The 68,383-nt window shown below is 38.1% G+C and overlaps 4 protein-coding genes and 1 long non-coding RNA gene across 9 annotated transcripts; 1 reads left to right on the plus strand and 4 right to left on the minus strand.

Annotated features, from left to right (window-relative positions):
- The first annotated feature begins 6,753 nt into the window (after positions 1 to 6,753).
- On the plus strand, positions 6,754 to 9,646 carry LOC133730523 (aldehyde oxidase GLOX1-like). The gene is made up of 3 exons (XM_062158100.1): positions 6,754 to 6,813; positions 7,023 to 7,280; positions 9,368 to 9,646. Exons 1-3 carry the CDS (start codon positions 6,754 to 6,756, stop codon positions 9,644 to 9,646), a joined length of 597 nt encoding a protein of 198 aa, XP_062014084.1.
- A 4,030-nt stretch (positions 9,647 to 13,676) lies between these two features.
- On the minus strand, positions 13,677 to 16,703 carry LOC133732310 (UDP-xylose transporter 1). The gene is made up of 7 exons (XM_062159837.1): positions 16,348 to 16,703; positions 15,621 to 15,762; positions 15,288 to 15,472; positions 14,966 to 15,033; positions 14,727 to 14,859; positions 14,432 to 14,593; positions 13,677 to 14,194 (listed from the first exon to the last, which is right to left on the minus strand). Exons 2-7 carry the CDS (start codon positions 15,739 to 15,741, stop codon positions 13,859 to 13,861), a joined length of 1,005 nt encoding a protein of 334 aa, XP_062015821.1. The 5' UTR covers positions 15,742 to 15,762; positions 16,348 to 16,703; the 3' UTR covers positions 13,677 to 13,858.
- Positions 16,704 to 23,579: 6,876 nt separating this feature from the next.
- Positions 23,580 to 29,011, minus strand: LOC133732712 (uncharacterized). Of its 2 annotated transcripts, none has more exons than XM_062160296.1 (15): positions 28,905 to 29,011; positions 28,587 to 28,714; positions 28,373 to 28,481; positions 28,180 to 28,284; positions 27,567 to 27,671; positions 27,147 to 27,230; positions 26,942 to 27,057; positions 26,685 to 26,786; positions 26,454 to 26,567; positions 26,268 to 26,324; positions 25,790 to 25,856; positions 25,591 to 25,644; positions 24,764 to 24,838; positions 24,204 to 24,239; positions 23,580 to 24,089 (listed from the first exon to the last, which is right to left on the minus strand). In XM_062160296.1, the coding sequence occupies exons 2-15, from the start codon at positions 28,604 to 28,606 to the stop codon at positions 23,997 to 23,999; spliced, it is 1,137 nt and encodes a 378-aa protein (XP_062016280.1). In that variant the 5' UTR covers positions 28,607 to 28,714; positions 28,905 to 29,011; the 3' UTR covers positions 23,580 to 23,996. The 2 variants fall into 2 exon arrangements, with proteins under 2 accessions (XP_062016280.1, XP_062016279.1); XM_062160295.1 differs by having other exon boundaries at positions 24,192 to 24,239.
- Positions 29,012 to 34,282: 5,271 nt separating this feature from the next.
- Positions 34,283 to 38,784, minus strand: LOC133732915 (uncharacterized). Its single transcript, XM_062160529.1, has 4 exons — positions 38,530 to 38,784; positions 37,303 to 38,443; positions 35,749 to 36,419; positions 34,283 to 35,628 (listed from the first exon to the last, which is right to left on the minus strand). Exons 2-4 carry the CDS (start codon positions 38,409 to 38,411, stop codon positions 34,607 to 34,609), a joined length of 2,802 nt encoding a protein of 933 aa, XP_062016513.1. The 5' UTR covers positions 38,412 to 38,443; positions 38,530 to 38,784; the 3' UTR covers positions 34,283 to 34,606.
- An 18,102-nt stretch (positions 38,785 to 56,886) lies between these two features.
- Positions 56,887 to 58,804, minus strand: LOC133728058 (uncharacterized). Of its 4 annotated transcripts, none has more exons than XR_009855572.1 (5): positions 58,747 to 58,804; positions 58,555 to 58,669; positions 57,934 to 58,428; positions 57,146 to 57,593; positions 56,887 to 57,059 (listed from the first exon to the last, which is right to left on the minus strand). It is a non-coding gene; the product is annotated as an uncharacterized LOC133728058 (long non-coding RNA). The 4 variants fall into 4 exon arrangements; XR_009855574.1 differs by having other exon boundaries at positions 57,146 to 57,184; positions 57,508 to 57,593; positions 57,934 to 58,669; XR_009855576.1 differs by having other exon boundaries at positions 57,146 to 57,403; positions 57,508 to 57,593; positions 57,934 to 58,669.
- Positions 58,805 to 68,383: the final 9,579 nt, after the last annotated feature.

Genomic DNA, 68,383 nt, shown 5'->3' on the forward strand with positions numbered 1-68,383 from the left:
GAAACCCGAAGGTCGGATTCCCATAAATCGACATCCGAAACTCCAAACTTCCGAAATTCATAATCGATAAAAAACTTCTCCAATTTCCACAAAAATCACGTTTACAGATTCTACAACTCACAAGTAATTTATCTAGCTAAAAAAATAGAAGCCAAAATCCTGCCCTACGCGCGTCCACGCGCTACCCACACCACCTAAACCACCACCACCTCAGGCCACCAAATTTTGGCAGCAGCCTCACCTCAACCTCCCTAACACTTCTCTCAACTACAACAAAAACCAAAACTACCTTGAACTACCGGAAAATCAAGCAAACCCGAAAACCGGAATGTGAATAGTGCAGAAAAAAAATTCTCGTCGTGATTTCTCCCTCCACGTTTCGATTTGCTGCAAAATCCTTAGAGGGCTTCAAGTGCTTGCCAAGGCGCTTCTACCAGTCCAAGTTTCGTCGCCGGAGATGGCCAGAGTTGGGAGAAAACGATGTTGACCTCCAACTGCTACAGTGAACTTCCACAGCTTGAATCTCTCTTTTTCGGCCACGATGCGATGATCCACCACCACAGGTGTGTCGAGGAGAAGGAGACCAGTTGAACGGTGCCGGTGACATGCTCCCAGGTGGCCGGAAGACGGAGTTCTGGCGGTGAACAGTGGAACGGAGAGAGAGAGAGAGAGCTCAGTGGAGGAGAGAGAGAGTTACCGGTTGGGGTAGGTTCTGACCTACCACAGTAATTTTTTTAGGCTAAATACTATTCAGTACCATGTGGTTTGAGTCCAAAATCAATTCAGTCCCTAGACTTTCAATTTCATCAAAAACACCCTCACACTATCATTTCTCATCCAATAGATCCCTCCGTTATGATTCCGTTAAATGGAGCTGTTAAGTAGCTGATGTGGCATGCCAACTTGGCACTGGTGGGGCCCACATGGCAGGAAAAATTCCAAAATAAAATTTTAGAAAATTGAAATAACAAATTTCACTCACTCACTCTCTCTCTATCCATCCTTGCTTGTTCATCTCAGTAGCGTCCTTCTCGAACCTCTCAATCACACGCTTGTCAATACCCCAAGCTTGTAGATCAAATGACCAGTGGTAGTCGACTTCCCAGAGTCGAAATGGCCAATGACCACAATGTTGATATGAACCCTTTCCTTGCCCATAACAAAATATCAACTTGAACCTGTATAAACAACAGAAATCAAGAACAAATAAGTCACCCAATTGCAAATTCCCAAAACCAATACACACATAGCTTTCAGTAATCACAAACCAATAACTAAAAGGATGTTCTTCAATACACTGTAAAACAATCATGGCGGGCAAACAAGTAATGAAACAGCCAAGGATCTTTTCTCATAAAAAAAGTAACAAATCAGGAATTAGCAGAAATACTAGACTGGATTCATTAAACTCATCAGATTAAAATTTATTTGACTTGGAACAGAAACGATCCATGAACATATAACTGAAATAAACTTCAATTCTACTAAAAAGAGAGCATTTTGATAAATCTATCACAATAAAACATACAGAGACTCTAATTAGTCCCATCATCATCATCATACAAATAACCGAAACAGACTAAGCTAATGAAAGAATCAAAATCATCAACCAAAGTTTACAATTGAGCCAAATACAAAATCGAAAACAGAGTCCTCTCTAACACAAAAAGGCAAAAAGAAAAAAAAAAGAAACAGAGACAGATACATAAGATTCAAAACCAAATCGAATTCGAACATCGCAATATGAGTAAATCTAGATGATCAACAGCAAACAACTAAAGCTAATCGATAAAAAGGGAATGAAAATTGAACCTGGAGGAAGTGCAATCCCTCGATCTCTCTCCCACTCCGAATTGAATTCATGTTCTTCTAAAGAAATTGAAGTTGATTAGGATTCCAAGTCCGATTGTGAATCAGAGTCGCCGATTTAGGATCCATTTGGGGCTTTCACTACAGACGAAATGATGACTAGAGTGGAGGGTATGGAGCATGAGACTATTACGAAGAGCTTCATTTCCGGTATGGGAGCGGCAGACGGAGAAACCAGAGTGGTGGCTGTGCATAAGAATTTGAGTTCTGGACTGACAAGGTGGGCGAAGTTCGATTTGTTTCGGGTTTTCACGGAGGCGGTGGCTCGGAAATGCAGCGGAAATCCTAATATTAAGTATGGTTTGTTCGGCAGATCTGAGGATGAGATTGCTGAGAAACCGAGGAGAGAGAGAAAGAAAGAGAGAGAGAGAGAGAGAGAGAGAGAGAGAATGAAATTTGTGTTATTTCAATTTTCTGAAATTTTATTTTAGAATTTTGAAATTTTTCCTGCCATGTGGGCCCCATCAGTGCCAAGTTGGCATGCCACATCAGCTACTTAACGGCTCCATTTGACGAAATCATGATTGAGGGATCTATTGGATGAGAAATGATAGTGTGAGGGTGTTTTTAATGAAATTGAAAGTTCGAGGACTAAATTGATTTTAGATCCAAACCACAGGGTACTAAACAGTATTTAGCCCAATTTTTTTTCAAATATATACTAAATTACCATAAAACAGTAACTTCCGTTTTTCGCTTATAACTTTCGTTTACGAACTCCGATTTTTACGTACCACATATGCATGAACTCGGATTTGACGTCCTCTACGACTTCTATGAAGATAATTTTCTCAAAAACTGATCCGAACAAAAAGTCAACTTTTACGGCTACTAAAAGTATCGAAACAAAGTAAAAAGTGAAAGTAGTTGTCGTTTACCGTCCAAATGACTAGTAAACAGGTAAATTGAGATACAAGATGTAACATATAAGTCTTTACTATTGCTATATAGAGCTAGTCGGGTTATATGCTTGTGTGTGCACTCAAAGTGCCTTATTTGCTCTAGGTAGGGCAGCGAGTTTCTTGCTTCGTCAAACGGTCGATACCGCCTAGTGGCAGGGTGAAGCTAAGTGTCGTCGGATTTATCCTCTGGTGACAACATAGTAGGAAAGTCATGCTTATGGTAATTATGTTATGTTATAATCGGATTACATATTGAGTTATCTTTTCGTTATGTCACCGTTATGTCCAAGCAAATAGAGTAGCCAGTAGAGCACTCTTTGCTAGTTGGTGCCTGGTTGAATACATTTATTTGGTAGAGACTCTTGATATCATTTTAGGACGTTCTCTAGATGCTTATTATAGCCAGGAGTTTAGGCTCAATGTCCCCCCCTTATATTCAACAATTTCATTAATCAAGGCCTGATGGCAGCCGCACCAGTCCTTTAGTCAAAAAAAAAAAAAAAGTATTTGTCATCTCAATGACATTTTAAATCATTTGAAATCTCAACACTTATCTCACGCAACAGTGTAAATCTTGAATCAAAATCGGACCAACAATTTAACCAAAATGAAACTAGTAATCCCTATATAGAAATTAGTTCAGGAGATTACCCAAATCTAAATAAATCAAACAATTCAAACATAAAGTAATTCTTGCATATAACTTAATTTAGAGAGCCAGAGAACATGTACACGTTTACACAAAACTAAGGGTTATAGTAAATGTATGTGCAATAATTCCCACAATCAATTACAAACATAGTGGTCCGTCGTAAATTGACAAAAATACAAATAGGGTTCAAACAACGCAGTCCAAATACTCAACGAGCAAAACTTTCATACCATTCTACTACTATGAGTCTACAATTAACCATAACAGAAAACAAAAACAAAAGTCAATACATGTACGAAACAAAGAAATTAAAATTCTCTCTCTCTGTTTTTTTTTTTAGTGAATTGAAATTCAAAGTGCAGTAGAACCAGAAAGTGAAGGAATGAGTGAAAGTTGAGGAAGAACCTCATTGCCAGAAACAGGAACTGATTTGGAGCTTTTAAGAAGACGGCCTTGAAGAACAAAGTAGTGTTTGCGGAAGTATTATAACTCAATCCGATTAGAACGAATGAGATAAAGTCAACCCTCCATTGTTTGATGATTTTGGGAAGTACCCATCTCGAAAAGCCTGGGTCTTGAACAAACCAACCTCTCAAATTCGATCAAATTCTCTCTCTTAATATACATTTTTTTTTTGTTGTGCAATATGGATAGTTGTAAAAAAGACTTTAGTTCTCAAATAAATAATATATAATATATTGATTAAATCTAATTAAAAGGAGTTGACCATGGATCTTAATTAGTAATAACTACACACAAAAACACATGAGGTTACTCTCTCCTAGAGATAGGTGGTGGGCGTGGCCTTCTGGCCATGGCCTTGACAAATTGGCTCAAGGAGATGGCTTTCCTTTTCATTCTAGCAATCGGGAGAACGAGGGTTGTGGCTTTCTCCGTAATCGGTATCTCAAAAATCTTCCGAGTACCTGGTTCCGAATTTTTCTTTTTATCTCTTGCTTTGGTGTTGCGTGTTATGGCAGCAGCGATAGTGGATGGCCGCTTTATCGTCAAGGTGGCGGCTGCGGGCTTTAGGCTCAATCAAACTGGATTGGGATAAGTTCTTCGATCCTAGTTTTCAGTGTTGGTTGAGCAGGTTTTCTAATACCCCAAAAATTCGTTATTAATTTCTGATGATTTTTTTTGAAATTATTAAGTTGGTCGTTTGTACGATTTTGTGGTTCGAGGGTAGAGCGAAATTATTTTGAACAATTATTTACTCGGAATGCTTTGATTCAAGGGTTGACTTTTTGTACGTTAGGATTCTGTGAAAACTTTATTCACAGAAATCGTAGAGCCCATTGATACGAGTTCGTGAACATGTGAAACGCTAAAATCAGAGTTCATATGAAGAAGTTATGGCATTCAGAAAAAGTTTTTATTTTGGGATAAATAGAAAAATTTGGAAAAAAATCAAGAAAAAAACCCTAGTTTCTATTTTGGGAAAATCCGGATCTGAATTTTCTCTCTCTTCCCCCCAACGTTGGAAATCGCAGTTCACCGTTTTTCGGCCATATCTCGGCCATCTGGCCACCGTTGGCCACTCCATCGGTCCTATTCACTTCGCCTCTCCCTCCTCCGTCGATCTGGGGTAGCATCTCCTCCATCTTAGCCTCTACACAGCGCTGCAAGGAAGTCCTAATCCTAAACCCAGTTTTAGGTCAACACCGATATCTTCGCCGTCCCGCCATCCTAGGCTGCTCCACTGGTCATTTTGGAAACCCCAGAAGATGTTGACCATGCTCACCAAGTGGCTTGAACCAATTTGAAGCATGGAGGAAGAATCGAAGCAGATCGGAAAACTGGAAATTTTTCGATTTCTTGAGACGTTGAGGTATTTTCCGGCCAATTGGCTTTGATTCAGACTTTGTGCTAGTTGTGAAGGTTGTTGTACATGTTGATATGAAGATTTTGGCATAGGTCTCGCCACCCAAATTGGGAGTCGCCAGCGGCGCGTGGACCCCACGCTCAGCCACTAATGGTGGTGCATCCGGCCAAGTTTTTGGGTTCTAAAGAGCATATCAACAAACCTAGTTGATAAAAAGAAAGATTCTCTTAAAAAAGAAGAAGATTACATCTAGATGTTTAAGCTACGTCAAAATGAAAAAGGGGTCTTAACCCAATGTACAAAATTAGGCTAAGGTATTCCCACTTACTCCACCAAGAGATTTTTATTCCTAGAAGTGTTTTAGAAGCATTAGGTTATCTTGGATGAAGTTTCATCTTGATTGGCGTAATCTTCAATTTTGTCTAGCTACAAGTGGATGTTCTGAGATTTAAGCGTTATTGTATTTCATTTTGAACTGAGTTGAGACTTTGATTTGATTAGGTGCTTGAAGAAGTTGTTTTGAGCGGATTTTTGTGGGTTGTGCTTATCTCGTTTTGTGTTTGAAAACGCAGCAGGATATTGAGGTGAGTAAAGCTCACATTAATTTGGATTATGAATGGAGTTTATTTGATTGTATTATTAGAAATAATTGTTAGCTATGAAATAATATTTATCAAAAATAAATATTTGTTTTGAATTATATATGAATTTGTTGGTTAACGTTCATAATTAAGTAAGTGAAAACGAAGTTTTGATTTAAATTGATTCTTCGGTTGTATATAATTTGTGAAATATAATTGGTATTAGTGACATTTGTGAGAGGATGATTACATATGTGAGTGTGTGTGTGTCTTGGAGTAATTTTGCTGTGAAGTAAAAACAATATGTTTTGTGATTACAATCACATTATTATTTTTGTGACTTGACTTCTGAGAAAAATAAATGAATTTAAAAAAGAAATAGTTATATTGTAGATTGTATATTTAGAATAAAAAATGCACGTTTGTTGTGAAAGTTTTGAGGTGCGAAAACAATATTTTGAAAGTGATTTCTATATTGTTTTGAGATCGGTGTTGAGTTGTGAAAACAATATTTTGAAACGATCATTATATTATTTTGATGAGATATTATGGGTAGTGTGATCTCCCTAATTGTATTGGCTTGAGTGGCGTTTGAGTTGTCATAATAGTAACCTGCATGGTGAATAAAAAAAGTCTCAGTGTATTCTTTCTTTATTGTCCAAGAGGGACTATGATGTCGGTGACCTATATAGTGAATAAAAAGAGTCTCAATGTATTTTTCCTTTATTGTTCAAGAGAGAATATGATGTCCGTGACTATGTGGTGATTATTGTTTAAAAGAAGTCCCAAGTGTATTATTCTTTTATTGTCCAAGAAGAATAGAATATTTGTTTTGTTATCTGATAACAATAATTTGAATCGTCATTGTGGTGATCTATGTCTTCCTTTAAGATAAAAGAATAATGTGTTATTTTTAAGTTAACAATGATTGAAATTGTCACTACGGTGACTTGTGTTTCCTTTTCAGATGAAAGGAATATTAATGTTTGTATCTTATAGCGTGATGATATTTCATAATCTCATAGCTAGACTAAGTTTTTATGTAAAGTTTTCAGTGTGAATTCGAATAAATCACAGATTTGACCATTCAATTAAGTGAGGCTTGAGTTGACTATTTTCTTGAGTCGAAAGACGATTCTTGATTTGTGCAGAGTTACTTTATTTGAATTTTAAGTTTTGTTTGTTTTGTAAAGGCTATACATTTAGCATTTCTGGATGAAACCAACGACAGGCCAAAGATAGAGAATAATCTCTACCCCTTTGTGTTTCTTAACATCGACGGAAACCTGTTTATCTTCTTGAACAACCGAGCCATATTGTACAACTTTGTCGCGGCCAAGGTGGTTAAAACTTTTCCTATTCTCCCCGGCAGCAAACGATCCTACCCTAGCACGGACTCTGCAGTACTCCTTCCACTGAAGTTGACTGGTGCCATAGAGGCTGAGGTGCTTGTATGAGGTGGAGAGCCGAAAGTGTCGTTCTCGGAGGGTAATGATCATGGCATCTTTCTGGACGCACTCAACACTTGTGGTTGTATGAAGATCATAGACAGGGACCCACAGTGGGTCATCCAGACGATGCCTCATGCACGTGTAATGACAACATGCTCTTGCTTCCGACTGGTCACGTGCTACTCATTAAAGGAACTCCAAAAGGTACCGAGGGGTGGTAAATGCTAAAAGTAGCACACAATTTAACCATACAAAATGTAGTTGTCAATATAGAATAAATAGGGATCGTTCAAGCCGGGGATTGAGGGTACATATGTAATCACGCAAACAAATAACGAAGTAATGTATTTATAAGGTATAATTTACAAAAATAAAACAAAGAATAAAAGAATATGAAAATGAAAACGTAAATTGGGGGTTTTAGGTTTTGAAATCGAAAAGTAAAAGAAACAAAAATAAAAACGTAAAATACATATACAAGTGGAGATGAAACGTACAGAATAAAGATTAAAACCACAATCATATGTTTGAAAATAAATTACAATTCACATAGTCGATTATCTATGTCATGAGAAAAAAGTTGACCATGTGAAACGTTAGTAAGTAAATGATTTCCCATATTTTACTTTCCTTGAATATTTAGTCTAAGTGAAAGCACCTAAATTAAACCTATTGAACATGCAATCATAGTCTAGAAATCTAGCTAATCAAGAACACATTCAATGCATGAAGAACAAAGAAAGGATGTCAAGCAAAGTGCACAACCTAGTATAAGAAAACTTATCTATTTGCAATTCTCTTTAATTGATTTCGACCTTTGTATCTAAAATCAATTAAGCAATCTCACATAAACAACATAGAAACCAACATATAGAAATTACAAATTTATTATCAAAATATATAAATGGGCTATAAATTTTGCTCTTAACGTTATCTTAACTAGAATTCATAGTTTATGAAATCAAATCAAGGAAAACTAAAAAGTTTACAAAGAAAAATATGAAATACATCGGGAAAGATGAATGACAAAGCCTTAAGACGTTGAACTTGAAGATCCTTGAAAGCAAGCAACCTTCTAGGGACGGCACAAGGGTGGATGACGGCTAGGAACTTGATGTATTGCATGACTTCTTCTTCTCCTTGCTTGAAGACGCAGAACTAGAAGACTAGAGAATGGAATTTGATTTTTGGTGTGTGAAAAGAATGAAAGAATGATGTCGAATGGTATGTACAAGGTATGATTTACATTGATAGCAGCCCCTATATATAGGAGAACGCCACTCTTGATTCCTTTTCTTCTCTACTTCATCTTGGTAATTCAAGGAATTAATTCATTGGTCCACATAACAAGAGTTAATAAAATAATTCCACGTCATATCTTCTGCGTTATCCAACCAATGAAAAACATCCAAAAGTAAGTTGATATAGACCATGAATCTAGGAGTTTAATTGCCAAAATATTGCTGAATATATTCTTAATTTTATCTTCTTAATTTCGGCCAAGAAGAGATTCATGCAATCAGGAATGTATCCGGTCCTTATTTCACCTTTCCTGATTACATACAAGTTGTAAACTCCTTAAAATTCTCCAAAAATGATGCCAACTCATTCTAGAATCCTCTATTGCGACACATTTGCAATATTATTTGATATATGAAGCAAAAATTCGTTAATGGGCTTCCTGATGTGATTTGGGCCTCAAAACAAAAATTCCTGTTAAAAGTCAGATTCACGTGCAGTTTGACCTTTCTGTACTAAATCCTCCATAACTTCTTTTAGAAAAATGATATTGATGAACCATAAAAAGCTTTGGAAACTAGACATTCGAGGATTTCCACCAATATAAAGATCATCATCTAGTTCATCCTGAGCTGCTTTCAGTGCTCTGTCGAAATTGACTAATTTGCACAAACAGATTTCCTGATTTGGCCTTTCATACGTCTTTTCTTCTATATTTTCTCATTTGCTTCGAAAATACACCTAAATAAATAAAATGAATTGAAAAACTATATAATAAGAAAAATAACTAAGCAAAGTGTAGAGAGTTTAACATTATAAATATAGCATTTCATGCTCCTATCAACTAGGAGTTTGGTCAGGCCCCGGTTCTCAACCCGGTCCTCTACTCGCCCGAGAAGGCAATTGGGTCAAGGTTTGAGTTGCAAAACACAACCTCAATACCACGCATATATCATTCAAGAGTGGTTCTTCTGCGAGACAGACAAGTACTGGTCGGAGGTAGCATCCCTCACGACCGATACAAATTCTCTGATGTTTTGTACTCGACTGAGTTGAGTCTGGAGGCATTCTCCCCGGACTATTTAGACTCAATGTTTGATCATCTGCATCCGCATATATACTGTTAGAAACATAATATATACTGAATCATAAAACATATATATATATATATATATATATATATATAAACCTATACTAAATCGAAGGGGGAATTCATTATAGACTCAATTTCTATAAAATCTAATGGAAAAAAGCCACCTACTATTTTTTTTTCAATCTACACCCAATTATTGACAACTAGGATAAAATATTGTCTTTCTTTTTTTTTTTTCTAAATTACACATATTGCCACTATTTAAAGCTGATAAACATTAGTCAACTAGCAAAATTAATGTTCTCTTTAAATACCTTAATATAGATTTTTTATTGGTCTCATTATTATAGCAGTTTTCCTTCTACTCATCATTATTGCTAGAATTATGGAGCCTTTCTTTACATTTTTTTTTTTGAATTTAAAGGCTTTATAGATTTAAATGAATATGAAATTTACTTTTTGGTAATTTAAACTTTCTATTTTAAAGGTAGATTTTGTGTTTTTCATCGATTTACTTGCAACCTGACTCAAAGGTAGAGGTTTAAGTTTTTAACCTATCTAATTAGTTTTTATTTTAATTACAACCTAAAGATTAGACGTGTATGTTTAGCTAACCTCACTTCTAGGAATTTTCATATCAACCTATTTCTTAGGTATTCTATCATTGCGAGTTGACCATATTTTTTTTTGATAAAAGGAGTTGACCATATTTCTTAGGTTGCAAATCTCTAACTTATCCCTATATGCACATATCTATCGATTAGGTAACAATTGAAAATGAACAATGATCAAATTAAAATGACAATATACAAAAGGAAAAGTTCAAACCTAGAACAAAAGATTTGAGAAAAGAAATTATTTGAAAAACTAAGGTGGCGTTCGGTAACGTTTTCAAGTCATCTTTTTCATTTTATAAAATGAAAATGGCTTGAAAATGTGTTCGTTGGTCTGTTTTCAAAAATACAGAAAATAAAAATTGAAAATGATTTTTTATTTTACTCGTAAAACAGGAAAACGACAAATAGACGTTTTCACCTTTTCATTCTCATATTTTAGAAAACACGGAGATATATGTATACATTTTCATTGTTTTTTGTATTTTCATACGGTAGTACCGGACGCGTTTTAATTTGTTGTTCTCGTTTTTGAAAATTGTTTTCGGAATAAACTACCAGACACATTTTCGGATCTCAAAAATCCAATCTTGTTTTCTCGTTTTCATTTTCAAAATTGGTTTTTGAAAAATCATTTTTAAAAACGTTAGCGGACAGGCCCTAAATCTCATGAATAACATACCTTATTAGTAGATATCATACTTTCGAAAGAGAATATAGTCACCAATGCATAGGTGATACATAAGTTCACAACAACAAATTTGAACTTATTTCTTATGGTCTACAGGAACTAAACAAATACATGTATAGTTTGAAATCATGGTGCTATATACAAAAGTTTTCCTCAATGAAAATTTGAAATCAAAGCATGCATGAATTAAGCCATAAATCACATACTTTCAAAATGTTATAATTATACATCAACACTAGCTTGTAAGGAAGGTTGCCCAAGGGTAAATCAGGCATATAGCAAAACAAGAAAAAATATTAATTATACATCAATACTCTACAAGAAAGGTTGCCTATGTGGATTAGGTGTAGATTGATAGAAAAATACGCATGGGTTGTTTCCAATACCTCTTTAGAAAATTGGGTTTATATCTAATTTTCTCTAAATGCGAAACATGTAATTAAAGATCACTGCAATTGAACAGAATGCAAATATATGCTTAGGATTAAAGGTGTTGTATCAATCCTATATTTGCAAAATTCAAGAACACAAGAATTAAATTCAAAAAACTCATTTAATGCACTTATGTTGTCCATGATAATCTTCTCCTGATTTCACCCTTATGTTCTCTTAGGCCTCGTTTGTTTCGCGGATTTGAGGACTTGGAAAATGAAAGTTATTCCTTTCCTTTGTTTGGTAACCACAAAGTCCGGAAATGCTTTCCTAACATAGGGGAAAGTTGGGGGTAAACTCATTCCACTCAAACTTCATGGGATTGATCGAGTTTCCCATCCCATTTCCCAGCATTAATTGCAATAATTTTGGACAATAATACCCTAGCATTAATTGCTTGAGTACCCTTGGTAGTGTTGAAAATTCATTCCAGGTTGTTTTTATTTTAAAATAGAAGGGTATTATTGAAACATTGATATATTTTTACTTTCCTTTCCTTCACCAACCAAACATTGGAAGGGAAATCAAATGATCTTTCCTAGATGCTTTCCCTGCTTTACCAAACACAGGAAATGAAATCTGATAGGAACTTTAGTTTCCCTTCCCCACGGAAAAGACAAGGGAATCGATTTCCCTTCCGTGAACCAAACGAGGCCTTAGTTTATGGAACTACAAACAAGAACAACTCGTGCATCAGAAGGGACCAAATTTGACACATATATATATAGCAACCTTGCAGATCAGTTTCATCCATAAAGAAACTGCTACAATTCCTCAAGTACTTATCAAACTTTAACTGCTCATTTAACTGAAACTCCATTTGAAAATAACAGATAAGCTTGTCCTAAATGACATAAGTCATCAACTTATATATTTAATCTAAACTTAGATTAAATCATATATATTAAGTATATATGCAGAACACAAGTCCTAAGCCATGTCTTGTTCTATAAGCAATGTTAATTTGCTTACATATACTTCTCTGAGTCACAGTCGACGATCAACAATACCTTTTAACTTGGTTTGGTTTGCAATAAAGGACGTCAAAGACTCAACTCTACATCTAATCTAGTTTTGATAGGGGCGTGTGAAGGGGCCAGGCCTTTTGGTAATTCCTTCCTGTAGAAGTTTGAGAGAATCCCTCCCGGCCTCTTCATGCTATATATGTATGCACTTTATCAAATTACATATATAGTTTCATAAAAAAAAAAACAATATATATATATATATATATATATATATATATATATATATATATATATATATATATATAGTTTCATAAAAAAAAAAAACAAATATATATATATATATATAGGATCAAGAGAGGATGTCCTTAAACTCTTAAAGTGAGAATGTTTTTATTTTTAGGATGTATTTTAATAATCACAACCACTCATTCTTTAGTTACCTACACACATACGAATCTTACAAAAAAAATTAGCCAAATCGGAAAACGTGTAACCATTTGATTAGCACAATGTTCGTTTTAATTTTATTTAACGGATTACATTTGTTTACACAATTTTGAATGACCAAATGATTATGGATTTGGTTGGATTTTTGTAGACATCATTCTTGCATAGACATCTAAAGAATCAACTGTTGAGATTATTGAATTAGGTCACATACTTGTGTAAAATAACCAAAATCCTCAAATTCTTAAACTAAGGAGTTCCTCTCTAGAACGGGTATATATATATATATACAATCCTTCTTGGCTAAGGACATCCTTACCTAAGCTTAGGTACGGATTTCCAGTTTTTGGCCACTTTTCGTTCACATATTCACATCTTAACAGTTCAGTTTTTAGGTCCTAATGTATAGATCATCTCTACAAAATTTCAGCCAAATTGATGATCGTTAAGGCATTCAAAACTGCAAATTACAACAATGTACACGAACGGTTCCGGTTCGACAGATTCGGTTCATTTGTGTAAATTGTAGTTTTGGATGCCTTAACGATCATCAATTTGGTTGAAATTTTGCAGAGATGATCTATACATTAGGATCTAAAAACTGAACAGTTAAGATGTAAATATGTGATCGAAAAGTGGCCAAAAACTGAAAATCCGTTCCATAAGCTTAGGTAAGGATATCCTTACCTGAGAAATTTTTGTATGTATATATATAGTTGATGAGTTTCTCTCCTTAATTGGAAACTAGACCATCTTATTGGAGTAGCATTTGAGTTATTATAGGGTTCTAATTATTCATGGTGGGTGAGAGAAAGCTCTCATCACCACTATACACTAAATTTGAATTTGAAATATCTACATAGTTGTTATATACATATAATTTGGTAAAAGTTACCAGTTTTAGGATTCAAATACAAGAAAATAACAAATTTATTAATTCAATGTGTGTGAAAATTTTGTGGGATATTGTAGCTCTAATGATGAAGCATTTAAACCCCACACCCAAGTTGTCAACGAATAAAAAACATTTACACCCATCAAAATGTCTTAGGAGACTTAAAACTCAGTGTGTAAAAGAAAATCCTATCAATCACTCAAACAAGAGAGTTCTTGGTTAATTTCTTAACCTCATGGCTATCTTTATCCTGACTCAAAAGTGGAGCACCATCCTTAACGTCAGCTGCTTGTTTCTTTTTGTTCTCTTGTGCACAGAAATATGAATACAATCCCATCCCAAAAATGGCCACCAGAATTCCGATTATGTTCCTCTCAGTGAAAGGGTCATGTAGTAATGTATAGCCGAACCCTAGAACAAGGCATGTCTTGAGGTGCCCTAGCACTTGATATGTCACTGGTGATGTCTTGCCAATCACCAAAAAGGTGCTAAAGTTCACAGAGACAGCTATTAGGCATGAGAGTATGATGAATACCTACACACATAATCATTGAAAATATTTAATTATAATGTAGGGAATTAGCCTCCTGAAAATAGCATCAAGTATATATGCATCAATCGTGATGAGAATTTTGGATATTACTAAAGTACGTGAATTCTGATTTTAGTTACCTATAAGTGAATATTATCCTACATAACTATCTGCATTTGTGATTATTAATTATGCATTAGTGTCCTATAGTTGCAATTAAATCTGTAAAGGAGACTATACCAAGACTATGGGGGAGTATTTGTGGGAAAAGACGCTTTGCTTGGTGAGGAACTGATCCACCACAGGTCCGGAGACGAAAAGAATAGCTGCTTGAAAAGGTGCTGACTGGTAGAGTAGCTGAGTAGAAGAAACATTGAGCCTCTTCTGTATTGTGTTTGTTAGCTGAAATTGAACGCTTAGTTAAGAATCAACCTCTTTTAAAAACCATCTATGGAGTCAACTGGAAAAAGACGTGACAACAGAAAGTAGTTGGAAAAAGAAAACATAATATACAAAATAAAATTAGAAAGGATACAATTTGTCCAACACAGGTTGTTATGATGGCTAGAAGCGAGAGAATGGTTCCAACAAAATTGAGCTGGAGGTCTGTCACAGAGGCAATGCCAACCCCAACAAGTAATAGGAAGAGAGAAAACTTTATTTGCTGGCTGTAAAAAGTAGATTAAAGATAAGGGTTATTGTGAGAATTGAAATGGGAATAGTGTATATATATGTTTTGAATAAAAGGCAGGGAACAAATTGAAAATGCATTACCTGAATTGCTTTTTCAGAAAAAGAGTCTCCACTAACACAGTAAATGGTATGATTGCAAGCTTGGTCATCTGAAAATTGAGTATAAAAAAAGTTATAGCAAACACAGAAAAACCTAACATATCTGAAATTCTTATAACTTCGAATATGATTCTCTTTGAAGATAACCACATTAGAAAAATGAGCATATTAGATCGAAGAGTGCTACTATGTATCATTCTTATTCATCACATTTGTGATAATAACTGCGTTGATTAAGGAATAATAGGTATAGTGGCAAAGTCGTCATACCAAAATTAATGAATGAGATGAAATCAGTGTATACCTGGTAGAACCCAACAGAATTGAATCCCAGACTCAAATTGAGTAGTCCAATGGAAACACCATTTAGAATGCCAAAGAGAATGACAGTCTTCATGTCAATTGACTTGCTCTCGAAGAAATTGAGACGATTTGCCACATGAAGTGTGCAGAAAGTTACCATGAGATGCCAACTGGTAAGTGTTGTTGCTGCTCCAACAAAGAAGAAGATAAATATGTAAATTTATACAATAATATATGCAGTGGTGAATTTGTTATTAAAATAAAGGTGTAGTTAAGTCTGAGAAAGCTCAACATTTTACTAACCAAAATAGACAAAAAGAAAAATATTCGTTACCAAATGGGAAGCCAAGGTTGCTCATCAAGGCTTTGTTGCATATAACAATGGACACAGATGACGCCACTGAAAGGAACAGTGCACCAATAACGCCCAATTGGAAGCCAGTCATTTCTCCCATCTTAATGATATGTATTGCTATCTGAAAAAGAAAACAAGTTTTTATAGGTTGGTGCATGTACTCGTACACTAGCTAATTGATATTTTGTGAGAAGCCATGCCAAATGCTAGTTCCAAATAATACTTGGATAACAAAGGAAAGGGTGCTGGTGACTTGATAAAACTTAATATACTATATATGAGAAAGTTTTAAAACTTTTTGTGGGAATAATGCATTACATAAAAAATGTTAATTAAGTTGCTTAGCGACTATGGAATGACTATAGTATTAATCGTTTATCCAACTATGATGTTCTTTAAAGATATAATGGCTAAATGGTTTTCCAATTGAGCTGTTTATTCCAAAGGTCATTAGCAAAAACTGAAAAAAAGAACCTAAAAGATGTATGTTTTACGAGGATTGAATGTCAATGCAAGTTGGTCAGGGACAAAGAGAATGTCCTTGCTCAACGAAGACTTTGTCAAGGCTTCAGTTCAATTTGTTGCTACACCCATTTCCCTAGCTGGCTAGCTCAATTTTATACTACCCCTGTTGAGGTAGCTTTATGTGCTCCACGATGATCACAATATAATTAAAAGACAAAGAAGAGGACGGCCGAGTACGAACCTTTCAGAGAAACCAGAAATATCTACCGGCAGTTTACAAGCTCTGCAACTTTGCAAAATCTTCACTGTTTATGATCGCAGAGAGAGAGAGAGAGAGAGAGAGAGATGAAATCCCTCAATGAACCTCGATGACCTATTGCACGTATCAATACGTACGGCTTCTAGCTAAAACTCCATGAAGCTAAATCACCAGTGCAGCAAGTTTGAGCTACAAAACCCAGGTTTCAGAAACTGGAGGTGGGATTGTATTGGTGTAACGAAACTCAGATAGAGAGAGAGGTGGTCGTGGCTTGTATGAGAATGTATGCAAGTAATTACAAGGTTTCGGAGGCTTTATATTATGTAGGTTTGCTCTAGGCCTCTAGCTAATTTTGTGGTTGGTGCCAGACGGCGTTTAGTTTTATAAACTGCTGGGTCCTGTTTTCATCGCGTGGCTCCCATTAAGATTCCAGAAGCAGGTTAACGGCCGATCTAAGCAACTAGAGTTACAACTGACAAATTCAAATGACCGTATTGAGGGATTTTGTTTTGATTGCCAAAAACACCCTTTCCCCACTTCATGTAATGGAAAATGGCCATCTTTTGCTTACATTTATCCTCTTACTTGGTTTAACAGATAATAGAGAAAATTACGTTTATATATCCTCTAGTGTTCAAGTCCAAAAATTTGTTAGCAAATTCGAAGTTGGAAGTGGTATATGATAAGCACATTAAGTTAATAGATAATGCAAATTAAGCAGATAGATAAGCACGGACATGATGCTAGATAATACTTAAATTTGACTCTTGTTTTTTAACCGCTTTCAAACAGAGTTTTTCAACAAATACAACAGTCGAATGTGGTAAACAAGATTTAATGCTAGTAATCCTATAAGGTTAGGAGAAGGGCTTTTTAGACCACGAATTGAATCTTTACATATTAGGAGGCTAACTTTGTTTTAACTAAGCTGAAAATACTAACCAAAAGAACAAACTTGGACATACTAACCATGAGACTAACGTTGGAAATATCAATCAGTCTTAGCGCACAAGCAGGGGGGGAAGGTGATAGGTGAAACGTTTCTTTTAGGAGGGTGAGGTATCTGCAAATGCAAGCATATAGTTTGGCACCTTCCTCAAGTTCAATTAATGTTTGGTGAAGACTCGACTTTAGTCTCACTCCAATTGAAAAACAAAAGAAAATGTCTATCATTTCTATAATTCTATTCACTGTTTGTTGGGCTCGTGCAAAAAAAGAAAAAAAATGGCATTTCAGGTACATGAGCTTTTGAGTTTGTTTGGCCTAAAGTAAGAATAGACTTAAAAGGTAGACTATACTTGCTCTTTTCTATCCATCACTTTCTCTTTGTTAGACATCATTGTCTTTTCGTTGATTTTTTATTTTTTTACTTTTTAAATTTTTTACAAAAGAACTAAAGAAGGGTCGACTTTATTAAATTTATGAAGAGGAATGTTCTGAAATAATTACATCGTCAAGAATTCAAGCGGGTCGTTAGTCATAAAAAAAAAAAAAAAAAAGCGGGTCGTTATTAATAGACCAAGCAAAAGATTGGGCAGAAAGAAAAGATTGTATAGCTAACATGTGTACATGCAGTAGTGTTAGCAGTCTTTTAATATGGCAAAGTCTGATGCAAGGCATGGCCTAATTAATACATGATCTTCGATCATATAGTCTCCCAAGGATAGTAGAGTATTTAGACCAGTCAACTGTGAAAGTTGCAGCTTGACCAAGGAAGAGTCTGTCTCGATAGTCACAGGTGAGAGAGAGAATACTCGATAATCAACCGGCAGTTTGACGTGCCAGTAACTCGGCATGTTCATGTGCGAACTGAATCTCGAAGTATGAAACCCTAGCCACCCTTCTTTGTATGAATATCAAAAGTTCCATCCACATCCACTTTCAGCCAACCTTCCGGGGGAGCGTTCCATTTGGGATTTCCATTTCGTTTATTACAAGTAGTCGCATTAAACGAGCAGAAGATCGAGCTCCTTTGGTAGACGCTGCCAACATAGCTAAAAGCCTAAAACCACTCCTTGACCTCCTACCCTTCCGCTTCAGTGGTAAAGCAAACTTGCAAGAAAGCAGGGTCTGTACTCGAGACTTCTCGGGTAAAGCTACAAGCATGACCTAAGTGAACATTACTCTCATCAGCTTTTGGGCATGTTTGCGACTCCATCTCAACTCGTCTTCAAGTTAATCTGTCCATTGTAGGTATTAGTATACGGCGACAGAGTTATCCACTAGGTATTATCGACTGTCAAACGCTCTTGGGATGCCAGTACTTGATGTTACCGGAACAGCCACCTGATCAAAAGATTACTCTATTCAACAAGTTGTCTTAACAGAAAACATACCTTAATTTTGGTTCAGGTTTCTTTCGTTGATTTTGTTTTATCCTTGAATTTCAACCCTGGATATAAAATCATCTCAACACTTAATAAAAGTGGATGCCCAGGAAATCCTTTGTACGGGTGACTATGTAAACATTACTCATTATATTAAACATTTTTGTAGAGGAATGTTAATTAAACCTCAATATGTTGGAATGTTTGCTACTCAAAATGGTTCACAAACTTTTTTTGAGATAATGTGGGTGTCAATTCATTAACAGTAAACTGTAGGTAGTATCACAAAGATAGCTCACCCAAAAGTTAAGTTACGACAAGATTGAGCTATTCTTAGATAACCCTAAAGTAACTTAAAAGCAACATCAGCATGGGGAAAATAGTTTCCTGACACTACTAGGGGAAAATAGTTTCCTGACACTACTAGGAAAGAAGTTATGAAACAACACAATAACTAACCCTAATTTATTCATGTTCTCGCAAAGTACCCTACTCAAAGGCACTGTTGACAATCACAGGCTGACTTTTGCTCACATCCATGCCCTCCATAACTTTTGGAGGCACCTCAACAGCCTACTTAAAGGCGCGCTTCTTCCTCAATTTTCATTTAGCTGATAGCTTGAGTTTCTTAAGCTTCAATAGGTTTGGGATTATTCCTCGGCCAGGAGAATGCCCAAATTTGGACTTCTTTGCAGGAGAAACTAGAATAACCCTATCTTGTTCTTTAATGCCAGTGATGGTTCAAAATCAAGCTGCACTGAAGTAGATTGGCTCCAACTTTGTATGCTTTGTGTAAGGAACCAGAGCTAACGATGCTGCCCTCTTAGTACTTGTTATAGGAGCCAGGGGCACTGGAGATGCCACAAGAGTAGGAGCAGCCTTCAAAAACTTGAACTGTGCTAACTAAGCAGCCAATAACTCAGTAGGGACACTGGGAATGGAAGGAAAATGATATCGGGGTGGAGGGTGAATAGGTTTATTGCTTGGGCTTGCGCAACCAGCCTAGAAATGCAAGCAGAGATAGCCTGTGTTTTAGACACCTTAAAAACCACAATCGGGCTAGGGTATGGTCTAGGGTTCAATAACACCACAATGGCCACTGGCAACCTTGAACAGTCTGCATATGGGTATTCCAACATCCCACACACCCTGCAAAACCTACCAGTAGTTCATACTTGAAGAGAACCATTGCAGAGGTGCTTGAGGTAAATTCGTAGGTCATCCGCAGATAGGCCTGTTTGATTGAGGAGGCAATTGCACACTGAATCCTAACCCTAACCGCCACTTGCGCCGTAGCAGAGCCAGCCCTGAGATTTTCGGGGTTCTAGGCGAACTAAACAAGTGGGGCTCCTTGAAATTTTCTGAGAGTTTTAGCTTGAAGCTTAGCTGCGTGAGGCTTCACTAGGCGATGAGATACAAGTCCACCTCTGTATGCAAAGCATCTAATTTTTTTCAATACAGGAAAGACATGTGCAAATCATTTGTTGATAACTCAAGGTTTAGATAGAGTGTATGAAAGGAAGTCCCAGAAAGAATGAAAAACAAAATCAGAATCAACTCATAAAGGCACCAATCCAGCTAGCCAAGATTCAGTTACAATAACAAAAGTGATCAAAAAGAGAAATGCAACTAACCCAGTAAGGACAAACTCAGCAATCCAAGATTAAGATTTAAATAAAGCAATTTCAGTTAAAAAATCATGATGAACCAAAGGCATGGATTCAGGAAAATATATTTACAAAATTTGCATATATAGATCGATAATAAGAACTTGAAGAGTTTCTTTCATATGTTCATCCTTTTTAGTCAAAGAGAAATTTATAAATTTAAACTAAATCCATCGTTCCTCTCCTTTAAAAAAAAAAAAAAAGTATTGTTGATTGGAAAAAAAATGTCTTGTTGCTTTGAATTGAGATTCTCCTATTCTGGAGGTGGGAGCCGGGAGGCTTGAGAAAGAACAAAAGTCATGTAGAGTCAGAAGCATGACAACAGTGAGTCTCCAAACATATATATATATTTTTTTTACATATATATAAAGAGAAGTTTTAAATACACACCCCTAATTACTTAATACACATTCCTTACTCAATACACTTACCATTTAATTTCTCATTCTAATATTTTACTAAATACACAACCCAAATTACCCAAAATATCCTTAAACTAAAAAACCTTGAAATACTCTATTATTTAACTACATTAAGGCTACTATTTAATTTGATTGGTATATATAATTGACCATATTAATTACTTGTGTTAGTTATCGAGAAATCCATAAGGATTCATTATTGTTCCTTCAAATAGATGCTTAGAAATATGTTTTGTATTATTTGGAAAAAGATGGGAGAGAGCGAGAGCTCTCTAAACCCTAGCGCCGCCACCGATAGGTATCCTCTTTGGAGGGCTCCTTCACCTCCTCTCCAGCGTTCGCTCCGGCGTACGAGTTCTCTTCACTATGGCTACATGCCTTTCATCCTTCGACTGGACGATTTTCCGAAGACGGCAAGGGATCTGATTGGCCGGGTGTTCTTTGCGTTATGGCTTCAGATTTTGGGCTCTCTGGTGTTGTGGGATCCTGGTGGTCCTATAGTCGGATTGCAGCCGCTCCTAGTCGGCGAGTGGTGGAGGAGAGATTGGTCCACAAGCGGGTTGATCTGGTTTGCACTGGTGCAGGCACGACTGGTGGAGTTCAATCCGGTCTGGTTCGGGCGGCGATGTCGATATTGAGCTCGGCGGGCTTCTGCTCTCTTGCACGGTGGCGGCTGGGTTATCCCTTGGTGGTTGCTCTTGTTCTGGTGGCGCAGATGGTTGCAGATCCCGTCAGGTAGTAGCCGGCGGTGGTGCTTAGTTTCTCTGCGTGGGGTACCCAGAGTAATCTGGGTTCTCCTTACGGGATGGTGTTGGGCCCATCTGCTGGGCCAGACCTTTCCATGGGTCTAGATCTGGGACCCGGGTGACTCCTCGTTTGCTTCTATGTTCATTTGGACAAAGTTTCTGGGTGTGCTGCGTTTGTTTTCAGGTGGAGTGAGCGTTTCTAGATTCTATAAAAAGGCTCGGTATAGTCACGCTGTGAGTACCACAATTGCGTGCTTTGGCGAGCAGTGTCCCTTATGCTGGGTCGAGTCTAGTCTTCGTTGGTCTACTAATCTTCTACATGCCCGGATTGTAAATTCTGATTGTTGGGTTTACAGCTCTCAAGATCATGACAATGGTTTCGTTGTTGGTAATTATCTTGAAGACAATGAGGACTTACCTTTAGAATTTACTAGTTTCTCTAGAAAAGTTTTAGAGCAGAATTTAATTGTACAAGAACAATTGGTTGATGTAGTACATCTTCTAGTTTGTTCTAGCTTAGCTCAAAGTCTTAGGCATTTTTGGCCTTTGTATGCTCCCCATTGGGATGCCCTCTTAAGCGATTTTAATCGCTAGATCAATGAACTTTTCTTTCAAAAAAATGTTTTGTATTATTTGAGTTCTTATCCACCAAACACCCTATTTTTTTTTTTAAAAGACCAAACACCCTATTAATCAAGTATAAAATTTTGAGTCAAATATTCAACCAAAATTGTATCAGTAGTTTCTCCACAATGGCGGAGCTATGAAGTTGTCATTGGATGGTCAAACAAATTAACAATTACAAAGTTTTATACTTGTGATGTTTTATATTAAATAATAAATTTAGTCAATCATAACTTTTAGAAAGAAAAAAAAAAAAAAAACTAAAAAGTGGGAGTAAAGCGATATGTTTTAAAAACCAATGACATTAAATATTTTGAAATTCTAAATTATATGGTCTCTCACCCCATTTAATTACAATTTATTTAAGGAAAATTTAAATTAGATGATTTCTAACTTTATTCTTGTTTTGAATGAGGATGTCATGTATAGAAATTCATTGTGTTTTATAATTATAGAATAATATATGGAAGATATGATTATTATTATTTTTCTTCTAATACATAGATGTCTATTTTTGTCATTTAATCTACCTATAAAATCTGATTTAAAATATAAAATAATAAGGATGTGTATTAAGTAGTTTGGGGTATGTATTTAAAATTTCTCATATATAAAAGGAGATGTAAATTTTTTGGCGGCCTTAGGCCTGGGCCTATTGGGCCTATGCCCAGGGCCGGCTCTGCATCATAGACCCGACTTATCAAGCTGTACCACTGAACCCAATGTTGAACCAACCAAAGCAACAACCCCCTCTGTCATCAAGGCTGGCAGGAGACCAAGGATCTCAACCAAATTGGAAACAAAGTGATTAGGCACCATTGCCGCATCACATAGGCCATTGAACTCAGACACGGCCAACACAAACTTCCCAAAAAAAACGGTCCTCCATCCACCACCTTCAATCAGTCCTCCGCCGATGTGAATTGAAAGATATACCGCTCGCCCTGCTTCCAGATCAAGAAGCGATTATGGAAGCCCCAGACCGAAAGAAGTCCTCCTGTCCTCCGAGATAGCTAGTGTAGCCGCCAAACGTGCTGATACTTCATCGACCATGGTGAGAAACTTCGAGGATGCTGAGAGACGATGGAGGCAGAGAGAAACCCTAGCTCTGAAAAAGACTCTTCCTATCACTAACTACACCAAAAATAATAATATTTTGATTTCATTATGAGTTTTCATTTTTTAGACTAGAGAGTAGTTTGGACAATCCATAATGGTTCATAAACTTGGTCAATAAGCCCAATACCATTTGGTGTAGTAATATTGGTCCCTCTTTTGTAAATGGAAGGCTTTGAGTTCAACTAAGGAAAAAGTTGTTCTAATAAAAAAGAAAAAAAAAAAAACTTGTCACAACTCACAATATACAATATGTAAATTTAGAAACATGCTGCAACAAAAAAAAAAAAAAAAAACAATCCACCAAACTCAACAACATGAACAAATTCAACTTCATTGCAATCTTTCCATACTTTGTAAAATAAGGAATTTGAGTAATGTGTTCTGAACATGATACAAATGTGAATTTGTTCAAAAATCCAGGCAAAATTTGAATCCAACTCCCTTCTGACTTCGCTGGTAAGATAATTTCTGGTACCCTTGGAGAAACCGCATGCACAAGCAAGATACTCAAAACAAGATCATTGGCGGGTGTAAAATTCTCTTCTCTTATAAAACTATCAGTGTGTAGATACATAAATCTGGCTCAGAAAAGTGAAAAATAATACAGTAGGAATTGGATTCTTTTGACACCCCCTTCATGGTTGATGGAAAACATGTACAAGATGCTGGAAAAAGGATGGGATGGGGGGGTGGATGCTATTTGTTTAAAAGGAAGTAATTCATACTCTATCCCCTTCCCCTCTTAGCAAGGTATGCCTTGTCTGCACCGAGTATGCGAGACTGGAATTCAGCCCATTCATTTTTGCACCTTGATCTCACCTGCATGAGGGGAACCGTGCAAGAACAGAAAATATTCAATCCAACCATGTATGACAATATATCAAATTCAAAAAAAGTGGAGGAGAAATAAGATCTTGATACCATGTCACGTACCGATTCCCAGGGCGATTTTCCATCCTCAGACTCTCCCTGAAAATTGATGATGGTTTGAAAATCATTAAAATTCCCTGGCTTATTATAGAAAGACAAGGTGTTTACCTTATTAAATCAAATAATATGCATTTCCATTAATCAAGATAACAACAAAGTTGCTATAAGGATGTGGTATTAACTAACTTTCATCACATGATATGTTCACCTAGACAGAGGCATCCGTTTTTATGGCCTGAATGCAAAATTAGAAGAAGAGGACTTAGCCAACCCAAATCACACCTATATCACATACATGGACCCTTTTATGTTCTTGGGATATTCTAATGCTAACCAAGGAAAGATGCATTAGACAAACTTCTCTATGTACCATAAACATATAATGATGAGGTGTATTACTACACGAGAGAGAAACCAATACATTTTTCGGCTACATCAGAAGGGATCAAAACCTGGACCTTTTCTTATCGTAACCTACTTTTCCACCCTCATACAATATACCCAACAGGAGATTAAAACTTGGAAACAATGCAAAACTAGAGAACACAGAAATGATGACTGACCTGGCTCCCAAGGGAAGGAATCACTTGATGAACAATCCACTGTGAATCAACTACGCCAATCTTTTCATGTGCAGGCTAGTGAGACAATAGGAATGGAAAACAACAGTATTAGGGCTTTCTCAAAGGCCTACCTCATTTAGTAGTTGCATTGCAACAAATGAACAATGTGGAGCAACACAGACAAATTAATGCGGACAGTTAAACATTGTAACATTTATCCACACTCAGAACTAGTGCATTTCGTAAATAAATTAATGCCAAAACGTCCATAGGTGATAGGCATTCTTATGAACCAAAAACATTACTGTACTCTTACCTGAACTAGCTAAACATGGGATATCTCTTAATTGCATTAAAACTGAATTCAAAGATATTAAGTTTTTATCATTTAAACTAGAACTGGGTCGCACTTGCTTTCAAGTTCCTTGGTATTGACAGGTGCAGTTAGTTATTGCTGCCCTACTGTCAACACATTGTTTCATGGGTTTTAGAAAACTACTCTGCAAATATTAAATAAAGTAAATTTCATGCAAGGTTATCTCTTCAAAGGGTAAACCTTCATTTTTTGCTTTAATATTTCCTTGTTTTAAATAATTACGCAGCAACTGGAGGGGCCAATAACAGGTGACGCCAGTAACCAATAAATGGGACAATTGAATGAAACATTGCATTTTGCCAAGCCTTTACTACTGTGCCAGCATGAATCTTCCAGTGGAGGCTTGAAACTATGCAATTGAAAGATAACCAACAATATAGGGCATAACAGAAGCAAAAATCCTACTGAAGACAGAAGAATATCAACAATGACTCGAAAAAAAACTGCTAACCTCTACACATCTTCGGAGAGCAAAATCCAATCCCCATCCATGCACCAAATCATTCTACAAGTATCATAAAAGAATTTCATTACCAAGTGTTCAAATGTTATGAAAGAAGTAGCAAAAATCATTCAAAATAAAATATCAGTTAATTTAAAGTCCTCAAGTATGAATAGCCTAGCCAGAAAATCCTAACAACACAGTATACCTGAATCATATGCCAGACACAACGCCAAGCTTCCCGAGAAAAGACAGGGGCCATTATTTCCACAAACCTGAAAGATGCTCAGATGGAAGTGTTATTTGTTAGACTCATTCCAACCATAGTTTGACATCAGAAATTCAGAATTAAGCAGAAGAACAAAATTTCTGCCTGGTCATATAATAAATCTTCCTTCAAGCTCAATTTTAATTTACTCTTGCAATATTTATAAGTATACCCACATTAACAATCCCTACTCTCCAAAGTCCAAACACATTGGTAACTGAATAAAGCTCAATTTAAAAACTTCAACTGAAGCTAATAAATGGACACATTGTGTCAGGTGAGTTATATCCACATTGTTTAAGCAGGAAACTTCAATCATCATAAAAGCATGAGTATCAACAGTAATGTGCATGCAGAAGTACACACAAACAATGCTATAAGTGAGAGAGAGAGAGAGAGAGAGAGAGAGAGAGCATACGCTGCACAAGGGGGAAGATGTGGGTCACTACACCAGCCCGGTTTTTCTTCTGTATCCCTGTTTATCAATCCAGACATAAGAAAAGGTGACAATCAATTTTCACAACATGGCACATTTCTAGCTATATAATGAGACAAGTGTCTGTGTATTAGAGGAACGGGTCGAGCGTGGAAGTAGAGAGAGTACTTGTGGACTTCTCTGTCACCTCTCCTCTTTGTCATCTCCCATGTCAAACCATTATTGGGCTCAAGACCAGGTTGAGAGATTTCCAAACCATATTTCTTAACCAACTCAATATACCTGCAAAATCACATGGATCAATGGGAGAATAAGGTACAAGAGACATGATTACTAAAACTTGAATAATAAAAACCAAAGAAAAGACCAGAAAATATGATCAATGAAAAAGAAACTTACTTCTCTGCATTGAAGTGTTCTACCCCCAAATCTTCATCCCAAATGAATATATAATCATAAGCTGACACAACATCAGGATGCAGAAATCTTTTTGCATACCACCTGTGATACATTGAAAAATATCTAATGAAACAGGCTGCAGAAAGTTCGACTCTACATTAGAATGCAAGAAAAGAAGAAATACTTCAACTATGTCTCTCATCAGTTAAAGCTACTCATATGATAGCTTTTACACTATCAAAGGCACCGATACTTACCACTTTGCTTGTCTCTTCGCACTAACATGAATTGCTCTCTTTGACCACTCAAATTCATCCCATTCACTAGTCCGGCCATCATAGTGAAAAAGCAAGATTGTGAAATCCTTAGAGAACTACCAAAATGTAAGATTTAACCTCAGCATTGTAGAATAGGAAATAAAAAATAAATAAAAGAAACACAAAGAATGGCACATCATAAAACCTTTTTAACTGCTGCATCAATATTTTTCTTCTGATTAATACCAACGGTAAATGTTACCAAGTACTTTGGCTTTGTTTTTAGATCCTGCAGATTCAAAGGTATTGTAGTAAGACATTTTCAGAAACCTAAATAATAAAGGAGCATGGACAATAACTAAAAGCCTCAAAAGCTAGAGAGTAACTGTTATTCCGTCATTGTCAGCAGGTCACACATGCAATATATGTGCACAGAGACACCATTTGGCTAAAATTACCACCATCACCTACAACCATATTTTCAAACTAATATTTCCTTCCAATGACCCCTATCCACTTCGAAAGTTTAAAACTAATGAAACCTAATTTATTCTGACATTTCAGACAATACCTTTTGAAATATAAGGAAAGCTGCTATTTTCACTATCAATAACATATATCATACCTCACTGGGTTCACCCCATAATCTGCGCATATACAAATCAGTTTGTGAAACAACAATTCCTGGTGGTAGTGTTTCAGCACCAGAAGGATTTGTTGGAACATATATCTGTAATCAAATGAACAAAACAACAATAATCATACAATGAACATAAATTATGGCTGGCACTAACACTTGAAAAAAAAATTTAGGACCCTATAGACAAATTCTATGTCACCACTCAACTTAATGATAAGTGCTAAGAAGAAAATGAGAAGGAAGCATATTTGATCAGACAGCTGTATATATGAACCATGCATTGACAGACAAACATGAGGATACATTCAAGATAGAGAAAGATTAGAAAATTTCCTAAACACAGAGCCATGAAAAATTGGGCGTAATATATAAAGGGAATATCAGCCCATACCACCTAATAAAAACAGGAACTTTTTGCCGGAAATTTAATGATCTCCCAAATGATTACATCATATATTTTTTGTTAAAATTACAAGAACATTGAATCTTTATAATTACATCCTTTTACAACTATACAATGAGTCATTGCTCTTCAAAGTTGAACAAAATGAAAAGTCAACAATGAACAAAATATTCAGGCAGTAACCATAATAAGTACCTTAGGAACACCCTCTGATCCTTCATCCTCAAGACTTTTGTTTGTGTTAGTTGTTCTACGCATATCGGGAAAGTATACATCAAAAGATGGAAGTGAAAACCTAACCTGCAAAATTCCGAACACATCAAGTACATATATGCATCCTAATTCAACAAAACCAATTCTGGTAGAGGGTTGGCCCAATATATAATACCTTTGTTAGAAAAGCTGCCTGCAATGATACACCAATGAAAAATCCAAAGAGAAGTCCAACACTTGTATAGAAAATAACCCTGGCACTGTCATTTGTTTTTCTAACTCCACTGTAAAATCAAAATTAACAATTAACAAAAACACCAAAGAAACAGAACAGAACAGAACAGAACAGAGAGTAATATGTCAATCGTTTTTGTCTATCAAATTAAGACCTGCGGTTTACAGTGCCCATTATTCTTGTTGTCCCTGACACTCTTAACTCAAAAGCTCATTCAGCAACTGCTTAACCCAATATTGCATTCTTCAATCTCCTCCCAATCAAAGCCGTCAACTTTCACTCCTATTTCGACATGAAAATCACAACCCAGAATCAACATCAACGATTTCATCCCAATTCCCATATCACATTATCACATTCAATCACAACATATGATTGAAAACGAACCGCAATGGAAATCAAAGAACGCAAGAAAACCCACGAAATTGAATGGCATTGCAGAACAGAGAGGTTTCGAGGGTTTGAAACTTACGCGCGCGTGGACGATCGTATCGTGGAGGGGAGGAGGGAGACAATGTGCTGCCACACACCCTACACACGGCTATAAGAGTTTACTTTAGAATGGAATTCTAAACATTATGGTATGTTTTTTTTTTTTTTTTTTTTTTTTTTTTTTTTTCTGGTCTCTGGATTTTCTGGGCTTTGGCTCCAATTTTTTTGTGTGACGAAATTGCCCCGCTGCACTTTGAAACGTATCGGTTTCTCCTTTGTCTTTTTCTTCAATGCGCGCCACGTACTGATCACCCGCAAGAGGATTTTTACGGAAAATTGCAAAGATGAAAATTTTGTTAACTTAGGAAAATTGCAGTTTTATGCTATTACTTAATGCTATTTATTGATAAATTTGAAGAGTGTAGTGCTCTGTGATTCCGTTCGAATCTAAATCAACTGGTGAAGAATAAATTGAAAATTTTAAAGACTTAGAGGTCTCGTATGGTTCACGTATTACATATCCGAGAATAATAAATGTTGTTTGATTTCGAAGGGATTGGTAAGGGGTATGAATAGGAAAAAAAAAATTTCAATAAGGAAAAAAAAAAAAGAGGACATTAAAACGCTCGATTTTTATTGAGATTCATTTCCCCCGAGCAGTTACTATTATTATCTATACTATTATTAAGAGAAGAAGCTTTGTTAGCCAAAATTTAAAATTTTGACAGAATTGACCTTAGAAGATTAATAAACTTTGAAAATTAATTAAATCACAAGGATAATTAAGACATTTACAAATTGTATTTTTATTAAAAAAAAAGTATCCACAACCCACTTTTCTCTCTCACATTTTCTTTTCTCTGCAATAACCAACTTTTTTCTTTTTTATTTTATGAAAAAAAGTAATAATAATAATTTGCACATGCAGAGCATGTGTAGAAAATTATGATGATATGTTAATGATTAAACAAAATAAAATATAAAATTAAAGAAAAATATAGCCTAATGCAATAATTAGTTCAATATAACTACATAAAAAAATACTGATACTAGAATTGAATGGGCTTTCAGGCTAGGCTTATAAAGCTGAGCTGGGCAGCCTTTAATAGGCCGGATCTAGGCTTTTAACTCTCCGCCCTAGCCCTGCCTCGTGCCCAATGGACAAGGCTAAGATGGGCTTTGCTGCGGGCCGAGCCAGGCGGGCGCCCATGAGCTTTTGGGCCTGCGGGCCAAATGATGACATATAGAATCATCCATCGTCTCTCTTGCAGTAGGCATGTGAGGCTCAAAATAGTCACGTGAGTGTAGTGGACATGTGGCCCATAATAATCATGTAACTGATGTTCCAAATTTCAAAGCACAAACAACCGCTGGGCCACAAACGTCCGTAATTGCTCAGATGAACCAACCGCAGCAGTCGCAAAGACAACCGTTTCAACAATAGCTGGTTGTTCACCGGAATCTGGTACAACTTCGTTAAAGATGAAGCACTTTCTCTAAGCATCAAGGCCTATTTAGAAACTTGTTCCAGATATCAACCCAACAATGAGAAGATCACGTATCTACTTCTTCCAATGACGAAGAGAAGCGATAGTACACAAGTTCTTATTGCTCAAGTTCTTCACAACGTGTGGATAGGAGAACAATGAATCTAATCTGCAAAAGCAACAGAGAAAATAAGAAAAACTGATAGAATGAAACATGAAATCTAGAAATAATTATTAAGCAAACGAAACAGATCGAACACCACCAGACATTATCCTTTCCTTGTGACTCTCACCACAGCCACCAACAAAACGCTTAGACACAAAAAGAACAGTACATCAATTAATCAATAGACACTATCTCCATTAGTTCTTGAAATGAACATCATGGGGGAGAAGATTGGGGGGGGGGGGGGGGGGGGGGGAGGAGGAGGAGGACGAGAGTAGGAGGGAGGGAGGGAGAGAGGTCATTGCTAGTTATTACATTATTTAGGCTACGTAAGTCAGAAGGTTGAAAAGAAAATTGAAATAAATGATTTGACCGGAGTGAAATTCCATAAAACAAACATAATAGAAAAACCACCTACGGCATGGTACTTCAATTCCTTCACCCAACAAAACTGAAAATTTTCTTGTATTGCTGTTTTAAACGGTTGCAGACTAGAATGTATTATCTAAAAAGATAATCCTTACAAGTTAAAACAAAATTTTTTTTTTTTCCTTTTTTTGGGGGAGGGGGGTTTGCTTCTTACTATCAAAATGCGAGTGAGGTGTATAGAACAAAAAACGTTTTTGTAAAAAGGTGGTTGTCATTGTGGTTATTTCATGTGGCATTCACATGTTAGATCGTGTGTCAAAAATATTGAGGGCTATATAACAAATGTGAAGAGAAAGTTTGCATTTCCAAAGGTGTATAAAAGTATTGGACACTCTGCAATGAAAAAGTTTTCACTCTTAGCTTGACTAGATATAACTTCGAATTTTGAAGTTATTATATTCTGACTTTAGATTTGCCAAGTAACTCATTAAAGGTCCTATGATATATAGCTAGGTTGAAAAAAAATGAGAGCGCCACTCTCTTTTTATCGACCTAGTCTAGGTTTTCAGTGTTGTCTTTCAGAGGCATTTTTCTCTCAATGTTGACTTCAATCGACCTCCGATGGCGTCTCGCTCCAAGGATGATTGTTGTGCGAAGGAATCAATGGCGAATCCAAGCTTTCCTCTATGATGGTTTGTGGGTTTCGTCCCGTATTGGTAGTGATGTCTTGGAGCCTTTTGCTACAGATTCAACTACCTTTTGGTGGCTTCTGTTGGAGGGGAACAAGTCTCCATTAACGATTGCTTCTCTCAATGTAATTCCGACTACATATGCAATTGGCTTGAATTAGCCAATTCTGGTCCAATCGTTTTCTCTAATTATGGTGGTGGTTCAAGAAGACTCCAAATGTAAGGCCATAGCTGGTAGTGTGTATCTAGAGTGCGGCTGGGTTGAGGAGCTTTCTCCTTTGATATGATTCTTGTTGTGAAATTTTAATTAAAACTCGCAAGCGCACAAATCGTCGTTAATATAGTGTGCAAGTACGAGGTCGTTCCAACTGAAGATTGATAATCAATTTAAATTCTAACTCAATTAATCCAAACACAAAATCACAAAAACATAATGAACAATCCAGAGATAAAAGATATTGTTTTTAGATTTTTTAATAAAGAAAATGTGAAAATTAAAGAAAGAAAGAAACAAACAAAATATAAGTTAAATAGCAAAGATGATAGAACCTAGGGTTTCAAAATCAACCACCAACAATCCTATTTATGTTTCAATGCAATTAACAGATTCTTTTGTTTCTCTAGATGACAATTCCCGTATCTAAGTCCAGGTATGGCATTCAGACCATAGTTTTCCTTAAGTGTATGATGCTCTCCCTCTCGGGTAAAGATCTTATACCCTAGCTATGCAGTCTATCATTCTCAGGTATAAATTTAACATGCAAGGATTCATTACGTTTTAGAAAACAAGAGAATCAAGCAAACAATTAGTCTCTCTCAAGTAATAATATATTTTACCAAACTTAATCACAAGAAGCTAATCAAATTATATTGCATCTCTACTTCAAATTTATCTTCCAATTACTAAATGCAAAGACCTAAGGTGATCAATCAAAGAACTTAAACATAAAGCATAAAGCATAAATTCAAATAGTGATTAAGCATTTATCATAACGAGGCTATAAATCCATCACTAAAACATCAACATACATAAATAATCATGCTAGGGCATGATCCTAACCCTAGAAAAAGGTTTAACAAAAGATAACTAAATAAAACATAGGAACAATATAAAAAGAATGGAAAGGAAAAGAAGGATGAGTCGTATCTGCTCCATAGGCACTTACATTGTGCTTCCGAGACTTTCTTCTATGTGAATTTTGTTCTCCTATTTATAGGGAAGATTCCTACTCATATTTGGCTTCAAGTTTCATTGTTAGACTTGGGATCAGATTCATTTCTTTATTTGGAATGGGAAAACCTTGAAATATCTTCAGTAAAAGTAGGAATAAGTTCATCATTGAATCCTCATTTGAATTAACTTCCTTAAAACATTAGGATTGACGATCTTGTGCCGCGGAACTTGAGTCCTGCACAAACATTTGTAATTCCCGAGCAGATTTCCCTTTCTGACCTATCTTCAATCAAACAATCATAACTTTCTCTAGAAGTATTGAAATCGAGATCGAGATCCGTAAAATTCTACAGAAAGTAGACATTCATAGCTTTCCAATGATTCATTGTATAATTCGATCTAGTACTTTCCCAGTAATTCGGAGAATTTGGATGTTCTGCACTGGCAGATTCTGGGACTTGGGATTGCACATTGCCTTCAATCCTAGTTAGCTTATTTGGCTTATTTTCTTCTTTCTATGGAACAAACCTACAAAAACACTAAAAGATGTAAATGAATCATAATTAAGGAGAACTAAACATAAATATCAAGATAAAGAGGCATAGAAATATAGGAAAATATGAGCACATCAATTCTCCCTAAATCTTCTGGGGGAGGTGCCGGTGGTAGGGGATTTGGAAGCTTATGGGCCCGACCCTTTATATGGTCTTGGTCATATGGGCTTACTTATCTGACAGGACAACTTGGGGTTTATGAGGAGGGTGATCTGCCTCCTCTTATTGTTTTTCTAATGCTCGGGATTTTCTAAGCGTGCATATACAAAAATTTTGTTTTAATCATTTGATCAAAGAATTTTCAGTCGTACCATAATTGCGTGTATTGGTGGTGGAAGTTGCCTCTTGGCATGTGCTCAAAATCTCACTCTTTTCTTCCGTTGGGAGGAAGGTGATTTTTTTTTTCTTCAATTACCATGTTGCTCAATTAGGATATTGTGTTGCTCGATTTTCTCCACCCTAGTAACTCGGACGAAGATGACCTGTAACAAGAGAGAGAAATTCTTCGGATGGTTATAACGTTGGGGTGATGTTGGTCAAGAACTCTCCGACGATCAAGTTAGGGGTGCATTTGATTAAAGTGAATTGCTTAAATTTGTATGAACTCATACCTCCTTACCGTGTGAAATGTGGTTTATATGGGTTGGTTAAGGTCCTTACAAGGTAGAAATTCTTATGCCAGATTGACCTAGGATTCCTGGAGGTCAAGTATATCGCTTATAGTATTTCTAGAAATTTTCTCACATTCGGCCAGCCCGATAGGGCATCACAAGCCCAATTATGTGTTGGGCGCCTTATGGATCATGTTTACGTTTCCTATCCCATTTGGGATCCATTGTCTCGTATTGGACCGGAGTTGTTACATATTGCTCTGTTAATAGGGCTGTAGAAATGCTGTGCTGCTCTTGCTCTTCTATTGAAGAAAAAGTTTAATAACATTCAGAGAAATTGAGATATTGAATACAAATTGAAGAAGTGTAGTATATAAGATCTCAAGTAGAAATTGATAATTAAAAAGAGAATTTTCCAGATTGAACCATTTCAGAGAGATTTTCATTCATTGAACAATCCTTTCCTTTTGCTTACAAAGTTGCATGAACCACTTTGGTTGCTTATGTAGTTCTGCAAACCCCTTTAGGCTGCACTACAACATTAGTGAGCAACATGATCCCAAATTTCTTTGCTAAAATCCTATCCTTCCCATCTTATCCAACTCTGTTTTTTGTCCTCCCACATAAAAAATGAAGAAACAGAACTATATTTGTTTATAAAATTAAAGAATGATCAATAACAATTCGATTTATCAGAACCTGGCACAGCGTGCTGGTAGACCGGTTTGATGATCAACCATGACTATCTCTGTGGCATTGTTGCATCCAATCACATCCTGCCCCAACTTGGCTCCAGCAGCCTTTAAGCCTTTAAGAGAAACCGGCATGTTGAAGAGGTTCAAAGATGGCAATCTTGAGGCCGGAGGCAATTTGCCACCTGGCAAGAAATTTCGGAAGTCTTCCTTCAACAATGGCACTTCAAAATCTGACTTGTCATGCTTCACAACATTGTCCTTGGCGCTGATATGAGCCCCGGGTTCCATATGGTTAGTGGAAAAGCTTGCCTGGTTTGGAAAGTTTGGATAAAGACTCACATATCCTCTGAGGTACATCATGTCTATAAGAAACTTTTTCCATGACGCTTGCCAACCATTAGTCCGGGACTTCGGAATTTGAACCGGGTTTTTCTTGGCATCTTCGGTGAACCTCATGTTCATATAGACATAGAACTCTCTCCATTGCTTGGGGAAGAAGACTGCTCCCCAACTGCAAGGTAACTGGTGGAAATAAGGTGTGTTTGGATGAATGTTCTTAAAAAACTGTGTTGGGTTCCATTTAGGCCTTTCTTTCACCACCTCAACTATCCTAGGGGTGTAGAGAGAGATTGAGGACAACTCGGGAAGAGACACTTGAGGATCATAGTGGTAGGCTAAGAGGGCGTATTTGATCCATAGGTAGTAGTAAGGTGAGACTTCGATATCATCTTCAAGTAGCAGACCAAAATCATCATCAGATGAAGGGTACCAACTCTCACTGACAGCTCGAATAAGCCCTCCTTGTATGATCCTCCTCTTGAGAGTTTTAGGGCCATGAGGCCAGTCAAATGAGCTTACTAATCTAATAGTTGCTTCATCAACTTTGCTGTCCATGTTGAAGCTGATAGGTACCTCATCCCCAAGATAGTATGCATCACTGAGAGATTTGAGAAGCCTTGTAAGGGAATGCACCCGGTTTTGGGTGATAATGTTGATAGAAATCCGCATTCTGTTCCAATCTGCAAAGCATAAATTTTGTTGGTTAACAAATTAATGCTTATTAAATATTTTGTAGAATATATAATTGAGTTAGCTTAAGTTACAAGGAATTTGAATAAGAGAAAAGTTGGGATTCTTACTTGGCAATGCTGTTGTTCGAAGATCAGTCATCCAAAGAACTTTTGATATTGAAGGCCTTGGTAAAAGAACCAATGTTGTACCATTCCCATTAGTCTCTGTTGCCATTTTCAAAATTTTTTTCACATTAGGATCAATGTCAGCCACTGCAATCACCACACTCGGGTTATGAATCTTGATCAACCCTTTCATGCTAGCATATACTCCTTGCAGCACTACCACCTCCGAGTTTGATATCCCCGAAAGAGCCCCCACTGCCAAATCGAAGATCTTAAACCTCCGCTCTTTGCATACCAACTTAGGCCACTTGAGTGCAGTAGCTGCATCTTCACAAGGGCAGAAATTGCCTCCAGAGACGGCAATGTAAGCTTTCTTTCCAACAGTGGACCTGAATTTCTCAATAAGAGGTGCGAGTGCTTTAACTTCATCAACAGAATGAGCATAGAAAAGGACATCAATTTTTTGAGGATGCATTGCAGCCCACTGCGTGATATAACCAGTAGATAGTGCTTTCCACCATTGATCGTCTCGGACTTGAACAATGTCTTTGAAAATTACAGTGGTTTCGGATACATAAGCAAGTCTATGTTCACTGTCACCCCAAGTTTCCTTATCCTTTGGGTCAACTGGAAGAACAAATGAGCCAGCATTTCTGTACTTTTGAAGCTGATAACTGCATTTTTATCAAGAAAGGAACATCATTAGAGACTTAGAAGCATATAAATGATATAGTACCTAATTGACAAGAAGTCTTCTCAATATATTTTTGACATCATTAAACTTTAGTTCTCTCTTTATGTGATCTATTTTCCAATGTTGGCAAGATATACTTGAAATTTTGTTTTTGGAACTGCTATTTAATAATCTTAAATAAAAAAAAAAAATCCTTTTTCAGTGGTTGGTGAAGTCCTTTTAGTGTATATCCCTAATGGTGTTGGCCAAAATGTTCTTTTGGCCAATGGAGTGCAATAACAAGCCCCTAATGCTTTCGGGAATCTCAAAAAGAGAACCATCTTTCCAAGAAGGTTGTTGCTTAATCAAGCAAAATGGACATGTATAATGTGGAGTAAATTATATACATAAGACAAACAAGTGGATGCAGAAAATCAAAATAGTGGAAACAGGGCATAGAATACCTATTTTAAATAGAAGGTATTCTATTCAGCTGTATAAAAGACAAGTTAACTCCATTATTAGTGTAAGTTTAAGATTCCTTCAACCAAATTTATCAATTAAGAAAAGAAATTTGATGAAGTACAGAATTAGAACTTCAAATTAAGTCTAAAGAGTTTCCGAGTAAATAGGAATTATAGGATCAAGTTTAATCCCTAGACAGTTGAATTAATCCAACCAAGGCATTCAAATCATGGTTTTAGTGTTCCCAATAGATATTGAGAATCAAATCTAGAAACCCTCTGATATATATACTTAATATTGTTGACTCAAGGTAACTCCAATTTACTATGTAGGTTTGTGCTCAAGGTAAAAACTTCAATGCAGATAAAAATGACCAAAAACGCAGAAGTTAAAGGGTTGTAATCATAATTAACACATACCTAAGGTGCAGATCTTCACCGGTCGAAAATGTGAAGGGTGTCTCAATGAAAAGTGTCTTAATCAGCTCTGCAGATAAGAACCAAGAGCTGGAAAGAAAGTCCACCTGCACAATTTTATCAAGAGTGATATCATATGCAGGGTCAGGTAAATAAAGTCCTGCCTCCTTAGACCTGAACTTTCTATAGCTTGGAAAAGTGAAGTCCTTTTGCCTAAATGGCAAAATCCTTCCTATGCTGCCCAAAACCGAGTTCTTGTACTTCTCTGTCCCTGCTACATGTGACAAAATCTGCAGCATTTTCTTCCCGGGAATCATGTCATCATCAACAATGTACACAAGATCGGCTTCGGTTTGCAAAGCCATTTGGAACCTTCCATAGTACTTGAAGTCATAGCTTGAACTTATGAAGCTTATTCTTGAATCGTTGTAGCTGTCGACGATTCTCTTCAAAGAGAGCTCATTTGGACTCCCAAATGAAAGAACCCAAACATGGTGGAAAGGAAGGGTTTGTTGGAGCAAGGCATCAAGCTGAGCACAAAGTGTTTTCCTCTTGAAGTGGTTCAAGATCACTGTGACTTTTGGTCTGTTGGGACCTTTCAAATCCCACTTGGACTTCATTGCCATCAGCTGAGCAAGAGTTTCTGTACCAATGTTCTTGCTTTGGAAGTCCAACACCTCATTGTAAAGCTCTGTTTTCAGCTTGATCATCTGAGCATCATTGGACTTCTTCTGCTCGAAATCAATCTTTTCGTGCTCGCAAATTTCGGAGGGAGTGATGGGTTGGATTTCGGCCAATCTCACAAGAGAAGCAGAATCTTGATAGTGACCAATGATGTGGGGTGGGATTATGTACTGTTTCCATTGCTGTGCAATCTTGGTAGCCCATGTGAAGTCTGGTTTGGTTCGTAAATCGATGGAAGGGCTCATGTAGTAGAGAAGGAATGTTGCGTAAACTGCAAAGGCAAACTGGAGACAAGTGAGAGCTGTGACAAGCCTAGCAGAAGTGCTCTTCTGAGGTTTCCCCTTGGCTTTTCCTCCAACATAATCACTCAGCATTCCTTCCAAGTAATCCCTACTTCTCGTATTCGTATTTCGATCAAGTCCCATCATATGATGTTTAAGTATACAGAATCGTGTTACACCTGCAAGAAACATTTACAATCCATCAGTTTAGAACTCCCGCTACACCTCAAAATTGTATACATGCATAGCCAAGCTTGATGCTTACCAAAAGATGCAAGACACAAACCAAATTGGAAAATGCTATGAACTTTTAGGAGTAGTGATATCTCTTTGAAACAAAGTAGAAGATGATATGTATAGAACTGTCTCGGAGGAATTTCGTAGAACAATTGGAGTTCACCACCAACTACGCAGCACAAGAATGTAGAACCACGTTTAGGAAAAGCCTTTGGAGGGTCAAGTTCACGATGAAAAGGAGGAGGAGAGATAGCAAAAGCCAAGAAGGGCTTTAAAACTAAGCAGGTCCTGATTTTGTTGACGAGCTAACGGATCGAGTGGTTTTTATATACATAAAAGAAAGGGTCACAAGAAGTGCAGGGGAAGCAGCCCATGGAAAATGCATCAAAGCTCACATGGAGTTAACGCTTATATTAAAAGAAAATGAGAAACAAAATGTGTGATTTTTAAAGAAATGGGGGGTTTGATAATTAACGCGTTTCCTTCACTACAACTCTCACATTTCCACCCTTCAGTCACCACTTTAAAGCCTGCTTTGACGCCTTAGAAAAGGGCTTCCCCTGCGTTTTCGGCACTGCTGTGTTTAACACAACTCTCTTTGACTCAAATTTACTAATTACGTACTGGATTCATAATTGACCAATCAAGGTCTAAGTTTCTGAACCTTAGGAAGGTTTATAATCATTGTTTAACGAAAATTAAACAGTTTAGCTAATGGGATCAAAATTGACAAAACCCAATTTCCAAGAAAAATAGTATTAATTTTGCCTAATAAGTTCAGTACATGTACCATGAAAAGACCATATATGGACTCAAAGGAAAGACAGACATGTTACACACACTACCTTGAGGATCAAGTAAAAATGAATCAAAGAAAGAACCACGGGAGGATCAAGTAAAAATGAATCAAATGAACCAAGGGATCTCCAGCTTCTTCCTGCTTCAACTAAGCAAGCTTAAAGCTAAACCTGAATTTCACACCACCACCACCACAACTTATGTCAATGAAGAGGCCACGTCGAGGTTACAGGGAATGGAAGCATATGCATTAGGGCATAAGGATTGAGTAGGGAAGAGATAATTAGTAGAGAATAATGTGAAACTATATATTGAATATATAGTTTGACCTTTTGCATAAAGATGCCTAATTGAACGTTGCAGCAAGCTTATAAGTTTGTTTATGGGTTTTTGCCAAACTTTGACGAGTTCATCGTTGCAAGAAACCTGTAGGCTGAATAGATTTGCTTGTAGCTAGCAGTACCAAAAATAGGACTTATTTTATCCATGGGAAAACAGCTAGAAAAATTAAGGGAAGCAAAGTATGAATGGAAGTATATATGGAACACTCGCTGTTATTAACCTAAATTGGTCAAGTCGTATTTTTGTAGGTGAGTTGCCATTAGAGTTGCAGAAGCTAAGAAAAGAAGAACAGAACATTAGGTTTATTATCATTTTTGAAAAATGATCCCATTACGATCACATTCAGTCGCACCAGGTTGTTTTAGTGTGAACACCTCTGTGGAACAAACATAGTCATTGCTTCAGATACTTCGGTTTAAGTAAAATGTATGAGTGGGTTTTAAGATGTGTTTAGTGTTGAGGATATAAACATCCCACATGGGAAAAATATGGGATCTTGCTTATGGGTTTATAAGGATTTAGGCCACTCTATCTATTGCCAATTGGTTTACTTTACCCCAGATTACTTTATCATGGTATTAGAGCGGGTTATCCCACGTGTGCATGCCTAACGGCCACACGGACTCCACATCACCAAAAAGTTGTCCACGTGTATGAATTGAAAATCCGCCACACGTGCGAGGGCGTGTTGAGAATATAAACATCCCACATGGGAAAAATATGGGACCTTGCCTATGAGTTTGTAAGGATTTGAGCCACTCCATCCATTGCCAATGAGTTTTGGATGCGAACCCCAGATTACTTTATCATTTAGTTCTATTAAGAAAATTAGTATGGACATGAAGCTTGCATGAAATTTAAAAAAAATAAAAACAAATAACTATTATTTGGTGATTAAACAATTACCCTGATTGTAGTAGCTAGGGATGGCAATGGGGAGGGTAGGGTAAGGAGATTAAATTATCATTCCCATACCTGACTTCATTCTCCATCCCCTTACTTGCCCCAATCCCCGTAATAAGATACTGGGGATTCCCCGTCTCCGTCCCTATTGGGGATTAGGTCCTCGTACCCGCCTCAATCCCCGTCAACAATATTACTAATTTATAATATAAAAATTTATACAAATAATTATGGATTGTAAAATATGAAGTTAAAATCATCAATATTATGGGGATTCCCCATCTTCATCCCTATTGGGGATTAGGTCCCCGTACCCGCCCCAATCCCCGTTAACAATATTACTAATTTATTATATAAAAATTTACACAAATAATTATGGATTGTAAAATATGAAGTTAAAATCAAACATCAAAATAAAATAAATTTCTTATTTCAATCAAGGAAAATTGACATGTTGATAAAGATCTTTTATTAAAAGAATCTTCCTTTTTTTGAACATATTTATTAACAAAATAATATCAAATATATATATATATATATATATATATATATATATATATATATATATATATATATAATGCTTACTGGGTGATTATGGGGATGGGGCTCAAAATACCATCCCCATCCCGTACCCCATTTCAGAATTCGAATACTGGGGATCCCCATCCCCGTTACTCGATTTCCCCCGAATTTCTCCCCGTTAGGGTCGAATACCCGATGGGTACCCTACCCGATAGGGATTTTTGCCATCTCTAATTGTAGAGGCCGGTATGTTGAGGTACGTCTAGAAATGTTACTCTCTTCGTAGTGGAGATTGGATAGTTTTTAGTCGAGTAGGACTATTGGGACCAGTGGCGGAGCCAAAATCTTAAGCTTATTGGGACAAAAAAAAAATATCAAAACATAAAAAATCTCTAAATGAAATTTCTATCTATTATAATGGTAATTGTCCTCGACGAGAATTTATATTTTAAAATTGTTTCATAACAGCCTCCCCATCTATACTAGTAAAATATCTTTAGTAGACTCTCTTTCTTGGCTCCTTAGCTATTCTGGAGAGCGTGTGTACCTTTTTATCAATTTTAAGTGGCTCTCCATTTTACTTTTAGGTATCTCACTCCTAAATATAGAGAGCGAGATGAGGCTTTCTATTATTTTTGTTAATTTAAGACATTTATTTTAATTTTTAAGTTGTTTTATGTAATTTCTAAATACATTTAAACTATTTTTTCTTTATTCAATAAATAATAGAAATTCAAAACTAGCTAACATAGAGAGAATTAATGCAAACATATTTTAAAAATGGCTAGCCAAAATAATTTTTTAGCTACTTTGGCTAAAACTTGACTAAAGAATAGCTAGCATTGCTATAGTAACCTAAAAAATAATATTAAGTCTCATAAAGTCATCCCAGAAATGCAACACATGTCCACTTTAATTTATATATACTAGATTTTCTCCACACATGCTCTGCATGTGCAATAAAAAAAGAAAACGGTTATTGCAGAGAATAGATAATGGGAGAGCAGAGTGGGTTGTGGGTTCTTTTTTTTGTTTATTCTTTTAATAAAAATATATTTTGTAAATGTTATAATTGACCTTATGATTTAATTAATTCTCAAAGTTTATTAATTTTATGGGTCATTTCTGTCAAAATTTTAAATTCGAGCTAACAAACCGTTTTCTCTTAATAGTACTATAGTAGTATAGATATAGAGAAAATTTTACAAACAGTACCCCAAATAAAGCCCATTCATCACTTTGGTACATCACATTTAAAAACTATCACATTGGTACCTCAACATTTAAAGTCAACACAATTTTCATACCCTCCGCTTATAACGGCATTAAATTCATTGCCATGTAAGCTATTTCATGGACAATTTTGTCTTTTCATTTTCTATTTTTTTCCCCCTTCTTCTTCCCCTTCTAATCACAGAATACTCTCTCTCTCTCTCTCTCCCTCCCCCGTAAAGTCCAAAGAAGAATCTGAACTCGAACCGGTCTCCCTATGTTTATAGCTATTTGAATCCAAAGTCATTGCCTCTGTCTTCAACCTTTGCCGGTGATAACACAGTCCCTGTTGCCGCGAAAGAATGAGGATGAGGGAGGTTGAGGGTCTGATGACCCATGCCTCATCAGCGCACAACCTGCGCTGGCAAGTGAGGCCAAGCAATTAGCTGCCTCTCGGTTAACCCAACTCTATCGAATTTGAAAAAATATGTCTTGTTTTCGTTTGATTTGACTGAGAATTGGGTAAACTTCCCATTTTGAATGTTTCTTTCCCCTAATTGCATCAATAGCATCACTTGATTATCATTCAATTTCAATCTTGTCCCATCTTTTTTCCAAGGCCAATGAGAGAGCCTATGAAATAGCCAGTATCTCTACAAGAACGACAGAGATGGCATGGATCTATTTCGTAAACCCTCCTACAAGGTGACAAGATCAATTGGCTCTGGTTGGAAAACAGCCAAACAGCCCCAAGTTCTGAAATTAAAGGTGGTCAATTTTGTTTCTTTGTTAGTCAGAACGATTCGAACTTTGGCTGAGCGAGATAAACAAAAATGACCACATAGATGAACACATAGGAGACAAAACCCAGTAATAGTTTATGAGTTTTGATCTCTGAAACTTTTGTGAATTAGGAACAGAGATAGGGAAGCATATATGAGCAGTAATCATCCAAAAATAAGCAAACCCATAACAATCAAAACTTGAATGAATGAGAGAGAGAGAGAGAGATGCGTACCATTTGAAGAGACTAATGAGTAATGAGAGTAGCAGATGGTGGAGAGAGAGTTTCATGATTAGGAGGGTAAGAATTGAAAAAAAAAAAAAAGAGTAAATGAAAAGCCAAAAATACCCATAGAATTGACGCTGTTATAAATAGAATGTATTAAAATTGGGTTGGGTTTAAATGTTGAGGTACGTACCAATATGATAGTTTGGAAATGTGATGTATCAAAATGATGAATGGATTTTATTTGGAGTATTATTTATAAAATTTTCTCATATATATATATATATATATATAGGACTTCTATGCTAAGGAGGTCCTTAACTTAGTTTAAGGAACGGATTTCCATATTTTGACCACTTTTTGACCGCATATTCACATCTTAACCATAGTTTTTAGGTATATATGAGTAGATCACTTCTGCAAATTTTCAGTCAAATTGATGATCGTTAAGGCATCCAAAACTGTAATTTACGCGAATGGTTCAGGTTGGACAGATTTGGTTCATTCGTGTAAATTGCATTTTTGGATAACTTAATGATCATACTGAAAATTTGCAGAGATGATCTACTCATATATATCTAAAAACTGAACGGTTAAGATGTGAATATGTGATCGAAAAGTGGTCAAAATATGGACATCCGTTCCTTAAGCTAAGTTTTGAGTTGAAGGAGGTCAGACATTTTTATTCAATATGGAAGAAGCAATATTACACAGTGACCCACCTCTGTAGGGCCATCAGAAAGAGACAACGCTAAACGTAATACCACTGCACCTATTGAGTGAAGCTCAGGGGTGAGTAAACTAATAAGAAACTGATAATAAAATTTTTCTACAGAATCCATCAGGAGACTCGCTGACAACCTCAGACCAATAATCCCGTCAATTCCTCGCGGGTACTGATCCCAATAAAAAGTTAAGTACCTAGACAAAAACCGTTATGGATCCCAAATTTTTATAAAAAAGCCACCGAGATCCCAAATCCAGATCCAAAACCGAATAGGCCCACATGGACCACATGTTGCAGCCCTAGCCATTCCATTAAGTCCCAAGCCCAAGCCCAAATCAGAAAACCAAAGCAAAGCCCAACACCACTTAGGGTTAGCCCTGGCAACCAAGTCAACAGAACCTTTGACTTTGCCGCCCCTGACACCTGCACCCAAGCTGCACTGCCAAAAGCCCGAAAGAAGCTGACTGTAATTCCAAAGCGCCGCCACACCGGGCTTCCATCCAACTGATGACGAGGGACCAAAAGACTGAGCCCAACGTCATCAACCTGGAAAACAGATGAGCAAAACGGAATTGGAGCCGCAGGTTGACTTTGCCCCCATACCAGTAGACGCCGGTCAGCCGGAAGACAACCATGAAGGGACTTGAACAGAATCTGACCCGACCCGTGTAAAACCCAACCCTTCAATCGCAGCTGCCATGCTCGAACCAGATCTGCCTACACCTTAGATCCTTTGAGCCACGCACGCCGTGGCCTAGACGAGCCACAATAACTTGACGGCACCCCCGAGACTACACAGTCCTGCACCGCAAAAGGCAATCGCTCCAAAAAAGACCAGGTCCCCAGTCCTATTAGCCACGATGGCGCAGGAGAAACCTGCGAAAGAGAAGACACGACAACACCCTGCCTTGATTTGGGCGATCCCAAAAGAGACGCCGTAGTTGTACTCCATACATGACGGAGAGAGGTATAGAGAGGCCAAACCCCAAGGCGGCGCTTTCCCAACCCTAGCAGAGCTCTGCTAGGTCGAGATATGTCCGGGATTGTTCCTTAAGCTAAGTTAAGGACCTCCTTAGCAGAGCAAGATTATATATATATATATATATATATATATATATATATATATATATATATATATATATATATATATAATTTCTCAACATCGAACAACTTAAAACCCTCTTCATACCATCTTCCCTACCAATCTCAGGCCTCAAATCAGAACCCTTTCTTGAATCATGTGTGTGCAGATCCCTTATGCTACCTAACTCAAAACTCACAATAATCTCAGGCCTCAAATCTTCTTCTTGGAAGATCGAGGAAGCCAGAGAAGGTTTTTTCTTTTGTTCGTGTGGCACAACAAAGAAGAAGAAAGTGTGATATATTTATTTAATAATATATTTTTTATTCGAACCGAGGCATGAGACTCAGCTAGTTCCGATCCGTAGTCCCTCTGCCGCTAATTGGGATTACAATTACTTAGGTTTGGTCTGAAATCTTGGTGAATTTTATTTAAGAGTTTGAAACTTTAAATATCCGGTTGAATCAATTTTGAAACTTGAACCAAAAACTCACCTTGGTGCCTCGGATGTACGCTACATCTCGAGTCTGTTGTACTCGTTCGTAAACATTAGTAATGAGTACCTCTTTTGGTAGAAGAAATACTTGTCTAACCTGATAGTAAGGTCGTTTGTGTAATCGCAATAATTGATACTTCATTATGTAGGGAAATTGTTTGTAACTTAGGTGAATCATTTTGTATGTTTTAAGTTTTTAACTAGAGTGATGCTACGTACACCAAATATATTTACCAAAATTTGATCCCAAATGATGTGGCAAGTGATGTGTCAACTGCCACATAATCATCTTAACTAGATAATTAATTTCCAATTTGTTTTATTATTTTCACTTTTTGCCTATTATTTTCATCTATTTTTAGGGTAAAAACTGAAGATCAGAAACCCAACGAATTTCTTTCATATGCAGGCCATTGTTTTCTTTCTTTTCAAATCCTAGAATCGAAGACCATGCTGCTGTAGCAATTAATATTGAAAAAGACATTTCTAATTGGTTCCATAGATCTTATCTTCCCAATGTGCTCATTCTCTAATTGAACAAATAAAAAATTCTAAACATATTTATGTAGAAAATTGATGGGCAGGAGATGCAAAACTACCTCTTCAAAGATTAAGCATCTGTGAAAAGAACTTGCTCATCTCAAATTGAGCTAGGTTCCATTTTTGTGCAACATAGATAAATGTTATTAATTTGAGAAAAGACGAACGTGCTCTTAGGTTGGATTCAATGAATCAATGTCAGGTAGCTAGAACCCTAAATCTGAACATTGAAGATAAAATCACCGAATTTTTTTTTCAGATAAAAAGAAATTAATAATTTTTATTTAATTAACAAAAAAAGAAAGTGGACATGTTAGAAACTATTGGGATGTAAATGATTACGTGGCAACTGCCACATCATTTGAGACTCAATTTTGGTAAAAAATTTTGGGATTCCAAGCGTTTTTCTTTTAACTATAACTTCGTTGATGCCACTTCCTTTTTTTTAATATTTGAGCAATATTTTTTTTAATATTTGAGCAATACTTTCAGGATATAAGTAAATAATAAAACACTGTTGTTCTTCCTGTAATTAAAGAAAAAGAAAAAATCTCATGATTTCATCCATATGGAATAATCACAGATGATGATTATGAAATGATGTCATAGCTTGGTATAAATCCTACTAACCAAGAAGTCCACAAAAGTGACCAACCAAGAAGTCCACAAAAGTGTATGCACTACCATTAGAATTCCGTGGGTCCTTTCTACAGATGGATCGCGCATCATCATGTAGCAATTCTGTAGCACTTCTTAGACTCAAAGTTGCTTCAATAATATGAATGAATCATGGAAAACAGTTATATGCCAAATAATAGAAATATAAAAAATAAATAGCTTGTATACCCGAGTATTTGGAACTTCCATTAAAAGGTCGTTGCCTAATATTAAAAATAAAAAAGAAGAAGAAGAAAAAGAAATTATTGAGGTTACATCATTTTTTAGAATATCATTTATTTTCTTAATTTCCTATCCTCATCTTCAATTGAGATATACATGAAAACAGAAATGGACTTCTATTATGTTCTTCTTTTTGGCCTTTACTTTAACCTAACATTTTTTGAACTTTTCTTATTTTTTAAGTGATTGTCTATGAAATTTCATTGTTTTCATTTAAAACATTGTAAAATATCAGCGCGGCCTGATGAATCTGAACTCATCCTTCATTTTCTTGTTATATATGTTGTACTTTATTATAAAAACACATCTAGTTAATCTATATAATAATCTACGTATCATTCTCCACTTGCATATATACAATAAGTTAATGAAAGCCAACAATATTAAAATTTGCGCAAGTTTAATAACTAATTTTTCTCCCTCTCATAATGCTTTCAAAATGCACGACCAGAAAAAAAACAAAAATGATAACAATAATGCTTTCAAAATGCCTCATAGCTCGAGTCCCACATGAATGGTGACCGGTAAGGATCATGAGCTGATCGATCGAAACCACATATTTACAAGTTTATAACATGATTTGATCGATATATATATACACTCCCATTAACTAATTACATAAATATAGTTATTTCCTGTAGTTTCAGTACGTAATTATTTCTTGCACAGAAATAAGGATCTGACACACGTGCATGGGACTCTATAGATCAGATCTATAGAGTCCCATGCACTAAAATGGCATATGTACATATGCCATTTTAGCATTAATATTAATCCAATTCCAAGGTCAAAACCCTAAACGGCTAAACCCTAGCTTTACAGAAAAAGTCAACCTTGACGGTCGATCGACTTCGACGAGTATGGGAATCTTGAACATGAACCCAGCTAGTGGAAGCCACATAGGCAGAAGAATGAACGAAAATACTCATCTTGCTGTAGTTATATGCAATCGACCTAACAAAGAAAATTCTGGATTCATGATTCATCAATAATCAAAGTCTTTTGAGGATCTGTAGAGTCATGTGCAGGTCCTGCTTCTTTTTAATTTTACAAGCAATACGTACACGCGTACATACATATCATATATTGCCTCTTGGTCAACTTGAAGATTGTGGTCTTACTTAGGGTGCTTTTATGCATAGAAGTGGAGCAACACCTAAATAATACCTAATGGATTTTCTCGAGGTATTTCACGTGGTATAGAGGCTTCTAGTCCAGGGAGATTTTTGAAGGGATCTACGTACGGCCGTCCCTCTGAGTCTTTATAAGGTGGACAAATGAGCTTAGGCTTTCTTTCATTCTATTAGAGTTGACTTGTATACCAATAATGCCCATAGTGGATGCATCTAAATGTCCCTTGTTGTCAATTTTAATTTAGTACTCGCAAGTGCACGAGTCAATTGTAGAATAGAGTTGCAAGCACGAGGTCATTCCCTCAAGGACTGATTGAGACAATTTTGTTATGACAAATGTGCTATACTTAAGTGAAACAAACTGATTTTTATGATGTGATTGAGGTTTAAACAGAAAATTAAAGAAAGGAAAACTAAAATTAAAGACAAGAATGAGCAATGAAATTTAAACTCTAAAGAAAGCAGATTATGAAGGCGCTAGAGCATTGAATGCACCACGTAATACTTCTATCCGATTCTCTAGTTGATAACAATTGAACACCTAGATTTCATGCTAAAGATTTCCGTACATAAGCCTTATTGATCCCAGACATATGCCAAAGTTCTTCTAACCTATGAATTCCAACTTATTGATCATGTATAGAACTCAAGTAGCCAAACTATGATTTACTCCACTTAATGATCAAGTTCAAGCAAACATGTTCAACTCCATTAAGCACAAAAGAACTAGGAAATCATGCAAACAAGAATATCGACTATGATCAAGCACTTGTATTCTTAATTCACAACTCTTTAATCACAAGATTGAATTATCTTCTGGCACCCTAGAAAACATCTACTCATTGATCAAGCATCATGTTCTCCAACCAAATAACTCATAGACAAAATTGATCCCGAGCAAAGATTTTGAATAAAAGTTCTATTGAAACGGTGATTAAGAGTTTAACATAGAAATCCAGAAATTCAATAGCAAACCAACTAAACAAATAGAATAGTCATACTAGGGGCTTCATCTCAGCCCTAGCTTAGAAGTTTAGCAATCCATAACTATGAAAAACATGACTAGAATCAAAGAAAACATGAAACAAACAATGGAAGAATTGAGGAACTCGGGTCCAGCGATGGTGAGAGCTTGTCTTCTCCTCGTTCTCTGCGGAATATGCTGCCTATTGTATCTCTAGGCGTGCTAGGTTTTCTGCCCGTATCTGTCTTTCCAAATCCCACTTGACTTTGGGCTTCTTAGGTCTTCTAGTCCAACTTGGAATAGATTCCTTCTCTCCAAAGAAAACGCAAGGCTACTATAGTTAACACAAGGAATTACTCCAAACATGCCAGACACGTTCAGTCTTATCCCGTCAAAGTGCTAAGAGCAATGGACTTGGGCTTCACAAATCAGATTCCGAAAAGATATGCAAAATTCGTCAGAATCGGCCTTCCCGAACTAGGTTCGCTTAAATCATCATAACTTCCTCCAAAAGAATGCGAATCCACTTCTGTAAAATTCCTCAGAAAGCTAACATCCATATCTTTCTAGTGGTATAAGACTCGGCTGCTAGTTCCTTGTGAGAAGGTACAGTTTAATACTTGAAGTTGACGCAAAACAGAGACAATTCTGGAAAATCAGGATGGCCAGCATCCTTTCAATCCTGCGTGACTCTAAGCTCCAAATCTTTCTTTTCTCCAATTTAACCTACAAAACACAAACACAAAGTAAAAGACTCAAAAATGACAAGAACTAAGCCTAGAATCCGATATTTAAGGGTATAAAAATGTATGAAATTATGAGTCTATCATCCTTCACACGGGCCTCTTAAGTTTTTAAGAGAAAATGATTATATTCTCTGTATACATTTTGATAACTCCATATGCATCTCCAACAAAGGTTACAAATCAATTTTTGTGACACATATTTGGTACATTTGCTCCAAACAGTGAAGGACTATAGTGAGACTCTAATTGAGCTGAAATCAAATGGGGTCTTAGAACTATGTATAAATGAGCAAGAAGTGTGTTATAACCTTATAAGAAAAGTAGAGATTTTATTTTTATTTTTTTTATACTCTATTAAAATATGATCTAATTTTTATTAATAATATAGAAACATGATTGCTTACAAGTCGTAAATAAAAGCTAATTAAAGACATCTTAAAAACATCGCCAAGTAATTAATTGAAAATTGAGAAAAATATATTTTCAGAATGTGACCCACTCACATTTAGGGTTGGATTTCGTAGAACGTGTTTTGCTACTTTTATCTGGCGAACCAATCACCGTCGGTGACGACTCCTTACCACGTCGGCGTATGATTGGTGCACTCAGACATGCATTGTTCTCTTTCTTCGGGTTGGGTCTTCAATCGGTGGGGATCGATGGCATGCCAAATCATTTTTCTTCTTCTTCAAATAGTAGCAATAACTATTATGGTGCTTCAATTCAGGGTGATCTGTCCACAAGTGGTTGGGTACAAGACGTACTAGGGTGGCAGACCACAAATCAGGTTGCTTGGGTAACTAGCATATGGTGAATTGCTCTGTGTCACGACCCGCACCTAAGAGTAGTGCTATCGTGACACTTTGTGATGGAGATGCCGAGAGGGGTGAGCCTTAGAGCCCAAGGGCGAGCTTCAAGCTAATGGAGGGCGAGTGGCATTGTCGTAATTAAGTAGAAGTTCTGGTTCGAGGTACTTCGGCTTGGAATTTGGGAAAACTCCAAACACGAGAAATGTCTGGGACGTCGAAACAAGTTCAACACACTTGACGGCATGTCATTTGGATTTTCTATGAATTAGTTATGACATATTAGTTTCCTCGGCTATTTTGATGTTTCCTCCCACCTTGATCATTTAAGCAAAATATGCTCTATAGGAGGAAACCTGGTGTCAAGCTCTCCACCACCCCGGTGTTGGCCTTCTTAGGGCACTAAGTGAGCTTCTCCTGGGCACCCGTGGGGGCCTAGGGGGCCGGGCATGTGTTATCAAAAAGGGGCGGCATATGTTTCCATGAGTTAGGATGTCTTGTAGACAGTATTGGCCGAAAGGCTGATATTGCGGGTCGGCGTTGAGGGCGAGGTTTGTATGAGGGCGGTCCTTATGCCATCGGCGTTAGACAAACATGTGGGCTTACGGAAGATATGTCGGGACCCCGCGGTGCTCATTGGCCACAGAGCAAGCGACGTGGGCAAGTGTTAGGGTTCGACCTTGCCTAAAGCAAAGTGATGCCAACAAGCACGAGAGGGGCGACCCCGTGCTAAACTGAAGGATGCTTAAGAGGGGCATCGTGGATGAGTTGCTCACTTGAGCGGCATGATCGCTTGAGGATTGACCTACGGGATAGATTATGCCTTGGAGCTAGAGGTGGCAAACGGGCCGGCCCATTTTAAGCGGGCCTAGTCGTGCTTCGTGCCGTGCTTGGGCCGGCCCATTTATTATCGTGCCGGGCTCGTGCCGGTCCATTTACTTAAACATTAAGCCCGGCCCGGCCCATGGCCCGAGCCCATATCGTGCCGGGCCGTGCTCGTGCCAGGTCAATAACGGGCCGTGCTCGTGCCTACCCACTATAAAGCACGATTTAAAAATCTTAATTTGAACAAATAAAAATTAATTTTATTTAACTATTTAGAAAATTAAAATAAATTAAGTTCTACAACGTTTTTCTTAATCTTAGTTTTTTAAGATTAGATTTCAAATAATTTTTTATATTCCACTATAAGAAAGAAAGAAAAAAAAAACTCAAAATATATTGTTTTTAGTATATTATTGTGAGATTAATCTTTATTAATATAATAAAGATTTAGTATATATTATTCTTTCCTTCATTCTATAGTTGTATTATTATGAGATTAGTCTTTATTAATAAACATATATTTAATATTTAGAAAAAATACTTATGTCAAAACAAGGATATAATGTTTTGTTTCATTATTTTGACAATATAAAAGAAAGCATTGGTGGAATTGTCATGATATTTTAAATAAAAGGTCTTATATTCAAATCTCATCATTTTAGTTTTTTAATATTTTTAAAAACAAAATGAAAATTTGTGTTTGTAACGGGCCGGCCCACAATATGTCGTGCTCGGGCCGTGCCGGGCCTATTACGGGCTCGGGCCAGGCCGGGCCAATGGGCCAATATTCTTAGGCCCAGCCTGACCCGTTATTCTAACGTGCTTGGGTCATGCCGGGTCACTAACGGGTTTGGGCCGTGCCGGGCCTCTTTTAAGCGTGCCGGGCCCGTGCCGTGCTCGTGCTTAGTGGCCCATTTGCCACCTCTACTTGGAGCCATGACAGTTATCAAGAAGAGAGCATGGTACCCTCGTTAAATGGGAAAGGCCACAAGGGCAAGATGCCTTGTCAGGATGGCACTCAAGGCTTGAGTATGTAGGCAGGTGTTGCCCATGAGCCGAGTGGATTGTACAAGGGACACTCACATGGTGCAGGATGTGGGCATGTGTTGCCTATTAGATAAGTAAGTTGTGCAAGTGATGCTCACAAGGCAAAGTATGCGGGCATGTGTTGCCCATGAGCATAGTGGGTTATATGAGTGATGCCCACGAGGGTGAGTATGCGGGCATGTGTTGTCCTGGAGCTGAGTGAGTGGTGCACGGGATGCCCACGAGGCAACTGAGGTGTGCATGCTACTAAGGAATGACCCAAGGAGAGAATGTGAATGCTAACTTGGTCTCGGTACACGGTCATGCTACTTGCTATCGACGTGCGGGATGCATGCGAGTCAACCATGGGCTGACACAAGATGGGATGACACGGAAGCCTATCGGTTGGGCTAGTGTCTTAGAAGACAACCATGACACATGGAAGCGATCGGTTAGTCACATGAGTGAGACTCATGTGTGAGTATCTTTCGTTGGTAAACCCTAACAAGTAAGGGGACGATTTCGGGAAGGGTCAAGTTTACAAGAGAAGCACACAGAGAAAAAGAAAAATAGAGTATCAAGGAAGAAAGGAAGTTAGGTTGGCCTCGGTTCAGAGAAACCTTGGCGCCTCACAGGCTAATTCCGCTTCATGGGGAATGACCTTCCCTGACAGGAGTGTGGACATGGATCTCTTCTTGAGTGCTACCAAGTGGATACCAATTGGACAACGGTGAAGTAAGCCGAACAATCTAGTTGAAGTGGATGCATTGAGCAACCAGGCGTGAGTTGCAGCCTTGCTCCATCAGTGTAAAGTTGAAGGATGGGCCGAGAAGCGCCCAAATGTTGAGAAAACAAGCAAGCTGGGAGTCGGAAGAAGGAAATGAGAGTCATATCAAGTCGTTGATAGTTGTGGTGGACTAGTGCAGTGTCCAATGAAGAGTAAAATGAGCAAATCAGTTGATAGAGACGCATTCTCCTTGAGATTATAAGCCGCGAGAGGAGCACATTTCTCAAAGGAAGTTATAAGCCGTCATTTTCCTCGAGACTATAAGCCGCAAAGAGAGTGCATTTCTTGAAGGATCCTTGAGATTGTAAGCCGCGAGAGAAGTGCATTTCGCCAAGGAAGCTAAAGCAGTTCATTTTTGCTCCGGAGAGGGTCGAGTTCATGTAAGCCACAACAGTTAACATGAGTTGTCAACTATCATGTCAAGGGAAAGTGAGTTGAGTAACTGTCCTTCTGGTTTCAAGTGAGCTTATGCAATGACCAAGGAGGGTCGAACAAGTGAAGATCAGAGGCCATGATGGCCAAGTATGCGAGAAGCGCATGTTCTAAAGGCTAAAGAGAGCCTAGTTGATGTGGACGGTGCCAATCCCACAGTGAGATTGGAGATTGTGGACCATGTTGGTCGTATGTCTTTACTCGAAGAAACATGCGGGACGGTTACAAGGGATGTGTAAGCAGAGTGCTATGTGTGTGATAGGTGAAAGGGAAAACCTCACCTAAAGGGGTGCACTTCCATCGAAGAGGGTATAAGCGGAGCATCATGTGCATAGTTGGTTGATGGCTTTTGTCCGAAAGGGCACACCCCTATCAGAAATGTGTAAGCAGGGTGCTATAGGGGCAAATCAGTCAAAACGATAGAAAGCCCTTTTTATTTAATTTTTTTTTTTTAACTAAAACAAACATATTATTTCTCCCTTTCACCACTTCCTTTCCCAAACCCCCAACACCCATCTGTCTCTTCCTCTCCTCTCCACGACCCACTACCCCCATCCCCCATCCCCAATGCCAAACCACACCCATCGAAACCACCTTCTTCTCCACCGACGATCCAGAATACGACGCCGTCTTCGACCCCCCGGAAGGCTTTGTCCTGCAGCCCCTCATTGTACATAAGGATCTGCAACAACACCATGGGATAATCCTCCACATTCTCAGTTCCACCCTCCTCCTCACTGGACGACGTCGTTTTGTACTCCACGGTGGCCTTGGGCTTGACTCGCCGGAACTTGATCCAAAAGATGGATCACAAATTCCAGCTGAACCCCCGAGCAGGTACTGCTCAGATGCTCAATCCGAGAGTTCCTGACAACTCAATTGCATGAATTGAGCAACTCCTTGTTGATGTTGTAGGTAGTGGTGTAGAAAATAATTTTGTTCATTCTTTTGTTTCTTTTTCTCCTTTATGGACAGATTCTGTTCTCATTGATGTGAGCTCATGTTTCTTAATTAACACATGAATTTGGTACTGGTTGTCAACTTACTGATGGGTGATCCTATTTTCATAATTGAATTAATATATGAATTTGGTAGTGATGGGGAGTTGGGTTTGGGAGATTAAGAAGGGATGATAATGCAAAATGTGTTATTTGAATTCTGGGTTTGATAAGATGGGGAGTTGGGTTTGGTGGGTGTGGATTTGGAAGGTGGAGGAGATGTGGTGGTCGCAGTCATGGAGGAAGAGAAAGGGGTTGGGTCTGGGGGGGGGGGGGGGGGGGAGGGACAGAGAGAGAGATGTGGTGGTCGCGGCCATGGAGGAAGAGAAAGGGGTTGGGTCTGTGGGGGGGGGGGGGAGAGAGAGAGAGAGTGAGAGAGAGATAGATAGAGAGAGAGAGAGAAAAAAAAACTGTCAAAATACTATATTATCCTTTAACAAATAAATAATTACATAAGGCTAACGGAAAAGATGACGGCATGTACCAAACTTGGGTAGAAATTTGAACTTGATGTACCGTTTTGATTTTAACAAAAGTTGATTCACAAAAGGTTAGAATGACCAATACTTCATGTACTCTTCTTGAAATTTTCCCTGTGAAATACAACTATTGATTTAACAATATTGCTCCAGCAATAGTAGCTATTTGTAAATGATATATTATGTTTCATCGAATTGTAAACTGACATGTGGATAAAAGAGGAGAGAGAAATATAACTTTTGCTTTAACGATGTAGGATTCTCTAGCTAAATATAGCTGGCCATTTTAGCTAAAGTTAAATTTATCTTAGCTATAACTAGTCTGTTGCAGTTGAATTTTGCTTCAAAAATAGTTAAATATAACTAAAAATTAAATTTAGCTACTCTGTTAGTGCCAACTCAATTCTATTAAGGTTTTGAAGTTTTGGCCAAGAAACACATTGGGCTTTGTGAATTTGGGTCAGCCCAATTCGGTTGGGTAGAAGCTGATATTATCAATTCACCTTCGGGTAAAACCGACATTTGACATAATCCGATATAGCTGGTTATATTTGTCACCGGAACCTGCATGTCCCTGTTTCGCGAAGCCATGCGAGATTCACATGCAGTCTCTTCCACCTCTCTCCTAACCACCGCAAATCATCTCGAATTTCATCATTCTATTCATCTCTGTTTGTCAATCAACACAGTACCTGTGAGCTTCCATCAGTCATGGGTTGAAGAGTACAACACAAGAGAGTCTCTCTACTCTCTCTTTGGATTCAGGACCAGTTCAAGACACTGCGTGCATTTGGAAATTTTGATAAATAGTCCAGATCTTATCTTTAGGTTGAGGTGGGAAAGTTGACAGAAGAAGGACATCATCAAAAGGCAAACCTTTGAGTTGTACTAAAGTGAGGTAGAGGAAAGGAATTAATCTATTTCGATTCAGTCCCGGGGTATTGGACTGTCCTGAAATTCTGATCCTTCTTGCATGTCTGTACAGAGGAAGGATCTTTCCAACTTGTGGAATTCTTCGTCAAAGGAGTGAACTCTCCAAACTGGGAATCTGTTTTAATTGGTCTTGTTTGGTGTCAAGGTTAGTTGGGTTCTCCTTTAATGGCTTTGGGATGATATTGTGTATATGAAAATTTGGTATTTGATTACCTCAATATGCGTAGCGTATCGATTATACCTGATGATGTGAAGTTGGTCATAAATTAAAAATAAGGATTATGGACTCACTACTAGAATTTTGGTCTTTGACATCGGCCAGAAACCGATGTTAAAAAAAAAATCGTCCGATGTCTTAGTGGGTGATGTTAAAGATCATGAAAACCCAAACATCAGTTTTTAGCCGATGTTAAAAATAACTCTAGACATCAGTTTCTTATAACGTCTCGATGTATAAAATGACTCCAGACATCGGTTGGTTTATAAAAAACTGATTTTGTTTCCTCTTGTGACATCGTTTTACGAAAGAAATTGATTTATATATCAATATTAGACATCTGTTCTATAGATAGAACTGATGTTCTTAGTCATTTATGACATCAGTTTGTTATATTAAGTTGTTGAGTTTTCGTTCTTTTTGCTTCAATTTCTAGTTTAAAAGTGGTTTGCTTCTTATGTGCATAAATCAATTTCTTCACTAGAAAATTATCACAATGAGAATATAAGTGGTAACCAAAAGAAAATTCTCATTAATACTATTTTTGATAAAAAGTGTACAAAGAGTAGGGAGAAGGGGACATATGGCCTAAACTTCTCCATATACAAAACAAAAGGCTTGCAAATAAGTAAAACGGTCATTGTGTACCATTCCATAAGCAAGGTCATCTTTGCACTACTTTCTGCAAAACAAAAATAAAAATGAGATTAAGTTATACCAAGCTATCCATTTCCACACAGATGAATTTAGAATCTTCTAGATCCGTACCTTCTCATCACTGGTTACATGGACACTCAGTGAAATTGACTGCAGACAACCAAACTCTTAATCAGAAAACAAAAAAGATTACAGGGAAACCATACCCAGAGGTATTACTTTATATTATAAATGCACAAGTGGTACAGTGATAAACCAGATTGGGATGCAAGCAACCACAGTGACTACAATATTTTACATAGGATGTTTTAGAAGCGAAAGGCCCCCCTTCAGCAATAGTACTAGATACAATTAAGCTCACTATACATCCTGTTGAAAATAAATATATCCATGCATATCACTACAATATTTGAAATGAAGATATATAACTGGACAACTGAAACTCGACTAACATCTGAAAATGTTGGTTATACCTGTAGACATTAAGCATGTCGAAAAAGATCAATGAAATCTGGGTTAAGAGAAATGTTCCAAGAGAGCTGGCAACCCTTGTGTTTGTCTGCAAACCAAAGAATAATTACAACTGATATCCAAAATAGGACCAACTAAAGAATGGTCAACAACGACTATTATCACACTTAATATTGTTATGACAGACATTGGATACACAGACAAAAAGAGAAAAAAAAATTAACATGTAAAAAGCCCATTTAGGAACCTGACAAACGAAAGAGAAATTGCAATCTTATGTACACAAAATAAACAATATTCAACAAAACAGTCACAGAACACAGAAAATGAAGATAATAATCAGTCTGCATTATATAGTTTCACCAGCAAAGCATAGTATGGATCAATTTTCTACAGGATACCACCATTATATTTCAAGAAATGTATACCTGTAATATATTAAGAACGGTTCGAATCACTTCCTGATCTTTAAGAACTTCGAAACTTTGGCATGCTTGCCCAATGAACTCGGACCATTTCTGAATGACAAGTACCTCATAAGCCACACAATATACTATTAGCACCTGCGACTTTGCAAGTGTGTGTTGTGTGTGCATGCAAGGAGGATATGAACAGGTAAAAAAAACTTGCTCTCTTGAAACACAACACCCATACCACACAATTGTGAGAACATGAAGTGGACCAAGGAAAGGAGACATAACTCAATACAGTCGGGCTGAAAACAAGCAAAACGTTTAAAAGAGAATCTAAAACCTTCCCAGATCAGTATCTCAATGGGGAAGAAAAATAGAAAAGGAAGAAAAGGTGAAAGCATCCAAGAGCCATAGATTGCTTGACACATGAAAATGTAGCAGATATCATTGCTTGGCTGGCAATCATCGCTGCAAGTGTGGCTATCACAATGACTGGCCAAAAAAGACTATCTGTTTCTCCACACAATTCGAGAATAGGAAGTGTCAGAATAATGCACCAAACGCCAAGAGATGTCCCTTATGAAACAACTAGAGTAAAATTGAAATGAATAGGTAGCCATGATGTTGGACGGTCACCTGGTACAGAATCATAGAATATTCTATGAGAAGAATCAGGGTATTTCATAAGATAAGCAGCTTGACCCATGTAAGCAAAAAGGAGGCATGGGAACACCACAAAAGAGAAGGCAATCTGTGCAAGATGTATAGACTATGTAAGGTTTTTGATAAAACAACAGGCAGAGAAGTAAAGGCTACTGATCGGCCAACCTGTATGGCTCGTACAGAGAAATGTCCTAGATCAACAAACATAGCTTCAGCTCCTGCAATGCATAACCGATGCAATGATGTAACTGATTAAGTTCTTAAATCCACAAAACAAATTGAAATAGGAAAATAAAATGGCCATCACATAAAAAAGATTCAGTAATTATTCTTAGGCTCTACCAACAGAAAAATTAAGAGGTACCCATCCCAGATCAGTATCTCAATGGGGAGGAAAAATAGAAAAAGAAGAAAAGGTGAAAGCCAAACGGTGGAAGAGATAAGACCTTGAGCTAGGTGGCTTCTAGGTGTCAAATAAGTGAAACTAGCATGGATGCTTAATAAACAAAAATAAACCTAATTTAAAAACTAACTGCTAGCTTTCACAATAACAAACATATAACCTTAGGTACAATTAAATAAAAGAGTTAATTACTGTTTACTCCATATACTTATAGGGTTTCATCATTTCAGTCCCTGACCTTCGAATTTCACCTAAAAAGTCCATGAACTCTCAATTTCCTCCCAATTCGTCCCTGCCGTCAAACTCTATCCAAATTATCCGTTAATTTGCTGACGTGGCACCCATTTTATGCCAAAATGTCCATTTTACCCTCACTTAAAAAAAATCTTTTGTTTTTTTACTTACAAAAAAATTCTCTCTTTTTTTTTAATTTTTTCTTTTTTCTCTTTACATCCTCTTCTAACAGAGCCCCAGTATCGGAGCTGCCCTCCATCACCCAAATCTCATTTCTCTTCTTCCTCACCTACTCAAAACCCCCGATTTCATTTCTCTCTCTAGACATGACGGCGACTCTGTGTCTCAAGGCCACTCCCTCTTCCATTCTCTCGCTCTCTCTCACCTCCCAAACAACAACACCACCACCACCACCACCACCTCTCTTTCCCCAAAACCCGCATCCCCACATTCACCACCATCACCATGTCGTCCTTCCCCGTCGTCGAGCATATCGTCCTCTTCAAGGTCAAAGACAACACCAATCCCTCCAAGGTCAACGGCTGCTCAGATCCGCCGCGTCCCTCCATCATTTTGTCTCATCTGGGTTTCGGGTCAGATAAAGAGAATCTCAGCCTCTTTATCCGGGACCTCTTCACTCAGCTGCACAGGCGCAGGAAAAGCCGGGTCCGATCTGAAGAAGCAGGTCCGATCTGGTACTGTGGGAATTTGGGTCGAACATCGATGGTCAGAGCGCCGGTGGTTTGCATAGAGGAACGACGACAGGAGAAGACGTTGTGGTGGTCTTTGAGCATCAGGTCTGCAGCTCGGCGACTGGTCTGGTACGGTTCTGAGTACGGATCAACCACTGGTTTGGAGACATTGGGTAAAAGATTGATGCTTTGAGCTCTATTTGCTACAGATTTTGCTCACTTGGGCCATTTTGGTGTTTTTGGGTCTCTTAATTCAGAGAGATCGCTCACTTGGGTCCCTTTAAATTTCTGCAGGGCTTCTTTCGATGATGATGTCAAGGAGGGGGGCAAAGTTTGCTTGTAGTGTGGCACTACCTATGATGGTATCTCTTTTACTTGGATTTCTCTATTCTATGTTCATGTTTTAGAAGTTCAAATATGCTTGAGAGGGGTTGATGTGTTTTGTATGAAATAAATGCAATCAATGTTTAAATCTTCTTTGAAGAAGATGGGTCCGGTAGTAATTGAGGCTTGGTGTTGCTCAGTTCCCCGTCTGATTGGGTTAGATCTCGAATTTTTTTTTTTTTTTTTTTGTAACTGGATTTGCCAAAAAAAGGATTCTGGTTGTGAATTTTACTGTGCGTGAATGTGGAATTGTATATGAATTGTTGAATTATCAAGTTTAACTGATTCTTGATTCGTTGAGATTATGATCTGTTTTGGTTTAATCAATAATTGAACTGAGTAGTGAATCTGTGATTAGGTTGGATTTATGATATTATCTCTGATCCCAATGGTGTTGATTGGAGTTGATCAGTGGTTTGTTTGTTGTTATGGTAATTTTTGGATGATTCTGGTCATGGGTATGCACATTCTGGGTCCAGCGAGAAAGATGCTGGAGAATGAGAGCTTCCGGATAATAGACTGAGATAAACAAAGGAGAGGAGAGGAGAGATGTGGAAGAAGAAGAGGTTAAAAAAAAAACAAACAAAAGAGAGAGAGAGAGAAAAATTAATTAAAAAAAAAAGAGTAAGTGAAGGTATAATAGACTTTTAGCATGGAAATGACCGCTATGTCAGCGAGATAACGGAGTTTTGGACGGAGGCTTGACGCCAAGGACGAATTTGGAGGAAATTGAGAGTTCATGGACTTTTTAGGTGAAATTCGAAGGTCAGGGACTGAAACGATGAAACCCTATAAGTATAGGGAGTAAGCAGTATTTAATCCTAAATAAAATGTATGTACTACATTACATGCGGCTAGCTACATAGATTGAATAAAGAAGAGAATAACAAGCACGTATCACATCCTCCACAATTGCAAAGCCAAGAGACATCCACCATCTTGAATAGACAAAAACAACACTCCCAGGGTTCAAAATCTTGCTTTAAATACTGACCTAAAGTAATTTATTGCAAAATTATGTAAAAAAGAACTTGGCTTAGATCTTGAGATAAAAACGAGACACACATATAACTCTTAATTTTCTCTTGACCATCTAAGCCTTCTTTCTGCAGCTTTACTAGGGAGGGGACTTCATAACAGAGTACCTGTACATCAAGATTTGTAATTTCAATATCTCAAAGAATTAAGTACCTTCGTATCTTTAATAGTTTCATTAGTTTGAGTGAAATTGAGGAAATAAACTGAAGTCATCCACAGAGCCTAAAGTAAATAAGAGAGCATATAAAACAAGCTAGCATCTATCTATGATTAGGATATCTAATAATAATAAATATATCTAGAGAAGAAGAGGGAAAACTACTTCATTTTGATATGACGAGATAAGGTCACAACAGAATAGTGAAACACATTGTACATGCTTGTACTCTCGATATCAAAGATCGTTACTCATACAAATAATCATTTACTTTTGTTAGTTGCAAAAAGGTGTATATCCAATCTACAAGGAAGCTGTAAAAGATATTCACTTAGTTAGCAGAAATTAAAGTTAACTAGCTGAAGTAAACCTGCATGATAATCGATGCTATAATTTGAGGACTGATTCCAAGTTGGAACAAGGACATTTAACCTCTACTGTAAAATCGCCGAGCTCATCTGCAAATAAACAACACGGATGACCCTATAATATACTTAAACATCAAACCCAACTCACTCTTATGAAAGGGACAGAAGGAATAACTTAACAATAAGAACTAGTAAACATGTATGAATATAAGATATCAAAAATCAAAGTCTGACTATACTATGAGCATCAATTACTCACCAACTGATCCCCAGACAAAGATGAGATAATCCTGAGGTATCAACCTTCTATCAAACCCAAGCAAAGGAATGAAAAAACTAACACGATTAATCACAATCAGTACTTCCGTCACAAACAACCTCCCCCGAATTTCACTCTTGAAGAACGCTCTTCTTCAGTCAGGGAACGCAGGCAGCCCCAAATCTCTACCCATCTATAATTAAAACCCTAAAATTGAAAACCCCTAAAATTCTCAGGACCCAAACAGAAAACAAAGAATTCAGTGGCAGTGACTCACTATTAACGCGATTAATTCATAATGAAACCTGTTGTAGAGGATGCTTTGCCAGATCGAAATCTTCTGAGATCTTAGAGAGAGAGAGAGAGAGAGAGCTTGTGGGTGGAGGTGATAGCGCCGGTGAGGGGGTGGAGGTGGTTAATGAGAGAAAGATAGTAGCGGGAGTGAGTGGAGAAGAAGGCGATGGTGGCCGTGGAAAGAAAGCGGGAGAGGAAGGAGGAGAGGGCTAGAGTTTCGGGCAAAAGCGAGAGAGATAATGGTGAAAGTGAGTAAATAACTAAGTGTGGGGGGAATGAAAATTTTGTTGTTCCCAAAAGTTTATAACTTAGTCAGCACTACTCCTCTGGGACTTTCCAATTCAACGCTAAACCAAATTCTCTCTCCAAAAGTTGGAGACCTAATTGTGTAGCAAAAAATTACGTTCTCTTCTCTCTCTAGTTAAAACTACAGAAAGTTAGGGTGTCAGCCTCGTCGGAGTGAGACGTTTGTGTCCTTGGTGACGGCGGATAGTTTACATCCGAATGTCCTGGTTCCCTACCGTCATACAAAAGGGGTGGGATCTGGTTACTGATAGTTTGTGTCAAATGGAGGAGGTGATTGGCGGTTTTAGTCGGAAGCTTGCTCTTACGGAGGAGGAGGCAGTGGAGGTCGTCCTTCCACAGAAGCGACCGAAGCAGGAACCCAAGCGTTTCTTCTTAGTTGGTGAATTATTGACTGATAAACAATACCGCATGGATTCATTAATCAGTACCTTGAGAGGTCTCTGGATCCCGGATGCGGCCCCTTCTGAACGTTCTAGGTTGATTGTCTGTCCACTTGAAGGGAGCCAAAGACTGCTATTCTCATTTGCGTATGCATCTGATCTGCATTGGGTAGTTACGAGGGCACCATGGTCCTATGAGCGGGCCCTATTTTCGGTGGCAGTGACGGATGGAGCGGTGGATCTCCTTAGGGTTTCGTTGCAGACTCAATATTTCTGGATCAGAATAAGGGGAATCCCACCACTATACATGGATAGTGATACAGGCAAGGGGATAGGGGAGGCCGTGGGGGCCTATGTCAGAACAGGAAAGGATCGGAATGGCAGCTGCTTGGGCCGATTTCTTCGAGTTCGAGTGGGGATCGATATCGAGCAACCCTTGTGTAAGGGGGTCTCCATCCCGGGGGCAGACTGGACAGGGAGCAATCTCTTTGAGTTGGAATATGAGAGGCTGCCCCACTTTTGCCTCTTCTGTGGGATAATCTCACTTACTGGGTTTAGCTTCCCTCGTCGGCAGTCTGGAGAAATCTCTGAACCTACATACGATGTGCTCCTTAATGCAGAAAGAAAAGAGGCGTGGTTGGCCAGGAAAGAAAGGGAAATGACGGCTGTTAATGAGGCCTCGGGAGGAGGTGGCACTAGGTTTGGTCTCCATCCGGCAAAGAAGACGGGGTGGCGGATGGCTGCTCCAGAGTTTCCAACAATTGGGCTAATCCGATCCAGAGCAGAGTGGGAGGAGGAGTTAAACCAACAGGAGCCACGAGATGATAATGCCATGGACATTACGATGACTGGTATGGAGGAGGAGCGACCAAAGGTGCCTGAATCAAAGAGAAGGAGGATGGAAGAGGGGCGGTGCAGATCGCCGGCAGTGGCGGAGGAGGGGCTTACGGAGGTGCCCATTTTGGAATGTACGAAACTAGGAATGGTACTTAATTCTGATTTGGGGATTGCGCAGTCATCACACTTTTCTTTAACTGGAGCAATATTATGAAGTCGATTGGAGTTAGTAATATTATGAAGTCGATTGGAGTTAGTAATGCAGCGGAGAATAAGGGCAGTAACAGGAAGCCTTCCAATTCAACTACTAGGCCTAAGGATGTGCAGGTCAGAATAAAGGACAATGAGGGGGCTGGGGCCCACAATAACGTTGTTGCACGTGGGAGCCAGGTTGGGGCCGCTCTGTCTCCCCAGGCGAAGAGGCCTATGCAGAAGATTCTAGACTCTTCTGCTAAGACTGGGAAGAAAGGCTTCCTAGTGCGTAAAAACCCTAACTGCACTGGTCAGAAAAAATCAAAGAGTCCTGGACGTGCTCTCCAACGTTCTTCCGTGATGGGTCCGGATATGACCCATCACGAGTCATGAATGCGTTATGCTGGAACTGCCAAGGGATCGGGAACTCTTGGACAGTTCGCGGACTTAAAGGGATATTATCCCAAACTCAACCCGATTTAATTTTTCTGTCTGAAACAAAGTGTACTACGGCGGAGATGGTAGAGATTAGAACTCAATTGGGGTGGCGTAATGCCTTCTCAGTTCCTTGTAAGATGGTGAAGAAGAAAAAAGGAAAGAGAGTTGGAAGGTCTGGGGGTTTTTGTTTACTTTGGAAGGAGGATGTGGCTGTCTTTCTTCGCAGCTACTCCGATAACCACATTGATGTGGTGGTGGGGGAGGCTTCTAGTCCGAAGCAGTGGAGATTCACGGGTATTTATGGTTTCCCTAAAGTTCAGGATAGGCATAAGACTTGGTCGCTCATCAAAACACTAGGGCTCCAAAACTCTTTGCCTTGGGTAATTGGTGGAGATTTTAACGAGATCCTAGTCAATAGCGAGAAGGAAGGAGGTCCCTTACGCAGTGACAGGCAGATGGAAGGGTTTAGAGACGTGGTGGATGTTTTCTCATTGCAAGATTTGGGTTTTAAAGGGTCGTGCTTCACTTGGAGAGGAAAGAGAGGAGGGGAAGTGATAAAGATCAGATTAGATAGATTTCTCGTGTCTCCACGGTGGCACGATATGTTCCCGGTTTCCAGAGTTATGCACCAGCTGCCTAGCACATCAGATCACATTCCTATTTTACTTGAGGTTCGGGAATGTCGTCCCAAGAAAAAGAAGAAGAGGAAAAAACGGTTTAAATTTGAAGAACTGTGGCTTAGAGACGAGGAATGCGGTAAGGTTGTGGAGTAAGGGTGGAATAGTGGAAGTGGTGGTGACCCGTTTTCTAATGTGTGCAACAAGATTAAAGAGACTAGACGAGCTTTGTTAGAGTGGAGCTCTGTTCGGTATGGGTCTCTTAGAAAAGAAATCAACAGTGTTAGAGAGAGATTGGCATTGTGTTTTGATTCCGCCATCTCATCTCCTCCAAACTCTGAGCGAGTGAAATTGGAAGACCAGTTGAGTGCTTTGCTACTTGAAGAACAAGACTTTTGGCGCCAAAGGGCTAAGGTCTTTTGGCTATCAGATGGGGATTCGAACACGCGTTTCTTCCACCAACGTGCAAGTAACAGAAGGAAGAAGAATCGACTCAAGGGTTTATTCAATGAGACTGGACTTTGGTGTACGGAAGATGGCGAGCTAGAAAATATCGTGCTTGGGTACTACCGATCTCTGTTCACATCTTCTGAGCCGACAGGTATGTATGATGTTGCTTCTGTATTACCTAGCTATGTTGATGCTAACATGAATAGGGTGCTCGGTGGGGACATTACCTTCGAAGAGGTCTCAAAGGCGATTAAACTAATGCACCCTTCAAAGGCCCCTGGCCCCGACGGCTTTGCTCCTTGTTTTTATTAGCACTTCTGGCACCTTGTGGGTAATGATGTAACCATGGCTGTTCGTTGTTTCTTGGAGTCAGATGAGATGATGAGGACGATCAATTGCACCAATGTCACACTGATACCGAAGGTGAAGAACCCTGAGTATGTGACCCAATTGCGACCGATTAGTCTTTGTAATGTGATATATAAGATTGGATCCAAAGTCCTCGCCAACAGATTGAAGCCACTGCTACAAGGACTGATTTCACCTTACCAAAGCGCATTTGTACCGGGAAGATTAATCTCTGATAATTCATTAGCTGCATTTGAGATTTCACATTTCATGAAGCGCAGGCGGAGAGGAAATGTTGGCTTTAGTACATTAAAACTTGATATGAGCAAAGCCTATGATCGTGTCGAGTGGAGCTTCTTAGAGGTCGTTCTTCAAAAGCTCAGATTCTGTTCTAAATGGAGGGAGTGGATAAAGCGATGTGTGTGTACGGTTTCTTATTCGTTCATCGTGAATGGAGAGCCCCGAGGACGTGTGATCCCTTCTAGAGGACTACGACAGGGAGACTCTATTTCTCCTTATTTGTTCCTCTATGTGCTGAGGCATTGTCGCGTTTGATTATCCAGGCAGAGGATATGGGCCGAATTCATGGGGTCAGAATTTGTACTGGTGACCACCAATTTCTCACCTTTTTTTCGCAGATGATTCTTTCATATTCTTTAAAGCTGAGGAAGAGGAGTGTTACGTAATGAAAGAGGTGTTTAAGCGATATGAATTGGCGTCGGGACAGCTTATCAACTTTGACAAGAGTAGGGTTTCTTTTAGCAAGAACGTCAAAAGAGTGAAGCAGGAGGAGCTAGCGGCAATTCTCGGGGTGGTCCGGGTCGACAAACATGATAAGTATCTCGGCTTGCCTACAGAGGTTAGCTACTCCAAAAGCGAAGCCTTTGGTTTCTTGACGGAAAAGGTGAGGAAACGTACTCAAGGATGGCGGGAGAAGACATTGAGCGTGGCAGGCAAAGAGATTATGATCAAGGCTGTGACACAATCCATACCTACATATGTCATGAGCTGTTTTGAACTTCCTAAACATTTGTGTGTTGAAATGCATAGTCTAATGGCTAAGTTTTGGTGGGGAGATAAAATCAGTGACAAGAAGATCCATTGGTTGGCATGGGAAAAATTATGTGTTCCAAAAGCAGAGGGTGGACTTGGGTTTCGAAATATGGTACACTTCAATCAAGCCTTACTTGCAAAACAAGGGTGGAGAATTCTCCAAAACCCGGACTCATTGATTGCACGGCTATACAAGGCGAAATATTTCCCTAACTGTGGCTTTATGGATGCGTTGACTGTCAAAGGGTCTTCTTATGCATGGAAGAGTATTCTGCATGGACGTGAGCTACTACGCAAAGGACTTAGATTGCAGGTGGGAAATGGCAGTCAGATTGCAGTTTGGAATGACCCATGGGTGCCATTACCCCATAGCTTTCGGCCTATTTCTTTGCCGGTGGAAGGGTTCGAGACACTGATGGTGGAAGACCTCATTGACCCAGAGGAACGTGCGTGGCAGATGCCTCTGCTAGGAGAACTGTTCACGCCTATGGAGGTAGAGTTGATAGCGCGCATCCCTCTCAGCACTCGGGATTCGATTGATAGGTGGGTATGGCATCATGATAAGAAAGGCATCTACTCAGTCAAAAATGGCTACCACGTAGCTAGGGTCGTGGAGGGTGCTACTGAGCGTGCTTCTTGCTCCAATGGACCTATTGGGTTGAATGGGAAGTACTGGAACATTGTTTGGCATGCAAGAATTCCACCGAAAGTACGTAGCTTCATGTGGAGGCTTTTGAGTGGTATTATACCTACAAAAGAAGCATTAGGGAGAAGGAAGGTCATAATTGAGGGGGATTGTGTTTTTTGTCATCATGCAATGGAACGTGACCTTCATGTATTCAAAGAGTGTGGAGTTATCACCATCTTCTGGACACTAGGGGCTTTGGGCCTAAAAGCTACTAAGGTCAGGGCTACGTGCATGGAAGAATGGATCAAGAATGTGATTGATGTCTTCACTGAGCATGAGAGAGTTTTGTTCTTTGTCTACTTGTGGGTGATATGGACCGAACGCAATAATGTGGTCTGGAATGGCAGCTTCTTTAATGCCCTGCATGCTACGCAATGGGCTGCCAAATATCTTGATGATTATCAGCGGACCCATCCACGAAGTACTACAAACACAAGAAGGCCGAGAGCGAAGTGGATCACTCCTCCCACTGGGAGGCTTAAGATCAATGTGGACGGGAGCTACAGAGCCAATTATGGCGATGGTGGAATTGGTGTTGTGATACGGGATGAATTTGGTACTTGTTTGGCAGCTATGGCGAGATATTTTCCACATGTTAGTTCTCCGTTTCATATGGAGGCAGAAGCTTGTAGGGCAGGCCTACTCCTGGCTATATACCACGGGT

The sequence above is a fragment of the Rosa rugosa genome, chromosome 2, assembly GCF_958449725.1.
Source record: "Rosa rugosa chromosome 2, drRosRugo1.1, whole genome shotgun sequence".
Lineage (NCBI taxonomy): Eukaryota > Viridiplantae > Streptophyta > Magnoliopsida > Rosales > Rosaceae > Rosa > Rosa rugosa.

Coding starts and splice junctions, on each gene's coding strand:
- LOC133730523 (XM_062158100.1), top strand. CDS start 6,754: ATGATTGAAATTGTCACTACGGTGACTTGTGTTTCCTTTTCAGATGAA. Junction 6,814..7,022: donor CAGATGAAAGGAATATTAAT/GTTTGTATCTTA, acceptor TGTTTTGTAAAG/GCTATACATTTAGCATTTCT. Junction 7,281..9,367: donor CCATAGAGGCTGAGGTGCTT/GTATGAGGTGGA, acceptor CCTATCAACTAG/GAGTTTGGTCAGGCCCCGGT.
- LOC133732915 (XM_062160529.1), bottom strand. CDS start 38,411: ATGATGGGACTTGATCGAAATACGAATACGAGAAGTAGGGATTACTTG. Junction 36,420..37,302: donor GGTGAAGATCTGCACCTTAG/GTATGTGTTAAT, acceptor ATAAAAATGCAG/TTATCAGCTTCAAAAGTACA. Junction 35,629..35,748: donor TCGAACAACAGCATTGCCAA/GTAAGAATCCCA, acceptor TATGCTTTGCAG/ATTGGAACAGAATGCGGATT.
- LOC133732712 (XM_062160295.1), bottom strand. CDS start 28,606: ATGGGCACTGTAAACCGCAG. Junction 26,787..26,941: donor GCGAAGAGACAAGCAAAGTG/GTAAGTATCGGT, acceptor AATGTATCACAG/GTGGTATGCAAAAAGATTTC. Junction 26,568..26,684: donor GAACACTTCAATGCAGAGAA/GTAAGTTTCTTT, acceptor GTGATTTTGCAG/GTATATTGAGTTGGTTAAGA.
- LOC133732310 (XM_062159837.1), bottom strand. CDS start 15,741: ATGGGAGAAATGACTGGCTTCCAATTGGGCGTTATTGGTGCACTGTTC. Junction 15,034..15,287: donor ATTCTGTTGGGTTCTACCAG/GTATACACTGAT, acceptor CTCAATTTTCAG/ATGACCAAGCTTGCAATCAT. Junction 14,195..14,431: donor AATACTCCCCCATAGTCTTG/GTATAGTCTCCT, acceptor TTATGTGTGTAG/GTATTCATCATACTCTCATG.